This window comes from Mobula birostris, chromosome X (genome assembly GCF_030028105.1).
Source record: "Mobula birostris isolate sMobBir1 chromosome X, sMobBir1.hap1, whole genome shotgun sequence".
Taxonomy (NCBI): domain Eukaryota; kingdom Metazoa; phylum Chordata; class Chondrichthyes; order Myliobatiformes; family Myliobatidae; genus Mobula; species Mobula birostris.
The window spans coordinates 1,624,041-1,696,129 of record NC_092402.1 but is presented as its reverse complement, the minus strand read 5'-3'; positions in this window follow the sequence as shown (position 1 = coordinate 1,696,129).

Genomic DNA, 72,089 nt, shown 5'->3' with positions numbered 1-72,089 from the left:
TGTTACGGTTATGAAACATCCTCCCAGTTCCCTGTTAATGTTGTCAAACACACTCCCAGATCCCTGTTATTGATATCGAACACTCTCCCAGTTTCCTGCTACTGATATCAAACACTTCCCCAGTTCACAGTCACTGATATCAAGCACTCTCCCAGTTCCTTGTAGCAGTTGTCAATCACTCTCCCAGTTCCCTGTTACTGTTATCAAACACTCTCCCAGTTCCATGTTACTGATGTCGAACACTCTCCTAGTTCCCTGTTACTATTATCGAATACTCTTCCAGTTCCATGTCGCTGTTATCAAACACACTCCCAGTTCCCTGTTACTGATTTCGAACACACTCCCAGTTCCCTGTTACGAACATCAAACACATCCTCATTTCCCTGTTACTGTTATCGAACACTCTCCCTGTTCGCTGTTACAATTATCGAACACACTCCCAGTTTCCTGTTACTGACATCAAACAGTCTCCCAGTTCACTGTCACTGATATCAAATCCTCTCCCATTTCGTTGTAACTGTTGTCGATCACTCTACGAGTTCCCTGTTACTGTTATCAAACACTCTCCCAGTTCCCTGTTACTGATCTCAAACACTCTCCCAATTCCATGTTACTGATGTCGAACACCCTCTCAGTTCCCTGTTACTGAAATTGAACACCCTCCCAGTTCACTGTTACTGATATCAAACCATCTCCCTTTTCCCTGTTACAGATGTCAGACACTCTCCCAGTTCATTGTTACTGAAATTGAACACTCTCACAGCTCATTGTTACTGATATCAAACAGTCTTCCAGTTCTCTGTTACTGTTATGAAACATCCTCCCAGTTCCCTGTTACTGTTGTCAAACGCACTCCCAGTTCCCTGTTATTGATATCGAACACTCTCCCAGTTTCCTGCTACTGATATCAAACACTCTCCCAGTTCACAGTCACTGATATCAAATCCTCTCCCATTTCCTTGTAAATGTTGTCGATCACTCTACAAGTTCCCTGTTACTGTTATCAAACACTCTCCCAGTTCCCTGTTACTGATGCCGAACACTCTCCCAATTACATGTTACTGATGTCGAACACCCTCCTAGTTCCCTGTTACTGTTATCAAACACACTCCCAGTTCCCTGTTACTGATATCAAACTTTCCCCCAGATCCCTGTTACTGATATCGAAGAGTCTCCTAGTTCCCGCTTAACGACATCAAATCCTCGCCCAGTTCCCTGTTACTGACCTCAAACACTCTCTGTTCATTGTCACTGATATCAAACAATCTCTCAGTTCCCTGCCACTGACATCAAACACTCTCCTAGTTCATTGTCACTGATATCAAACACTCTCCCAGTCACTTGTAACTGTATTCGATCACTCTCCCAGTTTCCTGTTACTGTTATCAAACACTCTTCCAGTTCCCTGTTACTAATGTCGAACAATCTCCCAGCTCCCTGTTACTGTTATCGAACACTCTCCCAGTTCCCTGTCACAATTATCAAACAATCTGCAGGTCCCCTGTCACTGTTATCAAATCCTCTCCCATTTCCTTGTAACTGTTGTCGATCACCCTCCCAGGTCCCTGTTACTGTTATCAAACACTCTCCTAATTCCATGTTACTGATGTCGAACACCCTCCAAGTCCCTTGTAACTGAAATTGAACACTCTCCCAGTTCACTGTTACTGACATCAAACCATCTCCCTTTTCCGTGTTACAGATGTCAGACACTCTCCCAGCTCATTGTTACTGAAATTGAACACTCTCGCAGTTCATTGTTACTGATATCAAACAGTCTCCCAGTTCTCTGTTACTGTTATGAAACATTCTCCCAGTTCCCTGTTACTGTTGTCAAACACACTCACAGTTCCCTGTTATTGATATCAAACACTCTCCCAGTTTCCTGCTACTGATATCAAACACTTTCCCAGTTCACAGTCACTGATATCAAGCACTCTCCCAGTTCCGGGTAGCAGTTGTCGATCACTCTGCCAGTTCCCTGTTACAGTTATGAAACACTCACCCAGTTCCATGTTACTGATGTCGAATACTCTCCTAGTTCGCTGTTACTGTTATCGAATATTCTTCCAGTTCCATGTCGCTGTTATCAAACACACTCCCAGTTCCCTGTTACTGATTTCGAACACACCCCCAGTTCTCTGTTACATTTATCGAACACACTCCTAGTTCCCTGTTACAGTTATCGAACACTCTCCCAGTTTCCTGTTACTGACATAAAACACACTCCCAGTTCACTGTCACTGATATCAAATCCTCTCCCATTTCCTTGTAACTGTTGTAGATCACTCTACGAGTTCCCTGTTACTGTTATCAAACACTCTGCCAGTTCCCTGTTAATGATCTCAAACACTCTCCCAATTATATGTTACTGATGTCGAACACTGTCCTAGTTCCCTGTTACTGTTATCGAATACACTTCCAGGCCCATGTCGCTGTTATCGAACACTCTCCCAGTTCACTGCTACTGATATCAAACCCTCTCCCTTCTCTCTGTTACAGATGTCAGACACTCTCCCAGTTCATTGTTACTGAAATTGAACACTCTCACAGTTCATTGTTACTGATTTCAAATACTCTCCCAGTTCCCTGTACTGATATGAAACATCTTCCCAGTTCCCTGTTACTGTTATAAAACACACTCACAGTTCCCTGTTACTTATTTCAAACACTCTCCCAGTTTCCTGTTACTGATATCAAACACTTTCCCAGTTCACTGTCACTGACATCAAACACTCTCCCAGCCCCTTGTAACAGTTGTTGATCACTCTCCCAGTTCCCTATTACACTTATCAGACACTCTTCCAGTTCCCTGTTAATAACGTCGAGCAATCTCCCAGTTCCCTGTTAGTGAAATCGAACACTCTCCCAGTTCCCCGTTACTGATATCAAAAGCACTCCCAGTTCACAGTCACTGATATCAAAGTCTCTCCCAGTTCTCTGTTACTGTTATGAAACAGTCTCCCAGTTCCCTGTTACTGATACCGAACACTCTCCCAGTTCCCTGTCACTGATATCGAACAAGCTTACAATTCCCTTTCACCGATATCGAACAGTCCCCCAGTTCCCTGTTGTGATATCAAAAACTCTCCCAGATCCCTGTCTCAGAGTGAAATATTCTCCCAGTTCCCAGTTACTGATATCGAACACTCTCCCAGTTCCCTGTTACCGATATCAAATAGTCTCCCAGTTCCCTGTCATTGATACGGAACAGACTCTCAGTTCCTTGCTACTGACATCGAACACTCTCACAGTTCCCTGTTACTGATATCAAACACTCTCCCTGTTCCTTTTACAGATATGAAACACTCTTCCAGTTCATTGTTACTGATATCAAACACTCTCCCAGTTCCCTGTTACTGTGATGAGACACTCTCTCAGTTCTCTGGTACTGGAATCGAAAACTATCCCAGTTCCCTGTACTGTTATGAAAGAGTCTCCCAGTTCCCTATTACTGATATCAAACACACTCGCAGTTCCTTGTTAATGCTGTCGAACACACTCCGAGTTCCCTGTTGCTGTTATCAAACACTCTCTACCTGTTTCCTGTTACTGATATCGAACACTCTCCCAGTTACCTGTTACTGATCTCAAATACTCTCCGATTATGTCACTGATATCAAACAATCACCCAGTGCACTGTCACTGACATGAAACACTCTCACAGTCCCTTGTAACAGTTGTCGATCACTCTCCCAGTTCCCTATTACTCTTAACAAACACTCTTCCAGTTCCCTGTTACTAACGTCGAACAATCTCCCAGTTCCTTGTTACTGAAAGCGAACACTCTCCCAGTTCGCTGTTACTGATATCAAATACTCTCCCAGTTCCCTGTCAATGATATCAAACACTCTCCCTGTTCCCTGTTACCGATACCGAACACTCTCCCAGTTCCCTGTTACTGATATCAAACACTTTCCCAGTTCCTTGTTACTGACGTGAAACATTGTCCCTGTTCCCTGTCGGTGTCATCTGAGACTCTCCCAGTATCCTGTCACTGTTATCAAACAATCTCCCAGTTCCCTGTCACTGATATCGAACAAACTCACAGTTCCCTGTCACTGATATGGAACAAGCTCACAGTTCCCTTTTACTGATATCGAACACACTCCCAGTTCCTGTTGCTGTTATCGAACACTCTCTCAGTTTTCTGTTACTGATATTAAACACATTCCCAGTTTCCTATTACTGTAATCGAACACTCTCCCAGTTTCCTGTTACTGACATCAAACAGTCTCCCAGTTCACTGTCACTGATATCAAATCCTCTCCCATTTCCTTGTAACTGCTGTCGATCACTCTCCCAGTTCCCTGTTACTGTTATCAAACACTCTCCCAGTTCCATGTTACTGATGTCGAACACTCTCCTAGTTCCCTGTTCCTGCTATCGAATACTCTTCCAGTTCCATGTCACTGTTATCAAACACAATGCCAGTTCCCTGTTACTGATATCGAAAACTCTCCCTGTTCCCTGTTACTGTTATCGAACACTCTCCCAGTTTCCTGTTACTGACAGGAAACACTCTCCCAGTTCACTGTCTCTGATATCAAATCCTCTCCCATTTCCTTGTAACTGTTGTCGATCACTCTGCCAGTTCCGTTAATGTTATCAAACACCCTCCCAGTTCCATGTTACTGATGTCGAACACTCTCCTCGTTCCCTGTTACTGTTATCGAATACTCTTCCAGTTCCATGTCACTGTTATCAAACACAATCCCAGTTCCCTTTTACTGATATCAAAAACTCTCCCTGTTCCCTGTTACTGATATCGAACACTCTCCCAGTTCAATGTTAATGATATCAAACCCTCCCCCTTTTCCCTGTTACAGATGTCAGACACTCTCCCAGTTCATTGTTACTGAAATTGAACACTCTCACAGTTCATTATTACTGATTTCGAACACACTCCCAGTTCCACTTTACTGACATCAAACACATCCCCAGTTCCCTGTTACTGTTATCGAACACTCTCCCAGTTCCCTGATACAATTATCGAACACTCTCCCAGTTTCCTGTTACTGACATCTAACAGTCTCCCAGTTCACTGTCACTGATATCAAATCCTCCCCCATTTCCTTGTAACTGTTGTCGATCACTCTCCCACTTCCCTATTACTGATATCAAACAATCTCCCAGTTCCCTGTTACTGATATCAACCACACTCCCAGTTCATTGTTACTGTTATCGAACACACTGCCAGTACCCTGTGACTGATATCGAAAACTCTCCCAGTTCCCTGTTACAGATGTCAGACACTCTCCCAGTTCATTTTTACTGAAATTGAACACTCTCACAGTTCATTGCTACTGATTTCGAACACATTCCCAGTTCCCTGTTACTGTTATCGAACACTCTCCCAGTTGCCTGTTACAATTATCGAACACTCTCCCAGTTTCCTGTTACTGACATCAAACAGTCTCCCAGTTCACTGTCACTGATATCAAATCCTCTCCCATTTCCTTGTAACTGTTGTTAATCACTCTAGAAGTTCCCTGTTACTGTTATCAAACACTCTCCCAGTTCCCTGTTACTGATGCCGAACACTCTCCCAATTACATGTTACTGATGTCGAACACCCTCCTAGTTCCCTGTTACTGTTATCAAACACACTCCCAGATCCCTGTTACTGATATCAAGGAGTCTCCTAGTTCCCGCTTAACGACATCGAATCCTCGCCCAGTTTCCTGTTACTGACCTCAAACACTCTCTGTTCACTGTCACAGATATCAAACAATCTCTCAGTTCCCTGCCACTGACATCAAACAATCTCCTAGTTCATTGTCACTGATATCAAACACACTCCCAGTCATTTGTAACTGTATTCGATCACTCTCCCAGTTCCCTGTTACTGTTATCAAACACTCTCCCAATTCTATGTTACTGATGTCGAACACCCTCCCAGTTCCCTGTTACTGAAATTGAACACTCTCCCAGTTGATTGTTACTGATATCAAACAGTCTCCCAGTTCTCTGTTACGGTTATGAAACATCCTCCCAGTTCCCTGTTAATGTTGTCAAACACACTCCCAGATCCCTGTTATTGATATCGAACACTCTCCCAGTTTCCTGCTACTGATATCAAACACTTCCCCAGTTCACAGTCACTGATATCAAGCACTCTCCCAGTTCCTTGTAGCAGTTGTCAATCACTCTCCCAGTTCCCTGTTACTGTTATCAAACACTCTCCCAGTTCCATGTTACTGATGTCGAACACTCTCCTAGTTCCCTGTTACTATTATCGAATACTCTTCCAGTTCCATGTCGCTGTTATCAAACACACTCCCAGTTCCCTGTTACTGATTTCGAACACACTCCCAGTTCCCTGTTACGAACATCAAACACATCCTCATTTCCCTGTTACTGTTATCGAACACTCTCCCTGTTCGCTGTTACAATTATCGAACACACTCCCAGTTTCCTGTTACTGACATCAAACAGTCTCCCAGTTCACTGTCACTGATATCAAATCCTCTCCCATTTCGTTGTAACTGTTGTCGATCACTCTACGAGTTCCCTGTTACTGTTATCAAACACTCTCCCAGTTCCCTGTTACTGATCTCAAACACTCTCCCAATTCCATGTTACTGATGTCGAACACCCTCTCAGTTCCCTGTTACTGAAATTGAACACCCTCCCAGTTCACTGTTACTGATATCAAACCATCTCCCTTTTCCCTGTTACAGATGTCAGACACTCTCCCAGCTCATTGTTACTGAAATTGAACACTCTCACAGCTCATTGTTACTGATATCAAACAGTCTTCCAGTTCTCTGTTACTGTTATGAAACATCCTCCCAGTTCCCTGTTACTGTTGTCAAACGCACTCCCAGTTCCCTGTTATTGATATCGAACACTCTCCCAGTTTCCTGCTACTGATATCAAACACTCTCCCAGTTCACAGTCACTGATATCAAATCCTCTCCCATTTCCTTGTAAATGTTGTCGATCACTCTACAAGTTCCCTGTTACTGTTATCAAACACTCTCCCAGTTCCCTGTTACTGATGCCGAACACTCTCCCAATTACATGTTACTGATGTCGAACACCCTCCTAGTTCCCTGTTACTGTTATCAAACACACTCCCAGTTCCCTGTTACTGATATCAAACTTTCCCCCAGATCCCTGTGACTGATATCGAAAACTCTCCCAGTTCCCTGTTACAGATGTCAGACACTCTCCCAGTTCATTTTTACTGAAATTGAACACTCTCACAGTTCATTGCTACTGATTTCGAACACATTCCCAGTTCCCTGTTACTGTTATCGAACACTCTCCCAGTTGCCTGTTACAATTATCGAACACTCTCCCAGTTTCCTGTTACTGACATCAAACAGTCTCCCAGTTCACTGTCACTGATATCAAATCCTCTCCCATTTCCTTGTAACTGTTGTTAATCACTCTAGAAGTTCCCTGTTACTGTTATCAAACACTCTCCCAGTTCCCTGTTACTGATGCCGAACACTCTCCCAATTACATGTTACTGATGTCGAACACCCTCCTAGTTCCCTGTTACTGTTATCAAACACACTCCCAGATCCCTGTTACTGATATCAAGGAGTCTCCTAGTTCCCGCTTAACGACATCGAATCCTCGCCCAGTTTCCTGTTACTGACCTCAAACACTCTCTGTTCACTGTCACAGATATCAAACAATCTCTCAGTTCCCTGCCACTGACATCAAACAATCTCCTAGTTCATTGTCACTGATATCAAACACACTCCCAGTCATTTGTAACTGTATTCGATCACTCTCCCAGTTCCCTGTTACTGTTATCAAACACTCTCCCAATTCTATGTTACTGATGTCGAACACCCTCCCAGTTCCCTGTTACTGAAATTGAACACTCTCCCAGTTGATTGTTACTGATATCAAACAGTCTCCCAGTTCTCTGTTACGGTTATGAAACATCCTCCCAGTTCCCTGTTAATGTTGTCAAACACACTCCCAGATCCCTGTTATTGATATCGAACACTCTCCCAGTTTCCTGCTACTGATATCAAACACTTCCCCAGTTCACAGTCACTGATATCAAGCACTCTCCCAGTTCCTTGTAGCAGTTGTCAATCACTCTCCCAGTTCCATGTTACTGATGTCGAACACTCTCCCAGTTCCCTGTTACTGATTTCGAACACACTCCCAGTTCCCTGTTACGAACATCAAACACATCCTCATTTCCCTGTTACTGTTATCGAACACTCTCCCTGTTCGCTGTTACAATTATCGAACACACTCCCAGTTTCCTGTTACTGACATCAAACAGTCTCCCAGTTCACTGTCACTGATATCAAATCCTCTCCCATTTCGTTGTAACTGTTGTCGATCACTCTACGAGTTCCCTGTTACTGTTATCAAACACTCTCCCAGTTCCCTGTTACTGATCTCAAACACTCTCCCAATTGCATGTTACTGATGTCGAACACCCTCTCAGTTCCCTGTTACTGAAATTGAACACCCTCCCAGTTCACTGTTACTGATATCAAACCATCTCCCTTTTCCCTGTTACAGATGTCAGACACTCTCCCAGCTCATTGTTACTGAAATTGAACACTCTCACAGCTCATTGTTACTGATATCAAACAGTCTTCCAGTTCTCTGTTACTGTTATGAAACATCCTCCCAGTTCCCTGTTACTGTTGTCAAACGCACTCCCAGTTCCCTGTTATTGATATCGAACACTCTCCCAGTTTCCTGCTACTGATATCAAACACTCTCCCAGTTCACAGTCACTGATATCAAATCCTCTCCCATTTCCTTGTAAATGTTGTCGATCACTCTACAAGTTCCCTGTTACTGTTATCAAACACTCTCCCAGTTCCCTGTTACTGATGCCGAACACTCTCCCAATTACATGTTACTGATGTCGAACACCCTCCTAGTTCCCTGTTACTGTTATCAAACACACTCCCAGTTCCCTGTTACTGATATCAAACTTTCCCCCAGATCCCTGTGACTGATATCGAAAACTCTCCCAGTTCCCTGTTACAGATGTCAGACACTCTCCCAGTTCATTTTTACTGAAATTGAACACTCTCACAGTTCATTGCTACTGATTTCGAACACATTCCCAGTTCCCTGTTACTGTTATCGAACACTCTCCCAGTTGCCTGTTACAATTATCGAACACTCTCCCAGTTTCCTGTTACTGACATCAAACAGTCTCCCAGTTCACTGTCACTGATATCAAATCCTCTCCCATTTCCTTGTAACTGTTGTTAATCACTCTAGAAGTTCCCTGTTACTGTTATCAAACACTCTCCCAGTTCCCTGTTACTGATGCCGAACACTCTCCCAATTACATGTTACTGATGTCGAACACCCTCCTAGTTCCCTGTTACTGTTATCAAACACACTCCCAGATCCCTGTTACTGATATCAAGGAGTCTCCTAGTTCCCGCTTAACGACATCGAATCCTCGCCCAGTTTCCTGTTACTGACCTCAAACACTCTCTGTTCACTGTCACAGATATCAAACAATCTCTCAGTTCCCTGCCACTGACATCAAACAATCTCCTAGTTCATTGTCACTGATATCAAACACACTCCCAGTCATTTGTAACTGTATTCGATCACTCTCCCAGTTCCCTGTTACTGTTATCAAACACTCTCCCAATTCTATGTTACTGATGTCGAACACCCTCCCAGTTCCCTGTTACTGAAATTGAACACTCTCCCAGTTGATTGTTACTGATATCAAACAGTCTCCCAGTTCTCTGTTACGGTTATGAAACATCCTCCCAGTTCCCTGTTAATGTTGTCAAACACACTCCCAGATCCCTGTTATTGATATCGAACACTCTCCCAGTTTCCTGCTACTGATATCAAACACTTCCCCAGTTCACAGTCACTGATATCAAGCACTCTCCCAGTTCCTTGTAGCAGTTGTCAATCACTCTCCCAGTTCCCTGTTACTGTTATCAAACACTCTCCCAGTTCCATGTTACTGATGTCGAACACTCTCCTAGTTCCCTGTTACTATTATCGAATACTCTTCCAGTTCCATGTCGCTGTTATCAAACACACTCCCAGTTCCCTGTTACTGATTTCGAACACACTCCCAGTTCCCTGTTACGAACATCAAACACATCCTCATTTCCCTGTTACTGTTATCGAACACTCTCCCTGTTCGCTGTTACAATTATCGAACACACTCCCAGTTTCCTGTTACTGACATCAAACAGTCTCCCAGTTCACTGTCACTGATATCAAATCCTCTCCCATTTCGTTGTAACTGTTGTCGATCACTCTACGAGTTCCCTGTTACTGTTATCAAACACTCTCCCAGTTCCCTGTTACTGATCTCAAACACTCTCCCAATTCCATGTTACTGATGTCGAACACCCTCTCAGTTCCCTGTTACTGAAATTGAACACCCTCCCAGTTCACTGTTACTGATATCAAACCATCTCCCTTTTCCCTGTTACAGATGTCAGACACTCTCCCAGCTCATTGTTACTGAAATTGAACACTCTCACAGCTCATTGTTACTGATATCAAACAGTCTTCCAGTTCTCTGTTACTGTTATGAAACATCCTCCCAGTTCCCTGTTACTGTTGTCAAACGCACTCCCAGTTCCCTGTTATTGATATCGAACACTCTCCCAGTTTCCTGCTACTGATATCAAACACTCTCCCAGTTCACAGTCACTGATATCAAATCCTCTCCCATTTCCTTGTAAATGTTGTCGATCACTCTACAAGTTCCCTGTTACTGTTATCAAACACTCTCCCAGTTCCCTGTTACTGATGCCGAACACTCTCCCAATTACATGTTACTGATGTCGAACACCCTCCTAGTTCCCTGTTACTGTTATCAAACACACTCCCAGTTCCCTGTTACTGATATCAAACTTTCCCCCAGATCCCTGTTACTGATATCGAAGAGTCTCCTAGTTCCCGCTTAACGACATCAAATCCTCGCCCAGTTCCCTGTTACTGACCTCAAACACTCTCTGTTCATTGTCACTGATATCAAACAATCTCTCAGTTCCCTGCCACTGACATCAAACACTCTCCTAGTTCATTGTCACTGATATCAAACACTCTCCCAGTCACTTGTAACTGTATTCGATCACTCTCCCAGTTTCCTGTTACTGTTATCAAACACTCTTCCAGTTCCCTGTTACTAATGTCGAACAATCTCCCAGCTCCCTGTTACTGTTATCGAACACTCTCCCAGTTCCCTGTCACAATTATCAAACAATCTGCAGGTCCCCTGTCACTGTTATCAAATCCTCTCCCATTTCCTTGTAACTGTTGTCGATCACTCTCCCAGGTCCCTGTTACTGTTATCAAACACTCTCCTAATTCCATGTTACTGATGTCGAACACCCTCCAAGTCCCTTGTAACTGAAATTGAACACTCTCCCAGTTCACTGTTACTGACATCAAACCATCTCCCTTTTCCGTGTTACAGATGTCAGACACTCTCCCAGCTCATTGTTACTGAAATTGAACACTCTCGCAGTTCATTGTTACTGATATCAAACAGTCTCCCAGTTCTCTGTTACTGTTATAAAACAACCTCCCAGTTCCCTGTTACTGTTGTGAAACACACTCCCAGTTCCCTGTTATTGATATCAAACACTCTCCCAGTTTCCTGCTACTGATATCAAACACTTTCCCAGTTCACAGTCACTGATATCAAGCACTCTCCCAGTTCCGGGTAGCAGTTGTCGATCACTCTGCCAGTTCCCTGTTACAGTTATGAAACACTCACCCAGTTCCATGTTACTGATGTCGAATACTCTCCTAGTTCGCTGTTACTGTTATCGAATATTCTTCCAGTTCCATGTCGCTGTTATCAAACACACTCCCAGTTCTCTGTTACTGATTTCGAACACACCCCCAGTTCTCTGTTACATTTATCGAACACACTCCTAGTTCCCTGTTACAGTTATCGAACACTCTCCCAGTTTCCTGTTACTGACATAAAACACACTCCCAGTTCACTGTCACTGATATCAAATCCTCTCCCATTTCCTTGTAACTGTTGTAGATCACTCTACGAGTTCCCTGTTACTGTTATCAAACACTCTGCCAGTTCCCTGTTAATGATCTCAAACACTCTCCCAATTATATGTTACTGATGTCGAACACTGTCCTAGTTCCCTGTTACTGTTATCGAATACACTTCCAGGCCCATGTCGCTGTTATCGAACACTCTCCCAGTTCACTGCTACTGATATCAAACCCTCTCCCTTCTCTCTGTTACAGATGTCAGACACTCTCCCAGTTCATTGTTACTGAAATTGAACACTCTCACAGTTCATTGTTACTGATTTCAAATACTCTCCCAGTTCCCTGTACTGATATGAAACATCTTCCCAGTTCCCTGTTACTGTTATAAAACACACTCACAGTTCCCTGTTACTTATTTCAAACACTCTCCCAGTTTCCTGTTACTGATATCAAACACTTTCCCAGTTTACTGTCACTGATATCAAACACTCTGCCAGTTCCTTGTAACAGTTGTCGATCACTCTCCCAGTTCTCTGTTACTGTTATCAAACACTCTCCCAGTTCCATGTTACTGACATCGAACACTCTCCTAGATCCCTGTTACTGTTATCGAATACTCTTCTAGTTCCATGTCGCTGCTATCAAACACACGCACAGTTCCCTCTTACTGATTTCGAACACTCTCCCAGTTCGCTGTTACTGATATCAAACACACCCCCAGTTCCCTGTGACTGTTATCGAACACACTCCCAGTTCCCTGTTACTGTTATCGGACACTCTCCCAGTTTCCTGTTACTGACATCAAACACTCTCCCTTTTCACTGTCACTGATATCAAATCCTCTCCCATTTCCTTCTAACTGTTGTCGATCACTCTCCCACTTCCCTGTTTCTGATATCAAGCACTCTGCTACTTCCTTGTTACTGTTATCGAACACACACCCAGTAACCTGTAACTGATATTGAAAACTCTCCCAGTTCCCTGTTACTGATATCAAACATTCCCCCAGATCGCTGTTACTGATATCGAAGAGTCTCCTAGTTCCCACTTAATGACATCAAATCCTCGCCCAGTTCCCTGTTACTGACCTCAAACACTCTCTGTTCACTGTCACTGATATCAAACAATCTCTCAGTTCCCTGCCACTGACATCAAACAATCTCCTAGTTCATTGTCACTGATATCAAACACACTCCCAGTCACTTGTAACTGTATTCGATCACTCTCCCAGTTCCCTGTTACTGTTATCAAACATTCTTCCAGTTCCCTGTTACTAATGTCGAACAATCTCCCAGCTCCCTGTTACTGTTATTGAACACTCTACCAGTTCCCTGTCACAATTATCAAACAATCTCCAGGTCCCCTGTCACTCATATCAAATCCTCTCCCATTTCCTTGTAACTGTTGTCGATCACTCTCCCAGTTCCCTGTTACTGTTATCAAACACTCTCCCAGTTCACTGTTACTGATATCAAACCATGTCCCTTTTCCCTGTTACAGATGTCAGACATTCTTCCAGCTTACTGTTACTGAAATTGAACACTCTCACAGTTCATTGTTACTGATATCAAACAGTCTCCCAGGTCTCTGTTACTGTTATGAAACATCCTCCCAGTTCCCTGTTACTGTTGTCAAACACACTCACAGTTCCCTTTTATTGATATAGAACTCTCTCCCAGTTTCCTGCTACTGATATCAAACACTTTCCCAGTTCACAGTCACTGATATCAAGCACTCTGCCAGTTCCTTCTAACAGTTGTCGATCACTCTCCCAGTTCCCTGTTACTGTTATCAAATACTCTCCCAGTTCCATGTTACTGATTTCGAATACTCTCACAGTTCCCTGTTACTGATATCAAACACACCCCCAGTTCCCTGTGACTGTTATCGAACACGCTCCCAGTTCCCTGTTACTGCTATCGAACACTCTCCCAGTTTCCTGTTACTGTTATCAAACATTCTTCCAGTTCCCTGTTACTAATGTCGAACAATCTCCCAGCTCCCTGTTACTGTTATCAAACACTCTCCCAATTCCATGTTACTGATGTCGAACACCCTCCCAGTTCCCTGTTACTGAAATTGAACACTCTCCCAGTTCACTGTTACTGATATCAAACCCTCTCCCTTTTCCCTGTTACAGATGTCAGACATTCTCCCAGTTCATTGTTACTGAAATTGAACACTCTCACAGTTCATTATTACACATTTCGAACACACTCCCAGTTCCCTGTTACTGACATCAAACACATCCCCAGTTCCCTGTTACTGTTATCGAACGCTCTCCCAGTTCCCTATTACAATTATTGAACACTCTCCCAGTTTCCTGTTACTGACATGAAACAGTCTCCCAGTTCACTGTCACTGATATCAAATCCTCTCCCATTTCCTTACAACTGTTGTCGATCACTCTACGAGTTCCCTTTTACTGTTATCAAACACTCTCCCAGTTCCCTGTTACTGATCTCAAACACTCTCCCAATTACATGTTACTGATATCGAACACTCTCCCAGTTCACTGTTACTGATATCAAACCCTCTCCCTTTTCCCTGTTACAGATGTCAGACACTCTCCCAGTTCATTGTTACTGAAATTGAACACTCTCACAGTTCATTGTTACTGATTTCAAACTCTCTCCCAGTTCCCTGTGACTGATATGAAACATCCTCCAAGTTAACTGTTACAGTTGTGAAACACACTCACACTTCCCTGTTACTGATATCGAACACTCTCCCAGTTTCCTGTTACTGATATCAAACACTTTCCCAGTTCACAGTCACTGAAAGCAAAACTCTACCAGTTCCTTGAAACAGTTGTCGATCACTCTCACAGTTCCCTGTTACTGTTATCAAACACTCTCCCAGTTCCATGTTACTGATGTCGAACACTCTCCTAGTTCCCTGTTACTATTATCGAATACTCTTCCAGTTCCATGTCGCTGTTATCAAACACACTCCCAGTTCCCTGTTACTGATTTCGAACACACTCCCAGTTCCCTGTTACGAACATCAAACACATCCTCATTTCCCTGTTACTGTTATCGAACACTCTCCCTGTACGCTGTTACAATTATCGAACACACTCCCAGTTTCCTGTTACTGACATCAAACAGTCTCCCAGTTCACTGTCACTGATATCAAATCCTCTCCCATTTCGTTGTAACTGTTGTCGATCACTCTACGAGTTCCCTGTTACTGTTATCAAACACTCTCCCAGTTCCCTGTTACTGATCTCAAACACTCTCCCAATTCCATGTTACTGATGTCGAACACCCTCTCAGTTCCCTGTTACTGAAATTGAACACCCTCCCAGTTCACTGTTACTGATATCAAACCATCTCCCTTTTCCCCGTTACAGATGTCAGACACTCTCCCAGCTCATTGTTACTGAAATTGAACACTCTCACAGCTCATTGTTACTGATATCAAACAGTCTTCCAGTTCTCTGTTACTGTTATGAAACATCCTCCCAGTTCCCTGTTACTGTTGTCAAACGCACTCCCAGTTCCCTGTTATTGATATCGAACACTCTCCCAGTTTCCTGCTACTGATATCAAACACTCTCCCAGTTCACAGTCACTGATATCAAATCCTCTCCCATTTCCTTGTAAATGTTGTCGATCACTCTACAAGTTCCCTGTTACTGTTATCAAACACTCTCCCAGTTCCCTGTTACTGATGCCGAACACTCTCCCAATTACATGTTACTGATGTCGAACACCCTCCTAGTTCCCTGTTACTGTTATCAAACACACTCCCAGTTCCCTGTTACTGATATCAAACATTCCCCCAGATCCCTATTACTGATATCGAAGAGTCTCCTAGTTCCCGCTTAACGACATCAAATCCTCGCCCAGTTCCCTGTTACTGACCTCAAACACTCTCTGTTCACTGTCACAGATATCAAACAATCTCTCAGTTCCCTGCCACTGACATCAAACAATCTCCTAGTTCATTGTCACTGATATCAAACACACTCCCAGTCACTTGTAACTGTATTCGATCACCCTCCCAGTTCCCTGTTACTGTTATCAAACATTCTTCCAGTTCTATGTTACTGATGTCGAACACCCTCCCAGTTCTCTGTTACTGAAATTGAACACTCTCCCAGTTCATTGTTACTGTTATCAAACCATCTCCCTTTTCCCTGTTACAGATGTCAGACACTCTCCCAGCTCATTGTTACTGAAATTGAACACGCTCACAGTTCATTGTTACTGATATCAAACAGTCTCCCAGTTCTCTGTTACTGTTATGAAACATCCTCCCAGTTCCCTGTTACTGATATCAAATCCTCTCCCATTTCCTTGTAACTGTTGTCGATCACTCTACGAGTTCCCTGTTACTGTTATCAAACACTCTCCCAGTTCCCTGTTAATGATCTCAAACACTCTCCCAATTACATGTTACTGATGTCGAACACTCTCCTAGTTCCCTGTTACTGTTATCGAATACTCTTCCAGTTCCATGTCGCTGTTATCAAACACAATCCCAGTTCCCTGTTACTGATATCGAAAACTCTCCCTGTTCCTTGTTACTGATATCGATCACTCTCCCAGTTCACTGTTACTGATATCAAACCCTCTCCCTATACCCTGTTACAGATGTCAGTCACTCTCCCAGTTCATTGTTACTGAAATTGAACACTCTCACAGTTCATTGTTACTGATATCAAACACAGCCCCAGTTCCTTGTGACTGATATGAAACATCCTCCCAGTTCCCTGTTACTGTTGTCAAACACACTCAGAGTTCCATGTTACTGATATCGAACACTCTCCCAGTTTCCTGCTACTGATATCAAACACTATCCAAGTTCACAGTCACTGATATCAAGCACTCTCCCAGTTCCTTGTAGCAGTTGTCAATCACTCTCCAAGTTCACTGTTACTGTTATCAAACACTCTCCCAGTTCCATGTTACTAATGTCGAACACTCTCCTAGTTCCCTGTTACTATTATCGAATACTCTTCCAGTTCCATGTCGCTGTTATCAAACACACTCCCAGTTCCCTGTTACTGATTTTGAACACACTCCCAGTTCCCTGTTACGAACATCAAACACATCCCCAGTTCCCAGTTACTGTTATCGAACACTCTCCCTTGTCGCTGTTACAATTATCGAACACACTCCCAGTTTCCTGTTACTGATATCAAACAGTTTCCCAGTTCACTGTCACTGATATCAAATCCTCTCCCATTTCCTTGTAACTATTGTCGATCACTCTACGAGTTCCCTGTTACTGATCTCAAACACTCTCCCAATTACATGTTACTGATGTCGAACACTCTCCTGGTTCCCTGTTACTGTTATCGAATACTCTTCCAGTTCCATGTCGCTTTTATCAAACACAATCCCAGTTCCCTGTAACGGATATCGAAAACTCTCCCTGTTCCTTGTTACTGATATCGATCACTCTCCCATTTCACTGTTACTGTTATCAAACACTCTCCAGGTTCCATGTTACTGATGTCGAACACTCTCCTATTTCCCTGTTACTATTATCGAATACTCTTCCAGTTCCATATCTCTGTCATCAAACACAGACACAGCTCCAGGTTACTGATTTTGAACACTCTCCCAGTTTCCTGTTACTGATATCAAACACTTTCCCAGTTCACAGTCACTGAAAGCAAAACTCTACCAGTTCCTTGAAACAGTTGTCGATCACTCTCACAGTTCCCTGTTACTGTTATCAAACACTCTCCCAGTTCCATGTTACTGATGTCGAACACTCTCCTAGTTCCCTGTTACTATTATCGAATACTCTTCCAGTTCCATGTCGCTGTTATCAAACACACTCCCAGTTCCCTGTTACTGATTTCGAACACACTCCCAGTTCCCTGTTACGAACATCAAACACATCCTCATTTCCCTGTTACTGTTATCGAACACTCTCCCTGTACGCTGTTACAATTATCGAACACACTCCCAGTTTCCTGTTACTGACATCAAACAGTCTCCCAGTTCACTGTCACTGATATCAAATCCTCTCCCATTTCGTTGTAACTGTTGTCGATCACTCTACGAGTTCCCTGTTACTGTTATCAAACACTCTCCCAGTTCCCTGTTACTGATCTCAAACACTCTCCCAATTCCATGTTACTGATGTCGAACACCCTCTCAGTTCCCTGTTACTGAAATTGAACACCCTCCCAGTTCACTGTTACTGATATCAAACCATCTCCCTTTTCCCCGTTACAGATGTCAGACACTCTCCCAGCTCATTGTTACTGAAATTGAACACTCTCACAGCTCATTGTTACTGATATCAAACAGTCTTCCAGTTCTCTGTTACTGTTATGAAACATCCTCCCAGTTCCCTGTTACTGTTGTCAAACGCACTCCCAGTTCCCTGTTATTGATATCGAACACTCTCCCAGTTTCCTGCTACTGATATCAAACACTCTCCCAGTTCACAGTCACTGATATCAAATCCTCTCCCATTTCCTTGTAAATGTTGTCGATCACTCTACAAGTTCCCTGTTACTGTTATCAAACACTCTCCCAGTTCCCTGTTACTGATGCCGAACACTCTCCCAATTACATGTTACTGATGTCGAACACCCTCCTAGTTCCCTGTTACTGTTATCAAACACACTCCCAGTTCCCTGTTACTGATATCAAACATTCCCCCAGATCCCTATTACTGATATCGAAGAGTCTCCTAGTTCCCGCTTAACGACATCAAATCCTCGCCCAGTTCCCTGTTACTGACCTCAAACACTCTCTGTTCACTGTCACAGATATCAAACAATCTCTCAGTTCCCTGCCACTGACATCAAACAATCTCCTAGTTCATTGTCACTGATATCAAACACACTCCCAGTCACTTGTAACTGTATTCGATCACCCTCCCAGTTCCCTGTTACTGTTATCAAACATTCTTCCAGTTCTATGTTACTGATGTCGAACACCCTCCCAGTTCTCTGTTACTGAAATTGAACACTCTCCCAGTTCATTGTTACTGTTATCAAACCATCTCCCTTTTCCCTGTTACAGATGTCAGACACTCTCCCAGCTCATTGTTACTGAAATTGAACACGCTCACAGTTCATTGTTACTGATATCAAACAGTCTCCCAGTTCTCTGTTACTGTTATGAAACATCCTCCCAGTTCCCTGTTACTGATATCAAATCCTCTCCCATTTCCTTGTAACTGTTGTCGATCACTCTACGAGTTCCCTGTTACTGTTATCAAACACTCTCCCAGTTCCCTGTTAATGATCTCAAACACTCTCCCAATTACATGTTACTGATGTCGAACACTCTCCTAGTTCCCTGTTACTGTTATCGAATACTCTTCCAGTTCCATGTCGCTGTTATCAAACACAATCCCAGTTCCCTGTTACTGATATCGAAAACTCTCCCTGTTCCTTGTTACTGATATCGATCACTCTCCCAGTTCACTGTTACTGATATCAAACCCTCTCCCTATACCCTGTTACAGATGTCAGTCACTCTCCCAGTTCATTGTTACTGAAATTGAACACTCTCACAGTTCATTGTTACTGATATCAAACACAGCCCCAGTTCCTTGTGACTGATATGAAACATCCTCCCAGTTCCCTGTTACTGTTGTCAAACACACTCAGAGTTCCATGTTACTGATATCGAACACTCTCCCAGTTTCCTGCTACTGATATCAAACACTATCCAAGTTCACAGTCACTGATATCAAGCACTCTCCCAGTTCCTTGTAGCAGTTGTCAATCACTCTCCAAGTTCACTGTTACTGTTATCAAACACTCTCCCAGTTCCATGTTACTAATGTCGAACACTCTCCTAGTTCCCTGTTACTATTATCGAATACTCTTCCAGTTCCATGTCGCTGTTATCAAACACACTCCCAGTTCCCTGTTACTGATTTTGAACACACTCCCAGTTCCCTGTTACGAACATCAAACACATCCCCAGTTCCCAGTTACTGTTATCGAACACTCTCCCTTGTCGCTGTTACAATTATCGAACACACTCCCAGTTTCCTGTTACTGATATCAAACAGTTTCCCAGTTCACTGTCACTGATATCAAATCCTCTCCCATTTCCTTGTAACTATTGTCGATCACTCTACGAGTTCCCTGTTACTGATCTCAAACACTCTCCCAATTACATGTTACTGATGTCGAACACTCTCCTGGTTCCCTGTTACTGTTATCGAATACTCTTCCAGTTCCATGTCGCTTTTATCAAACACAATCCCAGTTCCCTGTAACGGATATCGAAAACTCTCCCTGTTCCTTGTTACTGATATCGATCACTCTCCCATTTCACTGTTACTGTTATCAAACACTCTCCAGGTTCCATGTTACTGATGTCGAACACTCTCCTATTTCCCTGTTACTATTATCGAATACTCTTCCAGTTCCATATCTCTGTCATCAAACACAGACACAGCTCCAGGTTACTGATTTTGAACACTCTCCCAGTTTCCTGTTACTGATATCAAACACTTTCCCAGTTCACAATCACTGATATCAAACACTCTCCCAGTTCCTTGTAGCAGTTGTCAATCACTCTCCCTGTTCCCTGTTACTGTTATCAAACACTCTCCAGGTTCCATGTTACTGATGTCGAACACTCTCCTAGTTCCCTGCTACTGTTATCGAATACTCTTCCAGTTCCATGTCGCTGTTAGAAAGCACAATCCCAGTTTCCTGTTACTGATATCAAAAACTCTCCCTGTTCCCTGTTACTGATATCGAAAACTCTCCCAGTTCAATGTTACTGATATCAAAGCCTCTCCCTTTTCCCTGTTACAGATGTCAGACACTCTCCCAGTTCATTGTTACTGAAATTGAATACTCGCACAGTTCATTATTACTAATTTTGAACACACTCCCAGTTCCCTGATACTAACATCAAACACATCCCCAGTTCCTTGTTACTGTTGTCAAACACACTCCCAGTTCCCTGTTACTGATATCGAACACTCTCCCAGTTTCCTGTTACTGATATCAAACACATTCCCAGTTCACAATCTCTGATATCAAACACTCCGCCAGTTCCTTGTAACAGTTGTCGATCACTCTCACAGTTCCCTGTTACTGTTATCAAACACTCTCCCAGTTCCATGTTACTGATGTCGAACACTCTCCCAGTTCCCTGTTGCTGTTAATGAATACTCTTCCAGTTCCATGTCGCTGTTATCAAACGCACTCCCAGTTCCCTGTTACCGATTTCGAACACTCTCCCAGTTCCCTGTTACTGACCTCAAAAACTCTCTGTTCACTGTCACTGGTATCAAACAATCTCTCAGTTCCCTGCCACTGACATCAAACCATCTCCTAGTTCATTGTCACTGATATCAAACACACTCCCAGTCACTTGTAACTGTATTCGATCACTCTCCCAGTTCCCTGTTACTGTTATCAAACACTCTCCCAATTCCATGTTACTGATGTCGAACACCCTCCCAGTTCCCTGTTACTGAAATTGAGCACTCTCCCAGTTCACTGTTACTGCTATCAAACCATCTCCCTTTTCCCTGTTACAGATGTCAGACACTCTCCCAGCTTATTATTACAGAAATTGAACACTCTCACAGTTCATTGTTACTGATATCAAACAGTCTCCCAGGTCTCTGTTACTGTTATGAAACATTCTCCCAGTTCCCTGTTACTGTTGTCAAACACACTCACAGTTCCCTGTTATTGATATCGAACACTCTCCCAGTTTCCTGCTACTGATATCAAACACTTTCCCAGTTCACAGTCACTGATATCAAGCACTCTGCCAGTTCCTTCTAACAGTTGTTGATCACTCTCCCAGTTCCCTGTTACTGTTATAAAATACTCTCCCAGTTCCATGCTACTGATTTCGAACACTCTCACAGTTCCCTGTTACTGATATCAAACACTCTCCCAGTTCACTGTTACTGATATCAAACCGTCTCCCTTTTCCCTGTTACAGATGTCAGACAGTTCATTGTTACTGAAATTGAACACTCTCACAGTTCATTGTTACTGATAAAAAAACAGTCTCCCAGTTCACAGTTACTGTTGTCAAACACACTCCAAGTTCCCTGTTATTGATGTCGAACACTCTCCCAGTTTCCTGCTACTGATATCAAACACTTTCCCAGTTCACAGTCACTGATATCAAGCACTCTCCCAGTTGCTTGTGGCAGTTGTTAATCACTCTCCCAGTTCCCTGTTACTGTTATCAAACACACTCCCAGTTCCATGTTACTGATGTCGAACACCCTCCCAGTTCCCTATTACTATTATCGAATACTCTTCCAGTTCCATGTCGCTGTTATCAAACACACTCCCAGTTCCGTTACTGATTTTGAACACTCTCCCAGTTCCGTTACTGATATCAAACACATCCCCAGTTCCCTGCTACTGTTATCAAACACACTCCCAGTTCCCTGTTACTGACATCAGTCTCCCAGTTCACTGTCACTGATATCAAATCCTCTCCCATTTCCTTGTAACTGTTGTCGATCACTCTACGAGTTCCCTGTTACTGTTATCAAACACTCACCCAGTTCCCTGTTACTGATCTCAAACACTCTCCCAATTTCATGTTACTGATGTAGAACACTCTCCTGGTTCCCTGTTACTGTTATCGAATACTCTTCCAGTTCCATATCACTGTTATCAAACACAATCCCAATTCCCTGTTACTGATATCGAAAACTCTCCCTGTTCCTTGTTACTGATATCGATCACTCTCCCAGTTCACTGTCACTGATATCAAATCCTCTCCCATTTCCTTGTAACTGTTGTCGATCACTCTACGAGTTCCCTGTTACTGATATCAAAAACTCTCCCTGTTCCCTGTTACTGATATCGAACACTCTCCCAATTACATGTTACTGATGTCGAACACTCTCCAAGTTCCCTGTTACTATTATCGAATACTCTTCCAGTTCCATGTCTCTGTTATCAAACACACACCGAGTTCCAGGTTACTGATTTCGAACACTCTCCCAGTTTCCTGTTACTGATATCAAACACTTTCCCAGTTCACAATCACTGATATCAAACACTCTCCCAGTTCCTTAAGCAATTGTCAATCACTCTCCCTGTTCCCTGTTACTGTTATCAAACACTCTCCAGGTTCCATGTTACTGATGTCGAACACTCTCCTAGTTCCCTGTTACTATTATCGAATACTCTTCCAGTTCAATGTCTCTGTTATCATGCTCACTCCCAGTTCAATGTTACTGATTTCGGACACTCTCCCAGTTTCCTGTTACTGATATCAAACACTTTCCCAGTTCTAAGTCACTGATATCAAACACTCTGTCAGTTCCTTGTAACAGTTGTCGATCACTCTCCCAGTTCCCTGTTACTGTTACCAAATATTCTCCCAGTTCCATGTTACTGATTTCGAATACTCTCCCAGTTCCCTGTTACTGATATCAAACACACCCCCAGTTCCCTGTGACTGTTATCGAAAACTCTCCCTGTTCCCTGTTACTGTTATCGAACAGTCTCCCAGTTTCCTGTTACGGAAATGAAACACTCTCCCAGTTCACTGTCTCTGATATCAAATCCTCTCCCATTTCCTTGTAACTGTTGTCGATCACTCTCCCAGTTCCGTTACTGTTATCAAACACCCTCCCAGTTCCATGTTACTGATGTCGAACACTCTCCTAGTTCCCTGTTACTGTTATCGAATACTCTTCCAGTTCCATGTCGCTGTTATCAAACACACTCCCAATTCCGTTTCTGATTTCGAACACTCTCCCAGTTCCCTGTTACTGATATCAAACACACCTCCAGTTCCCTGTTACATTTATCGAACACACTCCCAGTTCCCTGTTACAGTTATCGAACACTCTCCCAGTTTCCTGTTACTGACATAAAACACTCTCCCAGTTCACTGTCACTGATATCAAATCCTCTCCATTTCCTTGTAACTGTTGTCGATAACTCTACGATTTCCCTGTTACTGTTATCAAAAACTCTCCCAGTTCCCTCTTACTGATCTCAAACACTCTCCCAATTACATGTTACTGATGTCTAACACTCTCCTAGTTCCCTGTTACTGTTATCGAATACACTTCCAGGCCCATGTCGCTGTTATCAAACACGCTCCCAGTTCCCTGTTACTGATATCGAAAACTCTCCCTGTTCCCTGTTACTGATATCGAAAACTCTCCCAATTCCCTGTTTCTGATATCAAACACACCCCCAGTTCCCTTTGACTGTTATCGAACACACTCTCTGTTCCCTGTTACTGTTATCGAACACTCTCACAGTTTCCTGTTACTGACATCAAACTCTTTCCAAGTTCACAGTCACTGATATCAAACACTCTCCCAGTTCCTTGTAGCAGTTGTCAATCACTCTCCCAGTTCACTATTACTGATATCAAACCCTCTCCCTTTTCCCTGTTACAGATGTCAGACACTCTCCCTGTTCATGGTTACTGAAATTGAACACTCTCACAGTTCATTGCTACTGATATCAAACACTTTTCCAGTTCCCTGTGACTGATATGAAACATCCTCCCAGTTCCCTGTTACTGTTATCAAACATATCCCCAGTTCCCTGTTACTGTTATCGAACGCTCTCCCAGTTCCCTGTTACAATTATCCAACACTCTCCCAGATTCCTGATACTGACATCAAACAGTCTCCCAGTTCACTGTCACTGATATCAAATCCTCTCCCAGTTCCTTGTAACTGTTGTCGATCACTCCACGAGTTCCCTGTAACTGATCTCAAACACTCTCCCAATTACGTTACTGATGTCGAACACTCTCCTAGTTCCTTGTTACTGTTATCGAATCCTCGCCCAGTTCCCTGTTACTGACCTCAAACACTCTCTGTTCATTGTCACTGATATCAAGCACTCTCCCAGTCACTTGTAACTGTATTCGATCACTCTCCCAGTTCCCTGTTACTGTTATCAAACACTCTTCCAGTTCCCTGTTACTGATGTCAAACACCCTCCCAGTTCCCTGTTACTGAAATTGAACACTCTCCCAGTTTCCTGTCACTGATATCAAACACAATCCCAGTTCACTGTTACTGATATCAAACCATCTCCCTTTTCCCTGTAACAGATGTCAGACACTCTCCCAGTTCATTGTTACTGAAATTGAACACTCTCACAGTTCATTGTTACTGATATCAAAGAGTCTCCCAGTTCTCTGTTACTGTTATGAAACATTCTCCCAGTTCCCTGTTACTGTTCTCAAACACACTCCCAGTTCCCCGTTACTGATATTGAATACTCTCCCAGTTCCCTGTTACTGATATCGAACCCTCTCCCAGTTCACAGTTACTGATATCAAACACTCTGCCAGTTCTATCTTACTGATGTTGAACACTCCCCTAGTTCGCTGTTACTGTTACCGAATACTCTTCCAGTTCCATGTCGCTGTTATCAAACACAATCCCAGTTCCCTGTTACTGATATCGAAAACTCTTCCTGTTCCTTGTTACTGATATCGATCACTCTCCCAGTTTACTGTTACTGATATCAAACCATCTCCCTTTTCCCTGTTACAGATGTCAGACACTCTCCCTGTTCATTGTTACTGAAATTGAACACTCTCACAGTTCATTGTTTCTGATATCAAACACTCTTCCAGTTCCTTGTGACTGATATGAAACATCCTCTCAGTTCCCTGTTACTGTTGTCAAACACACTCACAGTTCCCTGTTACTGTTATCGAACACTCTCCTAGTTTCCTGTTACTGATATCAAACACTTTCCCAGTTCACAATCACTGATATCAAACACTCTGCCAGTTCCTTGTAACAGTTGTCGATCACTCTCCCAGTTCCCAGTCACTATTATCAAACAATCTCCCAGTCCCCTGTCACTGATATCAAACACTCGCCGTGTTCCCTGTTACAGATATCAAACAATCATCCAGTTCATTGTTACTGATGTCAAACACTCTCCCAGTTCCCTGTCACTGTGATCAGACGTTCTCTCAGTTCCCTGGTACTGATATAAAACACACTCCCATTTCATTGTTACTGTTATCGAACACACTCCCAGTTCCCTGTTACTGATATCAAACACTTTCCCAGTTCACAATCACTGATATCAAACACTCTGCCAGTTCCTTGTAACACTTGTCGATCACTCTCCCAGTTTCCTGTTAATGACATCAAACACTCTCCCAGTTCACTGTCACTGATATCAAACCATCTCTCATTTCCCTGTTACAGATGTCAGACACTCTCCCAGCTTATTGTTACTGAAATTGAACACTCTCACAGTTCATTGTTACTGATATCAAACAGTCTCCCAGTTCTCTGTTACTGTTATGAAACATCCTCCCAGTTCCCTGTTACTGTTGTCAAACACTCTCCCAGTTTCCTGCTACTGATATCAAACACTTTCCCAGTTCACAGTCACTGATATCAAGCACTCTCCCAGTTCCTTGTAGCAGTTGTCAATCACTCTCCCAGTTCCCTGTTACTGTTATCAAACACTCTCCAGGTTCCATGTTTCTGATGTCGAACACTCTCCTAGTTCCCTGTTTCTATTATCGAATACTCTTTCAGTTCCATGTCTCTGTTATCAAACACACACCCAGGTCCAGGTTACTGATTTCGAACACTCTCCCAGTTTCCTGTTACTGATATCAAACACTTTTCCAGTTCTCAGTCCCTGATATCAAACACTCTGCCAGTTCCTTGTAACAGTTGTCGATCACTCTCCAAGTTCCCTGTTACTGTTACCAAACACTCTCCCAGTTAAACGTTACTGATGTCGAACACTCTACTAGTTCCCTGTTACTGTTATCGAATACTCTTCCAGTTCCATGTCGCTGTTATCAAACACACTCCCAGTTCCCTGTTACTGATTTCGAACACTCTCCCAGTTCCCTATTACTGATATTAAACACACACCCAGTTCCCTGTTTCAGTTGTCGAACACACTCCCAGTTCCCTGTTACAGTTATCGAACACTCTCCCAGTTCACTGTCACTGATATCAAATCCTCTCCCATTTCCTTGTAACTGTTGTTGATCACTCTCCCACTTCGCTGTTACTGATATTAAAATCACTCCCAGTTCACTGTCACAGACATCAAACAATCTCCCAGTTCACTGTCACTGACATCAAACACTCCCCTTGTTCATTGTCACTGATATCAAAGACTCTCGCAGTTCCTTGCAACATTTGTCGATCACTCTCACAGTTCCCTGTTACTGTTATCAAACACTCTACCAATTCCATGTTACTGATGTCGAAACACCCTCCCAGTTCCCTTTTACTGTTGTCAAACACACTCCCGGTTCCATGTTACTGATGTCAAACACTCTCTTAGTTCCCTGCTAATATTATCAAATACTCTTCCAGTTCCATGTCGCTGTTATCAAACACAATCCCAGTTCCCTGTTACTGATATCGAAAACTCTCCCTGTTCCTTGTTACTGATATCGATCACTCTCCCAATTCCCTGTTACTGATATCAAACACACCCACAGTTCCCTGTGACTGTTATCGAACACACTCTGGGTTCCCTGTTACTATTATCGAACACTCTCCCAGTTTCCTGCTACTGACAAATAACTCTCTCCCAGTCCCCTGTCATTGATATCAAATCCTCTCCCATTTCCTTCTAACTGTTGGCGATCACTCTCCCAGTTCCCTGTTACTGTTATCAAACACTCTCCCAGTTCCTTGTTACTGTTATCGAACACACTCCCAGTAACCTGTAACTGATATCGAAAACTCACCCAGTTCCCTAATACTGATATCAAACATTCCCCCAGATACCTGTTACTGATATCGAAGAGTCTCCTAGATCCCGCTTAACGACATCAAATCCTCGCCCAGTTCCCTGTTACTGACCTCAAACACTCACTGTTCACTGTCACTGATATCAAACAATCTCTCAATTCCCTGCCACTGACATCAAACACTCTCCTAGTTCATTGTCACTGATATCAAACACACTCCCAGTCACTTGTAACTGTATTCGATCACCCTCCCAGTTCCCTGTTACTGTTATCGAACACTCTCCAAGTTCCCTTTCAGTATTATCAAACAATCTCCAGGTCCCCTGTCACTGATATCAAATCCTCTCCCAATTCCTTGTTACTGTTGTCGATCACTCTCCCAGTTCCCTGTTACTGTTATCAAACACTCTCCCAATTCCATGTTACTAATGTCGAACACCCTCCCAGTTCCCTGTTACTGAAATTGAACACTCTCCCAGTTCACTGTTACTGACATCAAACCATCTCCCTTTTCCCTGTTACAGATGTCACACACTCTCCCAGCTCATTGTTACTGAAATTGAACACTCTCACAGTTCATTGTTACTGATATCAAACAGTCTCCCAGTTCTCTGTTACTGTTATGAAACATCCTCCCAGTTCCCTGTTACTGTTGTCAAACACGCTCCCAGTTCCCTGTTATTGATATCGAACACTCTCCCAGTTTCCTGCTACTGATATCAAACACTTTCCCAGTTCACAGTCACTGATATCAAGCACTCTCCCAGTTCCTTGTAGCAGTTGTCGATCACTCTCCCAGTTCCCTGTTACTGCAATCAAACACTCTCCAGGTTCCATGTTACTGATGTCGAACAGTCTCCTAGTTCCCTGTTACAATTATCGAATACTCTTCCAGTTCCATGTCTCTGTTATCAAACACACACCGAGTTCCAGGTTACTGATTTCGAACACTCTCCCAGTTTCCTGTTACTGATATAAAACACTTTCCCAGTTCTCAGTCACTGATATCAAACACTCTGCCAGTTCTTTGAAACAGTTATCGATCACTCTCCCAGTTCACAGTTACTGTTATCAAACACTCTCCCAGTTCCACGTTACTGATGTCGAACACTCTCCTAGTTCCCTGTTACTGTTACCGAATACTCTTCCAGTTCCCTGTTACTGTTATCAAACACACTCCTAGTTCCCTGCTACTGATTTCGAACACTCTCCCAGTTCCCTGTTACTGATATCAAACACACCCCCAGTTCCCTGTTTCAGTTATCGAACACACTCCCGGTTCCCTGTTACAGTTATCGCACACTCTCCCAGTTCACAGTCACTGATATCAAGCACTCTCCCAGTTCCATGTTACTGATATCAAACAGTTTCCGAGTTCTCAGTCACTGATATCAAACACTCTGCCAGTTCCTTGTAACAGTTGTAGATCACTCTCCCAGTTCCCTGTTACTGTTATCAAACACTCTTCCAGTTCCCTTTTACTGATGTCGAACACCCTCCCAGTTCCCTGTTACTGAAATTGAACACTCTCCCAGTTCACTGTTACTGATATGAAACCCTCTCCCTTCTCCCTGTTCCAGATGTCAGACACTCTCCCAGTTCATTGTTACTGAAATTGAACACTCTCACAGTTCATTGTTACTGATTTCAAACACTCTCCGAGTTCCCTGTGACTGATATGAAACATCCTCCCAGTTCCCTTTTACTCTTGCCAAATACACTCACAGTTCCCTGTTACTGTTATCGAACACTCTCCCAGTTTCCTGTTACTGACATCAAACACTCTCCCAGTTCACTGTCTCTGATATCAAATCCTCTCCCATTTCCTTGTAACTGTTGTCGATCACTTTCCCAGTTCCGTTACTGTTATCAAACACACTCCCAGTTCCCTGTTATTGAAATCGGACACTCTCGCAGTTTCCTGCTACTGATATCAAACACTTTCCCAGTTCACAGTCACTGATATCAAGCACTCTCCTAGTTTCTTGAAGCAGTTGTCAATCACTCTCCCAGTTCTCTGTTACTGTTATCAAACACTCACCTAGTTCCATGTTACTAATTTCAAACACTCTCCCAGTTTCCTGTTACTGATATCAAACACTTTCCGAGTTCTCAGTCACTGATATCAAACACTCTGCCAGTTCCTTGTAACAGTTGTCGATCACTCTCCCAGTTCCCTGTTACTGTTATCAAACAATCTCCCAGTTCCCTGTTACTGTTATCAAAGGCTCTACCAATTCCATGTTACTGATGTCGAACACCCTCCCAGTTCCCTGTTACTGTTATCAAACAAACTCCCAGTTCCCTGTAACTGATATCGAATACTCTCCCAGTTCCGTGTTACTGATATCGAACACTCTCCCAGTTCACAGTCACTGATATCAAACACAATCCCAATTCCCGGTTACGGATATCGAACTCTCTCCCAGTTCACTGTTACTGATATCAAACCCTCCCACTTCTACCTGTTACAGATGTCAGACACTCTCCCAGTTCATTGTTACTGAAATTGAACACTCTCCCAGTTCCCTGTTACTGATATCAAACACACCCCCAGTTCCCTGTGACTGATATCGAAAACTCTCCCTGTTCCCTGTTACTGATATCGGACACTCTCCCAGTTCCCTGTCACTATTATCAAACACACTCCCAGTTCCCTGTTACTGATATCAAATACTTTTTCAGTTTCCTGTTACTGCTATCAAACACTCTCCCAGTTCACTGTCACTGATACCAAACCATCTCCCATTTCCTTGTAACTGTTGTTTTCACTCTCCCACTTCGCTGTTACTGATATTGAAATCACTCCCAGTTCACTGTCACAGACATTAAACAATCTCCCAGTTCACTGTCACTGACATCAAACACTCCGCTGGTACATTGTCACTGATATCAAAGACACTCGCAGTTCCTTGTAACAGTTGTCGATCACTCTCACAGTTCCCTGTTACTGTTATCAAACACTCTACCAATTCCATGTTACTGACGTCGAACACCCTCCCAGTTCCCTGTTACTGTTATCAAACAAACTCCCAGTTCCCCGTTACTGATATCGAATACTCTCCCAGTTCCGTGTTACTGATATCGAACACTCTCCCAGTTCACAGTCACTGATATCAAACACTCTGCCAGTTCTTTGTAGCAGTTGTCGATCACTCTCCCAGTTCCCTGTTACTGTAATCGAATACTCTTCCAGTTCCATGTCACTGTTATCAAACACAATCCCAGTTCCCTGTTACTGATATCAAACTCTCTCCCAGTTCACTGTTACTGATATCAAACCCTCTCCCTTCTCCCTGTTACAGATGTCAGACACTCTCCCAGTTCATTGTTACTGAAATTGAACACTCTCACAGTTCATTGTTACTGATTTCAAACACTCTCCCAGTTCCCTGTGACTGATATTAAACATCCTCCCAGTTCCATTACTGTTGTCAAACACACACACAGTTCCCTGTTACTGTTATCGAACACTCTCCCAGTTTCCTGTTACTGACATCAAACACTCTCCCAGTTCACTGTCTCTGATATCAAATCCTCTCCCATTTCCTTGCAACTGTTGTCGATCACTCTCCCAGTTCCGTTACTGTTATCAAACACTCTCCCAGTTCCATGTTACTGATGTCGAACACTCTCCTAGTTCCCTGTTACTGTTATCGAATACTCTTCCAGTTCCATGTCGCTGTTATCAAACACAATCCCAGTTCACTGTTACTGATATCAAACCATCTCCCTTTTCCCTGTTACAGATGTCAGACACTCTCCCAGCTCATTGTTACTGAAATTGAACACTCTCAGAGTTCGTTGTTACTGATATCAAACAGTCTCCCAGTTCTCTGTTACTGTTATGAAACATCCTTTCAGTTCCCTGTTACTGTTGTCAAACACACTCCCAGTTCCCTGTTATTGATATCGAACACTCTCGCAGTTTCCTGCTACGGATATCAAACACTTTCCCAGTTCACAGTCACTGATAGCAAGCACTCTCCCAGTTCCTTGCAGCAGTTGTCAATCACTCTCCCAGTTCCCTGTTACTGTTATCAAACACTCTCCAGGTTCCACATTACTGATGTCGAACACACTCCTAGTTCCCTGTTACTATTATCGGATAATCTTCCAGTTCCATGTCGCTGTTATCAAACACACTCCCAGTTCCCTGTTACTGATTTCGAACACTCTCCCAGTTCCCTGTTACTGATATCAAACACACCCCCAGTTCCCTGTAAAAGTTATCGAACACACTCCCAGTTCCCTGTTACAGTTATCGAACACTCTCCCAGTTTCCTGTTACTGATATCAAACACACCCCCAGTTCCCTGTGACTGTTATCGAACACACTCCCTGTTCCCTGTTACTGATATCGAAAACTCTCCCTGTTCCTTGTTACTGATATCGATCACTCTCCCAGTTTACTGTTACTGATATCAAACCCTCTCCCTTTTCACTGTTACAGATGTCAGACACTCTCCCAGTTCATTGTTATCGGTATCAAACACTCTTCCAGTTCCCTGTGACTGATATGAAACATCCTCCCAGTTCCCTGTTACTGTTTATCAAACACACTCCCAGTTCCCTGTTACTGATTTCGAACACTCTCCCAGTTCCCTGTTGCTGATATCAAACACACCCCCAGTTCCCTGTGATTGTTATCGAACACACTCCCAGATCCCTGTTACTGTTATCGAACACTCTCCCAGTTCCCTGTTACTGTTGTCAAACACACTCCCAGTTCCCCGTTACTGATATCGAACACTCTCCCAGTTTCCTGCTACGGATATCAAACACTTTCCCAGTTCATAGTCACTGATATCAAGCACTCTCCCAGTTCCTTGCAGCAGTTGTCAATCACTCTCCCAGTTCCCTGTTACTGTTATCAAACACTCTCCAGGTTCCACGTTACTGATGTCGAACACACTCCTAGTTCCCTGTTACTATTATCGGATAATCTTCCAGTTCCATGTCGCTGTTATCAAACACACTCCCAGTTCCCTGTTACTGATTTCGAACACTCTCCCAGTTCCCTGTTACTGATATCAAACACACCCCCAGTGCCCTGTTAAAGTTATCGAACACACTCCCAGTTCCCTGTTACAGTTATCGAACACTCTCCCAGTTTCCTGTTACTGATATCAAACACACCCCCAGTTCCCTGTGACTGTTATGGAACACACTCCCTGTTCCCTGTTACTGATATCGAAAACTCTCCCTGTTCCTTGTTACTGATATCGATCACTCTCCCAGTTTACTGTTACTGATATCAAACCCTCTCCCTTTTCCCTGTTACAGATGTCAGACACTCTCCCAGTTCATTGTTATTGGTATCAAACACTCTTCTAGTTCCCTGTGACTGATATGAAACATCCTCCCAGTTCCCTGTTACTGTTATCAAACACACTCCCAGTTCCCTGTTACTGATTTCGAACACTCTCCCAGTTCCCTGTTGCTGATATCAAACACACCCCCAGTTCCCTGTGATTGTTATCGAACACACTCCCAGATCCCTGTTACTGTTATCGAACACTCTCCCAGTTTCCTGTTACTGACATCTAACACTCTCCCAGTTCACTGTCACTGATATCAAATCCTCTCCCATTTCCTTGTAACTGTTGTCGATCAATCTCCCAGTTCCCTGTTACTGCTATCAATCACTCTCCCAGTTCCATGTTACTGATATCGAATACTCTCCCTGTTCCCTGTTACTGGTATCGAACACTCTCCCAGTTCCCTGTCACTATTATCAAACAATCTCCCAGTCCCCTGTCACTGATATCAAACACTCGCCGTGTTCCCTGTTACAGATATCAAACAATCGTCCAGTTCATTGTTACTGATGTCAAAAACTCTGCCAGTTCCCTGTCACTGTGATCAGACGTTCTCTCAGTTCCCTGGTACTGATATCAAACACTCTCCAGGTTCACAGTCACTGATATCAAACACTCTCCCAGTTCCTTGTAGCAGTTGTCAATCACTCTCCCAGTTCGCTGTTACTGTTATCAAACACTCTCCAGGTTCCATGTTACTGATATCGAACACTCTCCTAGTTCCCTGTTACTGTTATCAAATACTCTTCCAGTTCCATGTCGCTGTCATCAAACACAATCCCAGTTCCCTGTTACTGACATCGAAAACTCTCCCCGTTCCCTTTTACTGATATCGAACACTTCCCAGTTCCTTGTAGCAGTTGTCAATCACTCTCCCAGTTCGCTGTCACTGATATCAAATCCTCTCCCATTTCCTTGTAACTGTTGTCGATCACTCTCCCAGTTCCCTGTTACTGTTATCAAACACTCTCCCAGTTCCATGTTACTGATATCGAATTCTCTCCCTGTTCCCTGTTACTGGTATTGAACACTCTCCCAGTTCCCTGTCACTATTATCAAACAATCTCCCAGTCCCCTGTCACTGATATCAAACACTCACCGTGTTCCCTGTTACAGATATCAAACAATCATCCAGTTCATTGTTACTGATGTCAAACACTCTCCCAGTTCCCTGTCACTGTGATCAGACGTTCTCTCAGTTCTCTGTTACTGATATCAAACACACTCCCATTTCATTGTTACTGTTATCGAACACACTCCCAGTTCCCTGTTACTGATATCAAACACTCTCCAGGTTCACAGTCACTGATATCAAACACTCTCCCAGTTCCTTGTAGCAGTTGTCAATCACTCTCCCAGTTCGCTGTTACTGTTATCAAACACTCTCCAGGTTCCATGTTACTGATATCGAACACTCTCCTAGTTCCCTGTTACTGTTATCAAATACTCTTCCAGTTCCATGTCGCTGTCATCAAACACAATCCCAGTTCCCTGTTACTGACATCGAAAACTCTCCCCGTTCCCTTTTACTGATATCGAACACTTCCCAGTTCCTTGTAGCAGTTGTCAATCACTCTCCCAGTTCGCTGTCACTGATATCAAATCCTCTCCCATTTCCTTGTAACTGTTGTCGATCACTCTCCCAGTTCCCTGTTACTGTTATCAAACACTCTCCCAGTTCCATGTTACTGATATCGAATTCTCTCCCTGTTCCCTGTTACTGGTATTGAACACTCTCCCAGTTCCCTGTCACTATTATCAAACAATCTCCCAGTCCCCTGTCACTGATATCAAACACTCACCGTGTTCCCTGTTACAGATATCAAACAATCATCCAGTTCATTGTTACTGATGTCAAACACTCTCCCAGTTCCCTGTCACTGTGATCAGACGTTCTCTCAGTTCTCTGTTACTGATATCAAACACACTCCCATTTCATTGTTACTGTTATCGAACACACTCCCAGTTCCCTGTTACTGATATCAAACACTCTCCAGGTTCACAGTCACTGATATCAAACACTCTCCCAGTTCCTTGTAGCAGTTGTCGATCACTCTCCCAGTTCGCTGTTACTGTTATCAAACACTCTCCTAGTTGCCTGTTACTATTATCGAATACTCTTTCAGTTCCATGTCGCTGTTATCAAACAAACTCCCAGTTACCTGTTACTGATATCACACACTCTCCCAGTTCACTGTCACTGATATCAAACCCTCTCCCATTTCCTTGTAACTGTTGTTGATCACTCTCCCACTTCGCTGTTTCTGATATTAAAATCACTCCCAGTTCCCTGTCACAGACATCAAACACTCCCCTGGTACATTGTCACTGATATCAAAGACACTCGCAGTTCCTTGTAACAGTTGTTGATCACTCTCACAGTTCCCTGTTACTGTTATCAAACACTCTATCAATTCCATGTTACTGATGTCGAACACCCTCCCAGTTCCCTGTTACTGTTATCTAACACTCCCCCAGTTCACAGTCACTGATATCAAACACTCTGCCAGTTCTTTGTAACAGTTATCGATCACTCTCCCAGTTCCCTGTTACTGTTATCAAACACTCTCCCAGTTCACTGTTACTGATATCAAACCCTCTCCCTTCTCCCTGTTACAGATGTCAGACACACTCCCAGTTCATTGTTACTGAAATTGAACACTCTCACAGTTCATTGTTACTGATTTTAAACACTCTCCCAGTTCCCTGTTACAGATATGATACATCCTCCCAGTTCCCTTTTACTCTTGCCAAATACACTCACAGTTCCCTGTTACTGATATCGAACACTCTCCCAGTTCACAGTCACTGATATCAAACACTCTGCCAGTTCTTTGTAACAGTTATCGATCACTCTCCCAGTTCCCTGTTACTGTTATCAAACACTCTCCCAGTTCACTGTTACTGATATCAAACCCTCTCCCTTCTCCCTGTTACAGATGTCAAACACACTCCCAGTTCATTGTTACTGAAATTGAACACTTTCACAGTTCATTGTTACTGATTTTAAACACTCTCCCAGTTCCCTGTTACTGATATGATACATCCTCGCAGTTCCCTTTTACACTTGCCAAATACACTCACAGTTCCCTGTTACTGATTTCGAACACTCTCCCAGTTTCCTGTTGCTGATATCAAACACTTTCCCAGTTCACAGTCACTGATATCAAACAGTCTGCCAGTTCCTTGTAACAGTTGCCGATCACTCTCCCAGTTCCCTGTTATTGTTATCAAACACTCTCCCAGTTCCCTGCTACTGAAATTAAACATCCTCCCAGTTCCTTGTTATTGTTGTCAAACACACTCCTAGTTCCCTGTTACCGATATTGAACACTCTCCCAGCTTCCTGTTACTGTTATCAAACAATCTCCCAGTTCCATGTTACTGATGTCGAACACTCTCCTAGTTCCCTGTTACTGTTATCGAATACTCTTCCAGTTCCATGTCGCTGTTATCAAACACAATCCCAGTTGCCTGTTACTGATATACAACACTCTCCCAGTTCCCTGTTACTGATATCAAACACACCCCCAGTTCCCTGTGACTGTTATCGAACACACTCCCTGTTCCCTGTTACTGATATCGAAAACTCTCCCTGTTCCTTGTTACTGATATCGATCACTCTCCCAGTTCACTGTTACTGATATCAAACCCTCTCCCTTCTCCCTGTTACAGATGTCAAACACACTCCCAGTTCATTGTTACTGAAATTGAACACTTTCACAGTTCATTGTTACTGATTTTAAACACTCTCCCAGTTCCCTGTTACTGATATGATACATCCTCGCAGTTCCCTTTTACACTTGCCAAATACACTCACAGTTCCCTGTTACTGATTTCGAACACTCTCCCAGTTTCCTGTTGCTGATATCAAACACTTTCCCAGTTCACAGTCACTGATATCAAACAGTCTGCCAGTTCCTTGTAACAGTTGCCGATCACTCTCCCAGTTCCCTGTTATTGTTATCAAACACTCTCCCAGTTCCCTGCTACTGAAATTAAACATCCTCCCAGTTCCTTGTTATTGTTGTCAAACACACTCCTAGTTCCCTGTTACTGATATTGAACACTCTCCCAGCTTCCTGTTACTGTTATCAAACAATCTCCCAGTTCCATGTTACTGATGTCGAACACTCTCCTAGTTCCCTGTTACTGTTATCGAATACTCTTCCAGTTCCATGTCGCTGTTATCAAACACAATCCCAGTTGCCTGTTACTGATATACAACACTCTCCCAGTTCCCTGTTACTGATATCAAACACACCCCCAGTTCCCTGTGACTGTTATCGAACACACTCCCTGTTCCCTGTTACTGATATCGAAAACTCTCCCTGTTCCTTGTTACTGATATCGATCACTCTCCCAGTTCACTGTTACTGATATCAAACCCTCTCCCTTCTCCCTGTTACAGATGTCAGACACACTCCCAGTTCATTGTTACTGAAATTGAACACTCTCAAAGTTCATTGTTACTGATTTTAAACACTCTCCCAGTTCCCTGTTACTGATATGATACATCCTCCCAGTTCCCTTTCACTCTTGCCAAATACACTCACAGTTCCCTGTTACTGATTTCCAACACTCTCTCAGTTTCCTGTTGCTGATATCAAACCATTTCCCAGTTCACAGTCACTGATATCAAACAGTCTGCCAGTTCCTTGTAACAGTTGTCGATCACTCTCCCAGTTCCCTGTTATTGTTATCAAACACTCTCCCAGTTCCATGTTACTGATGTCGAACACTTTCCTAGTTGCCTGTTACTATTATCGAATACTCTTCCAGTTCCATGTCGCTGTTAACAAACACACTCCCAGTTCCCTGTTACTGATTTCGAATACTCTCCCAGTTCCCTGTTACTGATATCAAACACACCCCCAGTTCCCTGTGACTGTTATCGAACACACTCCCAGTTCCCTGTTACTGTTATCGAACTTCCTGTTACTGACATCAAACACTCTCCCAGTTCACTGTCACTGATAACAAATCCTCTCCCATTTCCTTCTAACTGTTGTCGATCACTCTCCCACTTCCCTGTTTCTGATATCAAACACTCTCCCAGTTCCTTGTTACTGTTATCGAACACACTCCCAGTACCCTGTAACTGATATCGAAAACTCTCCCAGTTGTTCCCTGTTACTGATATCGAAGAGTCTCCTAATTCCCGCTTAACGACATCAAATCCTCGCCCAGTTCCCTGTTACTGACCTCAAACACTCTCTGTTCACTGTCACTGATATCAAGCAATCTCTCAGTTCCCTGCCACTGACATCAAACACTCTCCTAGTTCATTGTCACTGATATCAAACACACTCCCAGTCACTTGTAAATGTATTCAATCACTCTCCTAGTTCCCTGTTACTGTTATCAAACACTCTTCCAGTTCCCTGTTACTGATGTCAAACACCCTCCCAGTTCCCTGATATCAAACACTTTCCCAGTTCTCAGTCACTGATATCAAACACTCTGCCAGTTCCTTGTAACAGTTGTCGATCACTCTCCCAGTTCCCTGTTACTGTTATCAAACACTCTCCAGGGTCCATGTTACTGATGTCGAACACTCTCCTAGTTCCCTGTTACTATTATTAAATACTCTTCCAGTTCCATGTCACTGTTATCAAACACACTCCCAGTTCCATGTTACTGATATCGAAAACTCTCCCTGTTCCTTGTTTCTGATATGGATCACTCTCCCAGTTTAATGTTAGTGATATCAAACCCTCTCCCTTGTCCCTGTTACAGATGTCAGACACTCTCCCAGTTCATTGTTACTGATATCAAACATTCTTCCAGTTCCCTGTTACTGTTGTCAAACACACTCCCAGTTCCCTGTTACTGATTTCAAACACTCTCCCAGTTCCCTGTTACTGATATCAAACACACCCCCAGTTCCCTGTGACTGTGATCGAAAACACTCCCATTTCATTGTTACTGTTATCGAACACACTCCCAGTTCCCTGTTACTGATATCAAACACTCTCCAGGTTCACAGTCACTGATATCAAACACTCTCCCAGTTCCTTGTAGCAGTTGTCAATCACTCTCCCAGTTCGCTGTTACTGTTATCAAACACTCTCCAGGTTCCATGTTACTGATATCGAACACTCTCCTAGTTCCCTGTTACTGTTATCAAATACTCTTCCAGTTCAATGTCTCTGTTATCATGCTCACTCCCAGTTCCATGTCGCTGTCATCAAACACAATCCCAGTTCCCTGTTACTGATATCGAAAACTCTCCCTGTTCCCTTTTACTGATATCGAACACTTCCCCCTTCACTGTTACTGATATCAAACCCTCTCCCTTCTCCCTGTTACAGATGTCAAACACACTCCCAGTTCATTGTTACTGAAATTGAACACTCTCACAGTTCATTGTTACTGATTTTAAACACTCTCCCAGTTCCCTGTTACTGATATGATACATCCTCGCAGTTCCCTTTTACTCTTGCCAAATACACTCACAGTTCCCTGTTACTGATTTCGAACACTCTCCCAGTTTCCTGTTGCTGATATCAAACACTTTCCCAGTTCACAGTCACTGATATCAAACAGTCTGCCAGTTCCTTGTAACAGTTGTCGATCACTCTCCCAGTTCCCTGTTATTGTTATCAAACACTCTCCCAGTTCCATGTTACTGATGTCGAACACTTTCCAAGTTGCCTGTTACTGTTATCGAATACTCTTCCAGTTCCATGTCGCTGTTATCAAACACAATCCCAGTTCCCTGTTACTGATTTCGAACACTCTCCCAGTTCCCTGTTACTGATATCAAACACACCGCCAGTTCTCTGTGACTGTTATCGAACACACTCCCAGTTCCTTGTACTGTTATCGAACACTCTCCCATTTTCCTGTTACTGACATCAAACACTCTCCCAGTTCACTGTCACTGATATCAAAACCTCTCCCATTTCCTTGTAAGTGTTGTCGATCACTATCCCAGTTCCCTGTTACTGTTATCAAACACTCTCCTAGTTCCATGCTACTGATGTCGAACACTCTCCTAGTTCCCTGTTACTGTTATTGAATACTCTTCCAGTTCCCTGTTACTAATGTCGAACAATCTCCCTGTTCCCTGTTACTGTTATCGAACACTCTCCCAGTTCTCTGTCACTGTTATCAAACAATATCCCAGTGCCCTGTCACTGATATCAAACACTCTCCCAGTCACTTGTAACTGTAGTCGATCACTCTCCCAGTTCCCTGTTACTGTTATCAAACACCCTCCCAGTTTCCTGTCACTGTTACCAAACAATCTCCCAGTCCCCTGTCACTGATATCAAAGACTCTCCCTGTTTCCTGTTACAGATATCAAACAATCATCCAGTGCATTGTTACTGATATCAAACACACACACAGTTCCCTGATACAGTTATGGAACACACTACCAGATCCCTGTTACTGTTATCGAACACTCTGCCAGTTCCCTGTTACTGTCATCGAACAGTCTCCCAGTTCCCTGTTGTTGTTATCGAACACTCTCTCAGTACCCAGTAACTGATATCGAACACTCTCACAGTTCATTGTTATGGATATCAAACAGTCTCCCAATTCTCTGTTACTGTTATGAAACATCCTCCCAGTTCCCTGTTACTGTTGTCAAACACACTCCCAGTTCCCTGTTATTGATGTCGAACACTCTACCAGTTTCCTGTTACTGATATCAAATACTTTCCCAGCTCACAGTCACTGATATCAAACACTCTGCCAGTTCCCTGTAATGTTGTCGATCACTCTCCCAGTTCCATGTCACTGTTATCAAACACACTCCCTGTTCCCTGTTACTGATTTCGAACACTCACCCAGTTCCCTGTTACTGATATCAAACACTCCCCCAGTTCCCTGCTACTGATAGCAACCACACTCCCAATTCCCTGTTACTGTCATCGAACAGTCACCCAGTTCCCTGTTGCTGTTATTGAACACTCTCTCAGTACCCAGTAACTGATATCGAAAACTCTCCCTTTCCCTGTAACTGATGTCGAACACTCTCCTAGTTCCGTTACTGATATGAGACACCCTCCCAGTTCCCTGTTACTGATATCAAACACTCTCCCAGTTCTTTGTAACAGTTGTCCATCACTCTCAGAGTTCCCTGTTACTGTTATTAAACACTCTACCAGTTCCATTTTACTGATGTCGAACACCCTCCCAGTTCCCTGTTACTGAAATCGACCACTCTCCCAGCTCCCTGTTACTGATATCAACCACTTTCCCAGTTCACAGTCACTGATATCAAGCACTCTGCCAGTCCTTGTAACAGTTGTCGATCACTCTCCCAGTTCCATGTTACTGATGTCGAACACTCTCCTAGTTCCCTGTTACTGTTATCGAATACTCTTCCAGTTTCATGTCGCTGTAATCAAACACACTCCCAGTTCCCTATTACTGATTTCGAACACTCTCCCAGTTCCCTGTTACTGATCTCAAACACACTCCCAGTTCCCTGTTACTGTTATCGAACAGACTCGCAGTTCCCTGTTTCTGTTTTCAAACAGTCTCCCAGTTCCCTTTTGCTGTTATCGAACACTCTCTCAGTACGCAGTAACTGATATTGAAAACTCTCCCTTTCCCTGTTACTGATGTCGAACACTCTCCCAGTTCCCTGTTACTGATATGAAACACCCTCTCAGTTCCCTGTTACTGTTATCGAAAACACTCCCAGTTCCCTGTTACTGATATCAAACACTCTACCAGTTCCTTTTCACAGTTGTCGATCACTCTCCCAGTTCCCTGTTACTGTTACCAAAGTCTCTCCCAGTTCCATGTTACTGATGTCGAATACTCTCCTAGTTCCCTGAAACTGTTATCGAATACTCTTCCAGTTCCATGTCGCTGTTATCAAACACTCTCCCAGTTCATTGTTACTGAAATTGATCACTCTCACAGTTCATTGTTACTGATATCAAACACTCTCCCATCCCATGAAACATCCTCCCAGTTCCCTGTTACTGTTGTCAAACACACTCCCAGTTCCCTGTTACTGATATCAAACACTTTCCGAGTTCACAGTCACTGATATCAAACACTCTCCCAGTTCACTGTCACTGACATCAAATCCTCTCCCATTTCCTTGTAACTGTTGTCGAACACTCTCCCACTTCTCTGTTACTGATATCAAACACTCCCCCAGTTCCCAGTTATTGATATCAAAAACTCTCCCTGTTCCGTTACTGATATCGAACACTCTGCCAGTTCCCTGTTACTGATATCGAAAACTCTCCCTGTTCCCTGTTACTGATATCGAACACTCTCCCAGTTCCCTGTTACTGATATTAAACATTCCCCCAGATCCCTGTTACTGATATCGAATAGTCTCCTAGTTCCCGCTTATCGACATCAAACCCTCGTCCATTTCCCTGTTACTGATCTCAAACACTCTCACTTCCCTGTCAATGACATCAAACACTCTCCTAGTTCATTGTCACTGATATCAAACACTCTCCCAGTTCCCTGCTACTGAAATTAAACATCCTCCCAGTTCCTTGTTACTGTTGTCAAACACACTCCTAATTCCCTGTTACCGATATTGAACACTCTCCCAGCTTCCTGTTACTGTTATCAAACAATCTCCCAGTTCCATGTTACTGATGTCGAACACTCTCCTAGTTCCCTGTTACTGTTATCGAATACTCTTCCAGTTCCATGTCGCTGCTATCAAACACAATCCCAGTTCCCTGTTACTGATATCGAAACCTCTCCCTGTTCCTTGTTACTGATATAGATCACTCTCCCAGTTCCCTGTTACTGATATCAAACACACCCCCAGTTCCCTGTGACTGTTATCGAACACACTCCCTGTTCCCTGTTACTGATATCGAAAACTCTCCCTGTTCCTTGTTACTGATATTGATCACTCTCCCAGTTTACTGTTACTGATATCAACCCTCTCCCTATACCCTGTTACAGATGTCAGACACTCTCCCAGTTCATTGTTACTGATATCAAACACTCCTCCAGTTCCCTGTGACTGATATGAAACATCCTCCCAGATCCCTGTTACTGATATCGAAGAGTCTCCTTGTTCCCGCTTAACGACATCAAATCCTCGCCCAGTTCCCTGTTACTGACCTCAAACACTCTCTGTTCACTGTCACTGATATCAAGCAATCTCTCAGTTCCCTGCCACTGACATCAAACACTCTCCTAGTTCATTGTCACTGATATCAAACACACTCCCAGTCACTTGTAAATGTATTCGATCACTCTCCTAGTTCCCTGTTACTGTTATCAAACACTCTTCCAGTTCCCTGTTACTGATGTCAAACACCCTCCCAGTTCCCTGTTACTGAAATTGAACACTCTCCCAGTTTCCTGTTACTGATATCAAACACTTTCCCAGTTCTCAGTCACTGATATCAAACACTCTGCCAGTTCCTTGTAACAGTTGTCGATCACTCTCCCAGTTCCCTGTTACTGTTATCAAACACTCTCCAGGGTCCATGTTACTGATATCGAACACTCTCCTAGTTCCCTGTTACTGTTATCAAATACTCTTCCAGTTCAATGTCTCTGTTATCATGCTCACTCCCAGTTCCATGTCGCTGTCATCAAACACAATCCCAGTTCCCTGTTACTGATATTGAAAACTCTCCCTGTTCCCTTTTACTGATATCGAACACTTCCCCCTTCACTGTTACTGATATCAAACCCTCTCCCTTCTCCCTGTTACAGATGTCAAACACACTCCCAGTTCATTGTTACTGAAATTGAACACTCTCACAGTTCATTGTTACTGATTTTAAACACTCTCCCACTTCCCTGTTACTGATATGATACATCCTCGCAGTTCCCTTTTACTCTTGCCAAATACACTCACAGTTCCCTGTTACTGATTTCGAACACTCTCCCAGTTTCCTGTTGCTGATATCAAACACTTTCCCAGTTCACAGTCACTGATATCAAACAGTCTGCCAGTTCCTTGTAACAGTTGTCGATCACTCTCCCAGTTCCCTGTTATTGTTATCAAACACTCTCCCAGTTCCATGTTACTGATGTCGAACACTTTCCTAGTTGCCTGTTACTGTTATCGAATACTCTTCCAGTTCCATGTCGCTGTTATCAAACACAATCCCAGTTCCCTGTTACTGATTTCGAACACTCTCCCAGTTCCCTGTTACTGATATCAAACACACCGCCAGTTCTCTGTGACTGTTATCGAACACACTCCCAGTTCCCTGTTACTGTTATCGAACACTCTCCCATTTTCCTGTTACTGACATCAAACACTCTCCCAGTTCACTGTCACTGATATCAAATCCTCCCCCATTTCCTTGTAAGTGTTGTCGATCACTATCCCAGTTCCCTGTTACTGTTATCAAACACTCTCCTAGTTCCATGTTACTGATGTCGATCACTCTCCCAGTTCCCTGTTACTGTTATCGAACACCCTCCCAGTTTCCTGTCACTGTTACCAAACAATCTCCCAGTCCCCTGTCACTGATATCAAAGACTCTCCCTGTTTCCTGTTACAGATATCAAACAATCATCCAGTGCATTGTTACTGATATCAAACACACACACAGTTCCCTGATACAGTTATGGAACACACTACCAGATCCCTGTTACTGTTATCGAACACTCTGCCAGTTCCCTGTTACTGTCATCGAACAGTCTCCCAGTTCCCTGTTGTTGTTATCGAACACTCTCTCAGTACCCAGTAACTGATATCGAACACTCTCACAGTTCATTGTTATGGATATCAAACAGTCTCCCAATTCTCTGTTACTGTTATGAAACATCCTCCCAGTTCCCTGTTACTGTTGTCAAACACACTCCCAGTTCCCTGTTATTGATGTCGAACACTCTACCAGTTTCCTGTTACTGATATCAAATACTTTCCCAGCTCACAGTCACTGATATCAAACACTCTGCCAGTTCCCTGTAATGTTGTTGATCACTCTCCCAGTTCCATGTCACTGTTATCAAACACACTCCCTGTTCCCTGTTACTGATTTCGAACACTCACCCAGTTCCCTGTTACTGATATCAAACACTCCCCCAGTTCCCTGCTACTGATAGCAACCACACTCCCAATTCCCTGTTACTGTCATCGAACAGTCACCCAGTTCCCTGTTGCTGTTATTGAACACCCTCTCAGTACCCAGTAACTGATATCGAAAACTCTCCCTTTCCCTGTAACTGATGTCGAACACTCTCCTAGTTCCCTGTTACTGATATGAGACACCCTCCCAGTTCCCTGTTACTGATATCAAACACTCTCCCAGTTCACAGTCACTGATATCAAACACTCTCCCAGTTCTTTGTAACAGTTGTCCATCACTCTCAGAGTTCCCTGTTACTGTTATTAAACACTCTACCAGTTCCATTTTACTGATGTCGAACACCCTCCCAGTTCCCTGTTACTGAAATCGACCACTCTCCCAGCTCCCTGTTACTGATATCAACCACTTTCCCAGTTCACAGTCACTGATATCAAGCACTCTGCCAGTCCTTGTAACAGTTGTCGATCACTCTCCCAGTTCCATGTTACTGATGTCGAACACTCTCCTAGTTCCCTGTTACTGTTATCGAATACTCTTCCAGTTTCATGTCGCTGTAATCAAACACACTCCCAGTTCCCTATTACTGATTTCGAACACTCTCCCAGTTCCCTGTTACTGATCTCAAACACACTCCCAGTTCCCTGTTACTGTTATCGAACAGACTCGCAGTTCCCTGTTTCTGTTTTCAAACAGTCTCCCAGTTCCCTTTTGCTGTTATCGAACACTCTCTCAGTACGCAGTAACTGATATTGAAAACTCTCCCTTTCCCTGTTACTGATGTCGAACACTCTCCCAGTTCCCTGTTACTGATATGAAACACCCTCTCAGTTCCCTGTTACTGTTATCGAAAACACTCCCAGTTCCCTGTTACTGATATCAAACACTCTACCAGTTCCTTTTCACAGTTGTCGATCACTCTCCCAGTTCCCTGTTACTGTTACCAAAGTCTCTCCCAGTTCCATGTTACTGATGTCGAATACTCTCCTAGTTCCCTGAAACTGTTATCGAATACTCTTCCAGTTCCATGTCGCTGTTATCAAACACTCTCCCAGTTCATTGTTACTGAAATTGATCACTCTCACAGTTCATTGTTACTGATATCAAACACTCTCCCATCCCATGAAACATCCTCCCAGTTCCCTGTTACTGTTGTCAAACACACTCCCAGTTCCCTGTTACTGATATCAAACACTTTCCGAGTTCACAGTCACTGATATCAAACACTCTCCCAGTTCACTGTCACTGACATCAAATCCTCTCCCATTTCCTTGTAACTGTTGTCGATCACTCTCCCACTTCTCTGTTACTGATATCAAACACTCCCCCAGTTCCCAGTTATTGATATCAAAAACTCTCCCTGTTCCGTTACTGATATCGAACACTCTGCCAGTTCCCTGTTACTGATATCGAAAACTCTCCCTGTTCCCTGTTACTGATATCGAACACTCTCCCAGTTCCCTGTTACTGATATTAAACATTCCCCCAGATCCCTGTTACTGATATCGAATAGTCTCCTAGTTCCCGCTTATCGACATCAAACCCTCGTCCATTTCCCTGTTACTGATCTCAAACACTCTCACTTCCCTGTCAATGACATCAAACACTCTCCTAGTTCATTGTCACTGATATCAAACACTCTCCCAGTTCCCTGCTACTGAAATTAAACATCCTCCCAGTTCCTTGTTACTGTTGTCAAACACACTCCTAGTTCCCTGTTACCGATATTGAACACTCTCCCAGCTTCCTGTTACTGTTATCAAACAATCTCCCAGTTCCATGTTACTGATGTCGAACACTCTCCTAGTTCCCTGTTACTGTTATCGAATACTCTTCCAGTTCCATGTCGCTGCTATCAAACACAATCCCAGTTCCCTGTTACTGATATCGAAACCTCTCCCTGTTCCTTGTTACTGATATAGATCACTCTCCCAGTTCCCTGTTACTGATATCAAACACACCCCCAGTTCCCTGTGACTGTTATCGAACACACTCCCTGTTCCCTGTTACTGATATCGAAAACTCTCCCTGTTCCTTGTTACTGATATTGATCACTCTCCCAGTTTACTGTTACTGATATCAACCCTCTCCCTATACCCTGTTACAGATGTCAGACACTCTCCCAGTTCATTGTTACTGATATCAAACACTCCTCCAGTTCCCTGTGACTGATATGAAACATCCTCCCAGATCCCTGTTACTGATATCGAAGAGTCTCCTAGTTCCCGCTTAACGACATCAAATCCTCGCCCAGTTCCCTGTTACTGACCTCAAACACTCTCTGTTCACTGTCACTGATATCAAGCAATCTCTCAGTTCCCTGCCACTGACATCAAACACTCTCCTAGTTCATTGTCACTGATATCAAACACACTCCCAGTCACTTGTAAATGTATTCGATCACTCTCCTAGTTCCCTGTTACTGTTATCAAACACTCTTCCAGTTCCCTGTTACTGATGTCAAACACCCTCCCAGTTCCCTGTTACTGAAATTGAACACTCTCCCAGTTTCCTGTTACTGATATCAAACACTTTCCCAGTTCTCAGTCACTGATATCAAACACTCTGCCAGTTCCTTGTAACAGTTGTCGATCACTCTCCCAGTTCCCTGTTACTGTTATCAAACACTCTCCAGGGTCCATGTTACTGATATCGAACACTCTCCTAGTTCCCTGTTACTGTTATCAAATACTCTTCCAGTTCAATGTCTCTGTTATCATGCTCACTCCCAGTTCCATGTCGCTGTCATCAAACACAATCCCAGTTCCCTGTTACTGATATTGAAAACTCTCCCTGTTCCCTTTTACTGATATCGAACACTTCCCCCTTCACTGTTACTGATATCAAACCCTCTCCCTTCTCCCTGTTACAGATGTCAAACACACTCCCAGTTCATTGTTACTGAAATTGAACACTCTCACAGTTCATTGTTACTGATTTTAAACACTCTCCCAGTTCCCTGTTACTGATATGATACATCCTCGCAGTTCCCTTTTACTCTTGCCAAATACACTCACAGTTCCCTGTTACTGATTTCGAACACTCTCCCAGTTTCCTGTTGCTGATATCAAACACTTTCCCAGTTCACAGTCACTGATATCAAACAGTCTGCCAGTTCCTTGTAACAGTTGTCGATCACTCTCCCAGTTCCCTGTTACTGTTATCAAACACTCTCCAGGGTCCATGTTACTGATGTCGAACACTCTCCTAGTTCCCTGTTACTATTATTGAATACTCTTCCAGTTCCATGTCACTGTTATCAAACACACTCCCAGTTCCATGTTACTGATATCGAAAACTCTCCCTGTTCCTTGTTACTGATATGGATCACTCTCCCAGTTTACTGTTAGTGATATCAAACCCTCTCCCTTGTCCCTGTTACAGATGTCAGACACTCTCCCAGTTCATTGTTACTGATATCAAACACTCTTCCAGTTCCCTGTTACTGTTGTCAAACACATTCCCAGTTCCCTGTTACTGATTTCAAACACTCTCCCAGTTCCCTGTTACTGATATCAAACACACCCCCAGTTCCCTGTGACTGTGATCGAAAACGCTCCCATTTCATTGTTACTGTTATCGAACACACTCCCAGTTCCCTGTTACTGATATCAAACACTCTCCAGGTTCACAGTCACTGATATCAAACACTCTCCCAGTTCCTTGTAGCAGTTGTCAATCACTCTCCCAGTTCGCTGTTACTGTTATCAAACACTCTCCAGGTTCCATGTTACTGATATCGAACACTCTCCTAGTTCCCTGTTACTGTTATCAAATACTCTTCCAGTTCCATGTCGCTGTCATCAAACACAATCCTAGTTCCCTGTTACTGATATCGAAAACTCTCCCTGTTCCCTTTTACTGATATCGAACACTTCCCAGTTCACTGTTACTGATATCAAACCCTCTCCCTTCTCCCTGTTACAGATGTCAAACACACTCCCAGTTCATTGCTACTGAAATTGAACACTTTCACAGTTCATTGTTACTGATTTTAAACACTCTCCCAGTTCCCTGTTTCTGATATGATACATCCTCGCAGTTCCCTTTTACTCTTGCCAAATACACTCACAGTTCCCTGTTACTGATTTCGAACACTCTCCCAGTTTCCTGTTGCTGATATCAAACACTTTCCCAGTTCCCAGTCACTGATATCAAACAGTCTGCCAGTTCCTTGTAACAGTTGTCGATCACTCTCCCAGTTCCCTGTTATTGTTATCAAACACTCTCCCAGTTCCATGTTACTGATGTCGAACACTTTCCTAGTTGCCTGTTACTGTTATCAAATACCCTTCCAGTTCCATGTCGCTGTTATGAAACACAATCCCAGTTCCCTGTTACTGATTTCGAACACTCTCCCAGTTCCCTGTTACTGATATCAAACACACCGCCAGTTCTCTGTGACTGTTATCGAACACACTCCCAGTTCCCTGTTACTGTTATCGAACACTCTCCCATTTTCCTGTTACTGACATCAAACACTCTCCCAGTTCACTGTCACTGATATCAAATCCTCTCCCATTTCCTTGTAAGTGTTGTCGATCACTATCCCAGTTCCCTGTTACTGTTATCAAAAACTCTCCCAGTTTCCTGTTAGTGATATCAAACACTTTCCCAGTTCACAGTCACTGATATCAAACACTCTGCCAGTTCCTTGTAACACTTGTCGATCACTCTCCCAGTTCCCTGTTACTGTTATCAAACACTCTCCTAGTTCCATGTTACTGATGTCGAACACTCTCCTAGTTCCCTGTTACTTTTATTGAATACTCTTCCAGTTCCCTGTTACTAATGTCGAACAATCTCCCTGTACCCTGTTACTGTTATCGAACACTCTCCCAGTTCTCTGTCACTGTTATCAAACAATCTCCCAGTGCCCTGTCACTGATATCAAACACTCTCCCAGTCACTTGTAACTGTAGTCGATCACTCTCCCAGTTCCCTGTTACTGTTATCGAACACCCTCCCAGTTTCCTGTCACTGTTACCAAACAATCTCCCAGTCCCCTGTCACTGATATCAAAGACTCTCCCTGTTCCCTGTTACAGATATCAAACAATCATCCAGTGCATTGTTACTGATATCAAACACACACACAGTTCCCTGTTACAGTTATGGAACACACTACCAGATCCCTGTTACTGTTATCGAACACTCTGCCAGTTCCCTGTTACTGTCATCGAACAGTCTCCCAGTTCCCTGTTGCTGTTATCGAACACTCTCTCAGTACCCAGTAACTGATATCGAACACTCTCACAGTTCATTGTTATGGATATCAAACAGTCTCCCAGTTCTCTGTTACTGTTATGAAACATCCTCCCAGTTCCCTGTTACTGTTGTCAAACACACTCTCGGTTCCCTGTTATTGATGTCGAACACTCTACCAGTTTCCTGTTACTGATATCAAATACTTTCCCAGCTCACAGTCACTGATATCAAACACTCTGCCAGTTCCCTGTAACAGTTGTCGATCACTCTCCCAGTTCCATGTCACTGTTATCAAACACACTCCCTGTTCCCTGTTACTGATATCAAACACTCCCCCAGTTCCCTGTTACTGATAGCAACCACACTCCCAATTCCCTGTTACTGTCATCGAACAGTCACCCAGTTCCCTGTTGCTGTTATTGAACACTCTCTCAGTACCCAGTAACTGATATCGAAGACTCTCCCTTTCCCTGTAACTGATGTCGAACACTCTCCTAGTTCCCTGTTACTGATATGAGACACCCTCCCAGTTCCCTGTTACTGATATCAAACACTCTCCCAGTTCACAGTCACTGATATCAAACACTCTCCCAGTTCTTTGTAACAGTTGTCCATCACTCTCAGAGTTCCCTGTTACTGTTATTAAACACTCTACCAGTTCCATTTTACTGATGTCGAACACCCTCCCAGTTCCCTGTTACTGAAATCGACCACTCTCCCAGCTCCCTGTTACTGATATCAACCACTTTCCCAGTTCACAGTCACTGATATCAAGCACTCTGCCAGTCCTTGTAACAGTTGTCGATCACTCTCCCAGTTCCATATTACTGATGTCGAACACTCTCCTAGTTCCCTGTTACTGTTATCGAATACTCTTCCAGTTTCATTTCGCTGTAATCAAACACACTCCCAGTTCCCTATTACTGATTTCGAACACTCTCCCAGTTCCCTGTTACTGATATCAAACACTCTACCAGTTCCTTTTCACAGTTGTCGATCACTCTCCCAGTTCCCTGTTACTGTTACCAAAGTCTCTCCCAGTTCCATGTTACTGATGTCGAATACTCTCCTAGTTCCCTGAAACTGTTATCGAATACTCTTCCAGTTCCATGTCGCTGTTATCAAACACTCTCCCAGTTCATTGTTACTGAAATTGATCACTCTCACAGTTCATTGTTACTGATATCAAACACTCTCCCATCCCATGAAACATCCTCCCAGTTCCCTGTTACTGATATCAAACACTTTCCGAGTTCACAGTCACTGATATCAAACACTCTCCCAGTTCACTGTCACTGACATCAAATCCTCTCCCATTTCCTTGTAACTGTTGTCGATCATTCTCCCACTTCTCTGTTACTGATATCAAACACTCCCCCAGTTCCCAGTTAAGATATCGAAAACTCTCCCTGTTCCGTTACTGATATCGAACACTGCCCAGTTCCCTGTTACTGATCTCGAAAACTCTCCCTGTTCCCTGTTACTGATATCGAACACTCTCCCAGTTCCCTGTTACTGATATTAAACATTCCCCCAGATCCCTGTTACTGATATCGAATAGTCTCCTAGTTCCCGCTTATCGACATCAAACCCTCGTCCATTTCCCTGTTACTGATCTCAAACACTCTCACTTCCCTGTCAATGACATCAAACACTTTCCTAGTTCATTGTCACTGATATCAAACACTCTCCCAGTTCCCTGCTACTGAAATTAAACATCCTCCCAGTTCCTTATTACTGTTGTCAAACACACTCCCAGTTCCCTGTTACCGATATCGAACACTCTCCCAGCTTCCTGTTACTGTTATCAAACAATCTCCCAGTTCCATGTTACTGATGTCGAACACTCTCCTAGTTCCCTGTTACTGTTATCGAATACTCTTCCAGTTCCATGTCGCTGGTATCAAACACAATCCCAGTTCCCTGTTACTGATATCGAAACCTCTCCCTATTCCTTGTTACTGATATAGATCACTCTCCCAGTTCCCTGTTACTGATATCAAACACACCCCCAGTTTCCTGTGATTGTTATCGAACACACTCCCTGTTCCCTGTTACTGATATCGAAAACTCTCCCTGTTCCTTGTTACTGATATCAAACACTCTTCCAGTTCCCTGTTACTGTTGTCAAACACACTCCCAGTTCCCTGTTACTGATTTCGAACACTCTCCCAGTTCATTGTTACTGATATCAAACACTCCTCCAGTTCCCTGTGACTGATATGAAACATCCTCCCAGTTCCCTGAAACTGTTGTCAAACACACTCCCAGTTCCCTGTTACTGATTTCGAACACTCTCCCAGTTCCCTGTTACTGATATCAAACACACCCCCAGTTCCCTGGCACTGATATCAAACACACTCCCATTTCATTGTTACTATTATCGAACACACTCCCAGTTCCCTGTTACTGATATCAAACACTCGCCGTGTTCCCTGTTACAGATATCAAACAATCATCCAGTTCATTGTTACTGATGTCAAACACTCTCCCAGTTCCCTGTCACTGTGATCAGACGTTCTCTCAGTTCCCTGGTACTGATATAAAACACACTCCCATTTCATTGTTACTGTTATCGAACACACTCCCAGTTCCCTGTTACTGATATCAAACACTCTCCAGGTTCACAGTCACTGATATCAAACACTCTCCCAGTTCCTTGTAGCAGTTGTCAATCACTCTCCCAGTTCGCTGTTACTGTTATCAAACACTCTCCAGGTTCCATGTTACTGATATCGAACACTCTCCTACTTCCCTGTTACTATTATCGAATACTCTTTCAGTTCCATGTCTCTGTTATCAAACAAACTCCCAGTTCCATGTTACTGATATCAAACACTCTCCCAGTTCACTGTCACTGATATCAAACCATCTCCCGTTTCCTTGTAACTGACGTTGATCACTCTCCCACTTCGCTGTTTCTGATATTAAAATCACTCCCAGTTCCCTGTCACAGACATCAAACAATCTCCCAGTTCACTGTCACTGACATCAAACACTCCCCTGGTACATTGTCACTGATATCAAAGACACTCGCAGTTCCTTGTAACAGTTGTCGATCACTCTCACAGTTCCCTGTTACTGTTATCAAACACTCTATCAATTCCATGTTACTGATGTCGAACACCCTCCCAGTTCCCTGTTGCTGATATTGAACACTCCCCCAGTTCACATTCACTGATATCAAACACTCTGCCAGTTCTTTGTAACAGTTGTCGATCACTCTCCCAGTTCCCTGTTAATGTTATCAAATACTCTTCCAGTTCCATGTCGCTGTCATCAAACACAATCCGAGTTCCCTGTTACTGATATCGAAAACTCTCCCTGTTCCCTTTTACTGATATCGAACACTTCCCAGTTCACTGTTACTGATATCAAACCCTCTCCCTTCTCCCTGTTACAGATGTCAGACACACTCCCAGTTCATTGTTACTAAAATTGAACACTCTCACAGTTCATTGTTACTGATTTTAAACACTCTCCCACTTCCCTGTTACTGATATGATACATCCTCGCAGTTCCCTTTTACTCTTGCCAAATGCACTCACAGTTCCCTGTTACTGATTTCGAACACTCTCCCAGTTTCCTGTTGCTGATATCAAACACTTTCCCAGTTCACAGTCACTGATATCAAACACTCTGCCAGTTCCTTGAAACAGTTGTCAATCACTCTCCCAGTTCACTGTTATTGTTATCAAACACTCTCCCAGTTCCATGTTACTGATGTCGAACACTTTCCTAGTTGCCTGTTACTGTTATCGAATACTCTTCCAGTTCCATGTCGCTGTTAACAAACACACTCCCAGTTCCCTGTTACTGATTTCGAATACTTTCCCAGTTCCCTGTTACTGATATCAAACACACCCCCAGTTCCGTGTGACTGTTATCGAACACACTCCCAATTCCCTGTTACTGTTACCGAATACTCTCCCAGTTTCCTGTCACTGACATTAAACACTCTCCCAGTTCACTGTCACTGATATCAAACCCTCTCCCATTTCCTTCTAACTGTTGTCGATCACTCTCCCACTTCCCTGTTTCTGATATCAAACACTCTCCCAGTTCCTTGTTACTGTTATCGAACACACTCCCAGTACCCTGTAACTGATATCGAAAACTCTCCCAGTTGTTCCCTGTTACTGATATCAAACATTCCCCAGATCCCTGTTACTGATATCGAAGAGTCTCCTAGTTCCCGCTTAACGACATCAAATCCTCGCCCAGTTCCCTGTTACTGACCTCAAACACTCTCTGTTCACTGTCACTGATATCAAGCAATCTCTCAGTTCCCTGCCACTGACATCAAACACTCTCCTAGTTCATTGTCACTGATATCAAACACACTCCCAGTCACTTGTAACTGTATTTGATCACTCTCCTAGTTCCCTGTTACTGTTATCAAACTCTCTTCCAGTTCCTGTCACCGATATCGAACACCCTCCCAGTTCCCTGTTACTGAAATTGAACACTCTCCCAGTTTCCTGTTACTGATATCAAACACTTTCCCAGTTCTCAGTCACTGATATCAAACACTCTGCCAGTTCCTTGTAACAGTTGTCGATCACTCTCCCAGTTCCCTGTTACTGTTATCAAACACTCTCCAGGGTCCATGTTACTGATGTCGAACACTCTCCTAGTTCCCTGTTACTATTATTGAATACTCTTCCAGTTCCATGTCGCTGTTATCAAACACACTCCCAGTTCCCTGTTACTGATATCGAAAACTCTCCCTGTTCCTTGTTACTGATATGGATCACTCTCCCAGTTTACTGTTAGTGATATCAAACCCTCTCCCTTGTCCCTGTTACAGATGTCAGACACTCTCCCAGTTCATTGTTACTGATATCAAACACTCTTCCAGTTCCCTGTTACTGTTGTCAAACACACTCCCAGTTCCCTGTTACTGATTTCGAACACTCTCCCAGTTCCCTGTTACTGATATCAAATACACCCCCAGTTCCCTGTGACTGTTATCGAACACACTCCCAGTTCCCTGTTACTGTTATCGAACACTCTACCATTTTCCTGTTACTGACATCAAACACTCTCCCAGTTCACTGTCACTGATATCAAATCCTCTCCCATTTCCTTGTAACTGTTGTCGATCACTCTCCCAGTTCCCTGTTACTGCTAACAAACACTCTCCCAGTTCCATGCTACTGATATCGAATACTCTCCCTGATCCCTGTTACTGGTATCGAACACTCTCCCAGTTCCCAGTCACTATTATCAAACAATCTCCCAGTCCCCTGTCACTGATATCAAACACTCGCCGTGTTCCCTGTTACAGATATCAAACAATCATCCAGTTCATTGTTACTGATGTCAAACAATCTCACAGTTCCCTGTCACTGTGATCAGACGTTCTCTCAGTTCCCTGGTACTGATATCAAACACACTCTCATTGCATTGTTACTGTTATCGAACACACTCCCAGTTCCCTGTTACTGATATCGAACACTCCCCCAGTTCACATTCACTGATATCAAACACTCTGCCAGTTCTTTGTAACAGTTGTCGATCACTCTCCCAGTTCCCTGTTACTGATAACAAACACTCTCCCAGTTCCCTCTTACTGATATCAAACACACCCCTCGTTCCCTGTTACTGTTATCAAACACTCTCCCAGTTCCCTGTCACTGATATCAAACCCTCCCACAGATCCATTTTACTGTTATCAGATACTCTCCCAGTTCCCTGTCACTGTTATCGATCACTCTCCGAGTTTCCTGTGCTGATATTGAACACTCTCCCTGTTCCCTGGTACAGATATTAAGCACATTCCCAGTTGATTGTTACTGATATCAAACACTCTCCCAGTTCCCTGTTACTGATATCAATTACACTTGCAGTTCCCTGTTACTGTTAGCGAACACACTCCCAGATCCCTCTTACTGTTAATCGAAAACTCTACCAGTTCCCTGTTACTGATATCGAATAGTCTCCCAGTTCACGATTAACGACATCAAACACTCACCTAGTTTCCTGTTACTGTTATCAAATAGTCTCCCAGTTCCCTGTCACTGATATCAAACTCTCCCCCAGGTCCCTGTTACTGATCTCAAACACTCTCCGCTCCCTGTCAGTGATATCAAACTATCTCCCAGTTCACTCTCACTGACATCAAACACTCTCCTTGTTCTTTGTCACTAATATCAAACACTCTCCCAGTCGCTTGTAACTGTTGTCGATTACTCTCCCAGTTCCCTGTTACAGTTATCAAACACTCTTCCAGTTCCCTGCTACTAATGTCAAACAAGCTCCCAGTTCCCTGTTACTGAAATCAAGCACTCTCCCAGTTCCGTGTTACTGATATCAAACACACTCCCAGTTCCCTGTTACTGTTAACGAACACTCTCCCAGTTCCCTGCTACCGTTATCGATCACTCTCCCAGTTTCCTGTAACTGGTATCAAACACACTCCCAGTTCCCTGTTACTGTTATCAAACACACGAACAGTTCTCTTTTACTGTAATCGAACACTCTCCCATTCCCATATCAGTGTTTTCAAACACTCCCCCAGTTCACTGTTACTGATATCAAACACTCTCCCAGTTCCCTCTTACTGATATCAAACACACCCCTCGTTCCCTGTTACTGTTATCAAACACTCTCCCAGTTCCCTGTCACTGATATCAAACCCTCCCACAGATCCATTTTACTGTTATCAGATACTCTCCCAGTTCCCTGTCACTGTTATCGATCACTCTCCGAGTTTCCTGTTGCTGATATTGAACACTCTCCCTGTTCCCTGTTACAGATATTAAACACATTCCCAGTTGATTGTTACTGATATCAAACACTCTCCCAGTTCCCTGTTACTGATTTCAATTACACTTGCAGTTCCCTGTTACTGTTAGCGAACACACTCCCAGATCCCTCTTACTGTTATCGAACACTCTACCAGTTTCCTGTTACTGATATCGAACACGCTCCCAGTTCCTTGCAACTGTTGTCGATCCCTCTCCGAGTTCCCTGTTTCTGTGATCAAACACTCTTCCAGTTCCCTGTTGCTGTTATCGAACACTCACCCAGTTGCCTGTTGCTGTTATCGAACACTCTGCCAGTTCCCTGTTACTGTTATCGAACACTCTCCCAGTTCCTTGTTACTGATATACAACACTCTCCCATTTCCCTGTTACTGATATCAATTACACTTGTGGTTCTCTGTTACTGTTATCGAACACACTCCCAGATCCCTGCTACTGTTATCAAACGCTCTCCCAGCTCCTTGTTACTGATATACAGCACTCTCCCAGTTCCCTGCTACCGTTATCGAACACTCTCCCAGTTTCCTGTAACTGATATCAAACACACTTCCAGTTCCCTGTTACTGTTATCAAACACACGAACAGTTCCGTTTTACTGTAATCGAACACTCTCCCATTCCCAAATCAGTGTTATCAAACACTCCCTCAGTTCGCTGTTACTGATATCAAACACTCTCCCAGTTCCCTCTTACTGACATCAAACACACCCCCCGTTCCCTGTTACTGTTATCAAACACTCTCCCAGTTCCCTGTTACAAATATCAAACACACTCCCAGTTCATTGTTACTGATATCAAACACTCTCCCAGTTCCCCTTTTACTGTTATCAAACTGTCTCCCAGCTCCTTGTTACTGATATACAACACTCTCCCAGTTCCCTGTTACTGATATCAATTACACTTGCAGTTCCGTTACTGTTAGCGAACACACTCCCAGATCCCTCTTACTGTTATAGAAAACTCACCCAGTTGCCTGTTGCTGTTATCGAACACTCTGCCAGTTCCCTATTACTGTTATCGAACACTCTCCCAGCTCCTTGTTACTGATATACAACACTCTCCCAGTTCCCTGTTACTGATATCAATTACACTTGCAGTTCCCTGTTACTGTTATCGAACACTCTCCCAGCTCCTTGTTACTGATATACAACACTCTCCCAGTTCCCTGTTACTGTTAACAAACACTCTCTCAGTCCCGTGGAACTGATATCGCAAACTCTCCCAGTACCCTGTTACTGGTATCGAACACTCTCCCAGTTCCCTGTTACTATTATCAAACATTCTCCCAGTTCCCTGTTACGGATATCGAATAGTCTCCCAGTTCCCTGTCACTGATATCAAACTCTCCCCCAGATCCCTGTTACTGATCTCAAACATTCCCCGTTCCCTGTCAGTGATATCAAACTATCTCCCAGTTCATTCTCACTGACATCAAACACTTTCCGAGTACTTTGTCACTGATATCAAACACTCTCTCAGTCGGTAGTAACTGTTGTCGATAGCTCTCCCAGTTCCCTGTTACTGAAATCAAACACTCTCCCACTTCCCTGTTACTGATATCAAACACACTCCCAGTTCCCTGTTACTGTTAACGAACACTCTCCCAGTTCCCTGCTACTGCTATCGAACACTTTCCCAGTTTCCTGTTACTGATATCAGACACGCGCCCAGTTCCCTCTTACTGTTATCGACCACACTCACAGTTCCCTGTTACCGTTATCGAGCACTCACCCAGTTCATTGTTACTGATATCAAACACCCTCCCAGTTCCCTGTTACTGTTATCAAACGCTCTCCCAGCTCCTTGTTACTGATATACAACACTCGCCCAGTTCCCTGTTACTCTTACCAAACAGTTTCCCAATTCCTTGTCACTGATATCAAACTCTCCCCCAAATCCATTTTACTGATATCGGACACTCTCCCAGTTCACTGTCATGTGATCAGACACTCTCTCAGTTCCCTGGTACTGATATCAAACACACTCCCATTTCACTGTTACTGTTATCGAATACTCCCCCTGTTCCCTGTCACTGATATGGAATACTCTTCCAGTTACCTGTTACTGATATCAAACACTCTCCCAGTTCACTATCACTGACATCAAAGTTTCTCCTAGTTCATTGTCACTGATATCGAACACCTTCCCAGTTCCCTGTCACTGATATCAAACACTCTCCCTCTTCCCTGTTACAGATATCAGACATTCTCCCAGTTCCCTGTCATTGTTATCGAACACTCATCTAGTTTCCTGTTACTGTTATCAAATAGTCTCCCAGTTCCCTGTCACTGATATCAAACTCTCCCCCAGATCCCTGTTACTGATCTCAAACACTCTCCGTTCCCTGTCAGTGATATCAAACTATCTCCCAGTTCACTCTCACTGACATCAAACACTCTCCTTGTTCTTTGTCACTAATATCAAACACTCTCCCAGTCGCTTGTAACTGTTGTCGATTACTCTCCCAGTTCCCTGTTACAGTTATCAAATACTCTTCCAGTTCCCTGCTACTAATGTCGAACAAGCTCCCAGTTCCCTGTTACTGAAATCAAGCACTCTCCCAGTTCCGTGTTACTGATATCAAGCACACTCCCAGTTCCCTGTTACTGTTAACGAACACTCTCCCAGTTCCCTAATACCGTTATCGAACACTCTCCCAGTTTCCTGTAACTGATATCAAACACACTCCCAGTTCCCTGTTACTGTTAACGAACACTCTCTCAGTCCCGTGTAACTGATATCGCAAACTCTCCCAGTGCCCTGTTACTGGTATCGAACAGCCTCCCAGTTCCCTGTTACTATTAGCAAACATTCTCCCAGTTCCCTGTTACTGATATCGAATAGTCTCCCAGTTCACGATTAACGACATCAAACACTCATCTAGTTTCCTGTTACTGTTATCAAATAGTCTCCCAGTTCCCTGTCACTGATATCAAACTCTCCCCCAGATCCCTGTTACTGATCTCAAACACTCCCCGTTCCCTGTCAGTGATATCAAACTATCTCCCAGTTCATTCTCACTGACATCAAACACTCTCCGAGTACTTTGTCACTGATATCAAACACTCTCCCAGTCGGTAGTAACTGTTGTTGATAGCTCTCCCAGTTCCCTGTTACTGAAATCAAACACTCTCCCACTTCCCTGTTACTGATATCAAACACACTCCCAGTTCCCTGTTACTGTTAACGAACACTCTCCCTGTTCCCTGCTACTGCTATCGAATACTTTCCCAGTTTCCTGTTACTGATATCAGACACGCTCCCAGTTCCCTCTTACTGTTATCGACCACACTCACAGTTCCCTGTTACTGTTATCGAGCACTCACCCAGTTCATTGTTACTGATATCAAACACCCTCCCAGTTCCCTGTTACTGTTATCAAACGCTCTCCCAGCTCCTTGTTACTGATATACAACACTCGCCCAGTTCCCTGTTACTCTTACCAAACAGTTTCCCAATTCCTTGTCACTGATATCAAACTCTCCCCCAAATCCATTTTACTGATATCGGACACTCTCCCAGTTCACTGTCATGTGATCAGACACTCTCTCAGTTCCCTGGTACTGATATCAAACACACTCCCATTTCACTGTTACTGTTATCGAATACTCCCCCTGTTCCCTGTCACTGATCTCGAATACTCGTCCAGTTCCCTGTCACTGATATCAAACACTCTCCCTCTTCCCTGTTACAGATATCAGACATTCTCCCAGTTCCCTGTCATTGTTATCGAACACTCTCCCAGTTCCCTGTTACTGATATCGAATAGTCTCCCAGTTCACGATTAACGACATCAAACACTCACCTAGTTTCCTGTTACTGTTATCAAATAGTCCCCCAGTTCCCTGTCACTGATATCAAACTCTGCCCCAGATCCCTGTTACTGATCTCAAACACTCTCCGTTCCCTGCCAGTGATATCAAACTATCTCCCAGTTCATTCTCACTGACATCAAACACTCTCCTTGTTCTTTGTCACTAATATCAAACACTCTCCCAGTCGCTTGTAACTGTTGTCGATCACTCTCCCAGTTCCCTGTTACAGTTATCAAACACTCTTCCAGTTCCCTGCTACTAATGTCGAACGAGCTCCCAGTTCCCTGTTACTGAAATCAAGCACTCTCCCAGTTCCGTGTTACTGATATCAAGCACACTCCCAGTTCCCTGTTACTGTTAACGAACACTCTCCCAGTTCCCTGCTACCGTTATCCAACACTCTCCCAGTTTCCTGTAACTGATATCAAACACACTCCCAGTTCCCTGTTACTGTTATCAAACACACGAACAGTTCCGTTTTACTGTAATCGAACACTCTTCCATTCCCATATCAGTGTTATCAAACACTCCCCCAGTTCACTGTTACTGATATCAAACACTCTCCCAGTTCCCTCTTACTGACATCAAACACACCCCCAGTTCCCTGTTACTGTTATCAAACACTCCCCCAGTTCACTGTTACTGATATCAAACACTCTCCCAGTTCACTCTTACTGATATCAAACACTCCCCCAGTTCACTGTTACTGATATCAAACACTCTCCCAGTTCCCTGTCACTGATATCAAACCCTCCCACAGATCCATTTTACTGTTATCAGATACTCTCCCAGTTCCCTGTCACTGTTATCGATCACTCTCCGAGTTTCCTGTTGCTGATATTAAACACTCTCCCTGTTCCCTGTTACAGATATTAAACACATTCCCAGTTGATTGTTACTGATATCAAACACTCTCCCAGTTCCCTGTTACTGATACCAATTACACTTGCAGTTCCCTGTTACTGTTAGCGAACACACTCCCAGATCCCTCTTACTGTTAATCGAAAACTCTACCAGTTTCCTGTTACTGATATCGAACACGCTCCCAGTTCCTTGCAACTGTTGTCGATCTCTCTCCAAGTTCCCTGTTTCTCTGATCAAACACTCCTCCAGTTCCCTGTTGCTGTTATCGAACACTCACCCAGTTGCCTGTTGCTGTTATCGAACACTCTGCCAGTTCCCTGTTACTGTTACCGAACACTCTCCCAGCTCCTTGCTACTGATATACAACACTCTCTCATTTCCCTGTTACTGATATCAATTACACTCGTGGTTCTCTGTTACTGTTATCGAACACACTCCCAGATCCCTGCTACTGTTATCAAACGCTCTCCCAGCTCCTTGTTACTGATATACAGCACTCGCCCAGTTCCCTGTTACTCTTATCAAACAGTTTCCCAATTCCTTGTCACTGATATCAAACTCTCCCCCAAATCCATTTTACTGATATCAGACACTCTCCTAGTTCACTGTCATGTGATAAGACACTCTCTCAGTTCCCTGGTACTGATATCAAACACACTCCCATTTCACTGTTACTGTTATCGAATACTCCCCCTGTTCCTTGTCACTGATATCAAACTCTCCCCCAGATCCCTGTTACTGATCTCAAACACTCTCCTTTCCCTGTCAGTGATATCAAACTATCTCCCAGTTCACTCTCACTGACATCAAACACTCTCCTTGTTCTTTGTCACTAATATCAAACACTCTCCCAGTCGCTTGTAACTGTTGTCGATTACTCTCCCAGTTCCCTGTTACAGTTATCAAACACTCTTCCAGTTCCCTGCTACTAATGTCAAACAAGCTCCCAGTTCCCTGTTACTGAAATCAAGCACTCTCCCAGTTCCGTGTTACTGATATCAAACACACTCCCAGTTCCCTGTTACTGTTAACGAACACTCTCCCAGTTCCCTGCTACCGTTATCGATCACTCTCCCAGTTTCCTGTAACTGGTATCAAACACACTCCCAGTTCCCTGTTACTGTTATCAAACACACGAACAGTTCTCTTTTACTGTAATCGAACACTCTCCCATTCCCATATCAGTGTTTTCAAACACTCCCCCAGTTCACTGTTACTGATATCAAACACTCTCCCAGTTCCCTCTTACTGATATCAAACACACCCCTCGTTCCCTGTTACTGTTATCAAACACTCTCCCAGTTCCCTGTCACTGATATCAAACCCTCCCACAGATCCATTTTACTGTTATCAGATACTCTCCCAGTTCCCTGTCACTGTTATCGATCACTCTCCGAGTTTCCTGTTGCTGATATTGAACACTCTCCCTGTTCCCTGTTACAGATATTAAACACATTCCCAGTTGATTGTTACTGATATCAAACACTCTCCCAGTTCCCTGTTACTGATTTCAATTACACTTGCAGTTCCCTGTTACTGTTAGCGAACACACTCCCAGATCCCTCTTACTGTTATCGAACACTCTACCAGTTTCCTGTTACTGATATCGAACACGCTCCCAGTTCCTTGCAACTGTTGTCGATCCCTCTCCGAGTTCCCTGTTTCTGTGATCAAACACTCTTCCAGTTCCCTGTTGCTGTTATCGAACACTCACCCAGTTGCCTGTTGCTGTTATCGAACACTCTGCCAGTTCCCTGTTACTGTTATCGAACACTCTCCCAGTTCCTTGTTACTGATATACAACACTCTCCCATTTCCCTGTTACTGATATCAATTACACTTGTGGTTCTCTGTTACTGTTATCGAACACACTCCCAGATCCCTGCTACTGTTATCAAACGCTCTCCCAGCTCCTTGTTACTGATATACAGCACTCTCCCAGTTCCCTGCTACCGTTATCGAACACTCTCCCAGTTTCCTGTAACTGATATCAAACACACTTCCAGTTCCCTGTTACTGTTATCAAACACACGAACAGTTCCGTTTTACTGTAATCGAACACTCTCCCATTCCCAAATCAGTGTTATCAAACACTCCCTCAGTTCGCTGTTACTGATATCAAACACTCTCCCAGTTCCCTCTTACTGACATCAAACACACCCCCCGTTCCCTGTTACTGTTATCAAACACTCTCCCAGTTCCCTGTTACAAATATCAAACACACTCCCAGTTCATTGTTACTGATATCAAACACTCTCCCAGTTCCCCTTTTACTGTTATCAAACTGTCTCCCAGCTCCTTGTTACTGATATACAACACTCTCCCAGTTCCCTGTTACTGATATCAATTACACTTGCAGTTCCGTTACTGTTAGCGAACACACTCCCAGATCCCTCTTACTGTTATAGAAAACTCACCCAGTTGCCTGTTGCTGTTATCGAACACTCTGCCAGTTCCCTATTACTGTTATCGAACACTCTCCCAGCTCCTTGTTACTGATATACAACACTCTCCCAGTTCCCTGTTACTGATATCAATTACACTTGCAGTTCCCTGTTACTGTTATCGAACACTCTCCCAGCTCCTTGTTACTGATATACAACACTCTCCCAGTTCCCTGTTACTGTTAACAAACACTCTCTCAGTCCCGTGGAACTGATATCGCAAACTCTCCCAGTACCCTGTTACTGGTATCGAACACTCTCCCAGTTCCCTGTTACTATTATCAAACATTCTCCCAGTTCCCTGTTACGGATATCGAATAGTCTCCCAGTTCCCTGTCACTGATATCAAACTCTCCCCCAGATCCCTGTTACTGATCTCAAACATTCCCCGTTCCCTGTCAGTGATATCAAACTATCTCCCAGTTCATTCTCACTGACATCAAACACTTTCCGAGTACTTTGTCACTGATATCAAACACTCTCTCAGTCGGTAGTAACTGTTGTCGATAGCTCTCCCAGTTCCCTGTTACTGAAATCAAACACTCTCCCACTTCCCTGTTACTGATATCAAACACACTCCCAGTTCCCTGTTACTGTTAACGAACACTCTCCCAGTTCCCTGCTACTGCTATCGAACACTTTCCCAGTTTCCTGTTACTGATATCAGACACGCGCCCAGTTCCCTCTTACTGTTATCGACCACACTCACAGTTCCCTGTTACCGTTATCGAGCACTCACCCAGTTCATTGTTACTGATATCAAACACCCTCCCAGTTCCCTGTTACTGTTATCAAACGCTCTCCCAGCTCCTTGTTACTGATATACAACACTCGCCCAGTTCCCTGTTACTCTTACCAAACAGTTTCCCAATTCCTTGTCACTGATATCAAACTCTCCCCCAAATCCATTTTACTGATATCGGACACTCTCCCAGTTCACTGTCATGTGATCAGACACTCTCTCAGTTCCCTGGTACTGATATCAAACACACTCCCATTTCACTGTTACTGTTATCGAATACTCCCCCTGTTCCCTGTCACTGATATGGAATACTCTTCCAGTTACCTGTTACTGATATCAAACACTCTCCCAGTTCACTATCACTGACATCAAAGTTTCTCCTAGTTCATTGTCACTGATATCGAACACCTTCCCAGTTCCCTGTCACTGATATCAAACACTCTCCCTCTTCCCTGTTACAGATATCAGACATTCTCCCAGTTCCCTGTCATTGTTATCGAACACTCATCTAGTTTCCTGTTACTGTTATCAAATAGTCTCCCAGTTCCCTGTCACTGATATCAAACTCTCCCCCAGATCCCTGTTACTGATCTCAAACACTCTCCGTTCCCTGTCAGTGATATCAAACTATCTCCCAGTTCACTCTCACTGACATCAAACACTCTCCTTGTTCTTTGTCACTAATATCAAACACTCTCCCAGTCGCTTGTAACTGTTGTCGATTACTCTCCCAGTTCCCTGTTACAGTTATCAAATACTCTTCCAGTTCCCTGCTACTAATGTCGAACAAGCTCCCAGTTCCCTGTTACTGAAATCAAGCACTCTCCCAGTTCCGTGTTACTGATATCAAGCACACTCCCAGTTCCCTGTTACTGTTAACGAACACTCTCCCAGTTCCCTAATACCGTTATCGAACACTCTCCCAGTTTCCTGTAACTGATATCAAACACACTCCCAGTTCCCTGTTACTGTTAACGAACACTCTCTCAGTCCCGTGTAACTGATATCGCAAACTCTCCCAGTGCCCTGTTACTGGTATCGAACAGCCTCCCAGTTCCCTGTTACTATTAGCAAACATTCTCCCAGTTCCCTGTTACTGATATCGAATAGTCTCCCAGTTCACGATTAACGACATCAAACACTCATCTAGTTTCCTGTTACTGTTATCAAATAGTCTCCCAGTTCCCTGTCACTGATATCAAACTCTCCCCCAGATCCCTGTTACTGATCTCAAACACTCCCCGTTCCCTGTCAGTGATATCAAACTATCTCCCAGTTCATTCTCACTGATATCAAACACTCTCCGAGTACTTTGTCACTGATATCAAACACTCTCCCAGTCGGTAGTAACTGTTGTTGATAGCTCTCCCAGTTCCCTGTTACTGAAATCAAACACTCTCCCACTTCCCTGTTACTGATATCAAACACACTCCCAGTTCCCTGTTACTGTTAACGAACACTCTCCCTGTTCCCTGCTACTGCTATCGAATACTTTCCCAGTTTCCTGTTACTGATATCAGACACGCTCCCAGTTCCCTCTTACTGTTATCGACCACACTCACAGTTCCCTGTTACTGTTATCGAGCACTCACCCAGTTCATTGTTACTGATATCAAACACCCTCCCAGTTCCCTGTTACTGTTATCAAACGCTCTCCCAGCTCCTTGTTACTGATATACAACACTCGCCCAGTTCCCTGTTACTCTTACCAAACAGTTTCCCAATTCCTTGTCACTGATATCAAACTCTCCCCCAAATCCATTTTACTGATATCGGACACTCTCCCAGTTCACTGTCATGTGATCAGACACTCTCTCAGTTCCCTGGTACTGATATCAAACACACTCCCATTTCACTGTTACTGTTATCGAATACTCCCCCTGTTCCCTGTCACTGATCTCGAATACTCGTCCAGTTCCCTGTCACTGATATCAAACACTCTCCCTCTTCCCTGTTACAGATATCAGACATTCTCCCAGTTCCCTGTCATTGTTATCGAACACTCTCCCAGTTCCCTGTTACTGATATCGAATAGTCTCCCAGTTCACGATTAACGACATCAAACACTCACCTAGTTTCCTGTTACTGTTATCAAATAGTCCCCCAGTTCCCTGTCACTGATATCAAACTCTGCCCCAGATCCCTGTTACTGATCTCAAACACTCTCCGTTCCCTGCCAGTGATATCAAACTATCTCCCAGTTCATTCTCACTGACATCAAACACTCTCCTTGTTCTTTGTCACTAATATCAAACACTCTCCCAGTCGCTTGTAACTGTTGTCGATCACTCTCCCAGTTCCCTGTTACAGTTATCAAACACTCTTCCAGTTCCCTGCTACTAATGTCGAACGAGCTCCCAGTTCCCTGTTACTGAAATCAAGCACTCTCCCAGTTCCGTGTTACTGATATCAAGCACACTCCCAGTTCCCTGTTACTGTTAACGAACACTCTCCCAGTTCCCTGCTACCGTTATCCAACACTCTCCCAGTTTCCTGTAACTGATATCAAACACACTCCCAGTTCCCTGTTACTGTTATCAAACACACGAACAGTTCCGTTTTACTGTAATCGAACACTCTTCCATTCCCATATCAGTGTTATCAAACACTCCCCCAGTTCACTGTTACTGATATCAAACACTCTCCCAGTTCCCTCTTACTGACATCAAACACACCCCCAGTTCCCTGTTACTGTTATCAAACACTCCCCCAGTTCACTGTTACTGATATCAAACACTCTCCCAGTTCACTCTTACTGATATCAAACACTCCCCCAGTTCACTGTTACTGATATCAAACACTCTCCCAGTTCCCTGTCACTGATATCAAACCCTCCCACAGATCCATTTTACTGTTATCAGATACTCTCCCAGTTCCCTGTCACTGTTATCGATCACTCTCCGAGTTTCCTGTTGCTGATATTAAACACTCTCCCTGTTCCCTGTTACAGATATTAAACACATTCCCAGTTGATTGTTACTGATATCAAACACTCTCCCAGTTCCCTGTTACTGATACCAATTACACTTGCAGTTCCCTGTTACTGTTAGCGAACACACTCCCAGATCCCTCTTACTGTTAATCGAAAACTCTACCAGTTTCCTGTTACTGATATCGAACACGCTCCCAGTTCCTTGCAACTGTTGTCGATCTCTCTCCAAGTTCCCTGTTTCTCTGATCAAACACTCCTCCAGTTCCCTGTTGCTGTTATCGAACACTCACCCAGTTGCCTGTTGCTGTTATCGAACACTCTGCCAGTTCCCTGTTACTGTTACCGAACACTCTCCCAGCTCCTTGCTACTGATATACAACACTCTCTCATTTCCCTGTTACTGATATCAATTACACTCGTGGTTCTCTGTTACTGTTATCGAACACACTCCCAGATCCCTGCTACTGTTATCAAACGCTCTCCCAGCTCCTTGTTACTGATATACAGCACTCGCCCAGTTCCCTGTTACTCTTATCAAACAGTTTCCCAATTCCTTGTCACTGATATCAAACTCTCCCCCAAATCCATTTTACTGATATCAGACACTCTCCTAGTTCACTGTCATGTGATAAGACACTCTCTCAGTTCCCTGGTACTGATATCAAACACACTCCCATTTCACTGTTACTGTTATCGAATACTCCCCCTGTTCCTTGTCACTGATATCAAACTCTCCCCCAGATCCCTGTTACTGATCTCAAACACTCTCCTTTCCCTGTCAGTGATATCAAACTATCACCCAGTTCACTCTCACTGACATCAAACACTCTCCTTGTTCTTTGTCACTAATATCAAACACTCTCCCAGTCGCTTGTAACTGTTGTCGATTACTCTCCCAGTTCCCTGTTACAGTTATCAAACACTCTTCCAGTTCCCTGCTACTAATGTCGAACAAGCTCCCCGTTCCCTGTTACTGAAATCAAACACTCTCCCAGTTCCGTGTTACTGATATCAAGCACACCCCGAGTTCCCTGTTACTGTTAACGAACACTCTCCCAGTTCCCTGCTACCGTTATCGAACACTCTCCCAGTTTCCTGTAACTGATATCAAACACACTCCCAGTTCCCTGTTACTGTTATCAAACACACGAACAGTTCCGTTTTACCGTAATCGAACACTCTCCCATTCCCATATCAGTGTTATCAAACACTCCCCCAGTTCGCTGTTACTGATATCAAACACTCTCCCAGTTCCCTCTTACTGACATCAAACCCTCCCACAGATCCATTTTACTGTTATCAGATACTCTCCCAGTTCCCTGTCACTGCTATCGATCACTCTCCGAGTTTCCTGTTACTGATATTCAACACTCTCCCTGTTCCCTGTTACAAATATCAAACACACTCCCAGTTCATTGTTACTGATATCAAACACTCTCCCAATTGCCTTTTCCTGTTATCAAACCGTTTCCCAGCTCCTTGTTACTGATATACAACACTCTCCCAGTTCCCTGTTACTGATATCAATTACACTTGCAGTTCCGTTACTGTTAGCGAACACACTCCCAGATCCCTCTTACTGTTATTGAAAACTCACCCAGTTGCCTGTTGCTGTTATCGAACACTCTGCCAGTTCCCTATTACTGTTATCGAACACTCTCCCAGCTCCTTGTTACTGATATACAACACTCTCCCAGTTCCCTGTTACTGATATCAATTACACTTGCAGTTCCCTGTTACTGTTATCGAACACTCTCCCAGTTCCTTGTTACTGATATACAACACTCTCCCAGTTCCCTGTTAGTGATATCAATTACACTTGCAGTTCCCTGTTACTGTTATCGAACACTCTCCCAGCTCCTTGTTACTGATATACAACACTCTCCCAGTTCCCTGTTACTGTTAACAAACACTCTCTCAGTCCCGTGTAACTGATATCGCAAACTCTCCCAGTACCCTGTTACTGGTATCGAACAGCCTCCCAGTTCCCTGTTACAATTAGCAAACATTCTCCCAGTTCCCTGTTACTGATATCGAATAGTCTCCCAGCTCACAATTAACGACATCAAACACTCACCTAGTTTCCTGTTACTGTTATCAAATAGTCTCCCAGTTCCCTGTCACTGATATCAAACTCTCCCCCAGATCCCTGTTACTGATCTCAAACATTCCCCGTTCCCTGTCAGTGATATCAAACTATCTCCCAGTTCATTCTCACTGACATCAAACACTCTCCGAGTACTTTGTCACTGATATCAAACACTCTCCCAGTCGGTAGTAACTGTTGTCGATAGCTCTCCCAGTTCCCTGTTACTGAAATCAAACACTCTCCCACTTCCCTGTTACTGATATCAAACACACTCCCAGTTCCCTGTTACTGTTAACGAACACTCTCCCTGTTCCCTGCTACTGCTATCGAACACTTTCCCAGTTTCCTGTTACTGATATCAGACACGCTCCCAGTTCCCTCTTACTGTTATCGACCACACTCACAGTTCCCTGTTACTGTTATCGAGCACTCACCCAGTTCATTGTTACTGATATCAAACACCCTCCCAGTTCCCTGTTACTGTTATCAAACGCTCTCCCAGCTCCTTGTTACTGATATACAACACTCGCCCAGTTCCCTGTTACTCTTACCAAACAGTTTCCCAATTCCTTGTCACTGATATCAAACTCTCCCCCAAATCCATTTTACTGATATCGGACACTCTCCCAGTTCATTGTCATGTGATCAGACACTCTGTCAGTTCCCTGGTACTGATATCAAACACACTCCCATTTCACTGTTACTGTTATCGAATACTCCCCCTGTTCCCTGTCACTGATATGGAATACTCTTCCAATTACCTGTTACTGATATCAAACACTCTCCCAGTTCACTATCACTGACATCAAAGTTTCTCCTAGTTCATTGTCACTGATATCGAACACCTTCCCAGTTCCCTGTCACTGATATCAACCACTCTCCCTCTTCCCTGTTACAGATATCAGACATTCTCCCAGTTCCCTATCATTGTTATCGAACACTCTCCCAGTTCCCTGTTACTGATATCGAATAGTCTCCCAGTTCACGATTAATGACATCAAACACTCACCTAGTTTCCTGTTACTGTTATCAAATAGTCTCCCAGTTCCCTGTCACTGATATCAAACTCTCCCCCAGATCCCTGTTACTGATCTCAAACACTCTCCGTTCCCTGTCAGTGATATCAAACTATCTCCCAGTTCACTCTCACTGACATCAAACACTCTCCTTGTTCTTTGTCACTAATATCAAACACTCTCCCAGTCGCTTGTAACTGTTGTCGATTACTCTCCCAGTTCCCTGTTACAGTTATCAAACACTCTTCCAGTTCCCTGCTACTAATGTCGAACAAGCTCCCAGTTCCCTGTTACTGAAATCAAGCACTCTCCCAGTTCCGTGTTACTGATATCAAAAACACTCCCAGTTCCCTGTTACTGTTAACGAACACTCTCCCAGTTCACAGCCACTGATATCAAACACTCTGCCAGTTTCTTGTTACAGTTGTCAATCACTCTCCCAGTTCCCTGTTATTGTTATCAAACACTCTCCCAGTTCCATGTTACTGATGTCGAACACTCTCCTAGTTCCTTGTTACTGATGTCGAACACTCTCATAGTTCCCTGTTACTGTTATCGAATACTCTTCCAGTTCCATGTCGCTGTTGTCAAACACACTCCCAGTTCTATGTTACTGATATCGATCACTCTCCCAGTTGCCTGTTACTGATATCAAACACTCTACCAGTTCTCTGTTACTGGTGTGGAAAACTCTCCCAGTTGCATGTCGCTGTTATCATCAGACTCTCAGTTCCCTGTTACTGATATCGAACACACTCCCAGTTCCCTTTTACTGGAATCGAACTCTCTCCCTTTTCCATGTCACTGTTATCAAACATTCTCCCAGTTACCTGTTACTGTTATCAAACAGTCTCCCAGTTTCCTGCCACTGATATCAACCACACACCCAGTTCCTTGTTACAGTTATCGAACACACTCCCAGTACCCTGTAACTGATATCGAAAACTTTCCCAGTTCCCTGTTACTGATATCAAACATTCCCCCAGATCCCTGTTACTGATACCGAATAGTCTCCCAGTTCCTGCTTCACGAGATCAAATCATCGCCCAGTACCCTGTTACTGACCTCAAACACTCTCCTAGTTCATTGACACTGATATCATACACTCTCCCAGTCACTTGTAACTGTAATCGATCAATCTCCCAGGTCGCTGTTACAGTTATCAAACAGTCTTCCAGTTCCCTGTTACTGTTATCGAACACTCTCCCAGTTCCCTGTTACTGATATCAAACACACTCGCAGTTCCCTGTTACCGTTTTTGTACACACTCC